We start from the raw sequence: 71,300 nt of genomic DNA, 5'->3' as shown, positions 1-71,300 counted from the left end.
GTTTAATCATATTTTTAATTGTTTTGCATAGTTCTGGCTCTATATATATTTCTTAAACCATGAGAAATTTGTGGCTCCTGTTAGGTTAGGGCGCACATCTGAATTCTTAATATATGGGCACGGGCACCAGAGAAGAGCAGTCATTGAGGCTATGCGTTTACTAGAAAAGGAAAAGTCTGGTATACAGAATCCCAAGGCCTGCAACTTTAATGATTCTTCTAATGGTACAATCTGTGCAGAATATTTCAAGGACAAGTCTAAGAAGTGGCAGAAGTTTGTTGCCCAGGTTAGACCGTTATATACAAAAACTAATTGTTTCTATATGTTTCTGACTGGTTAAAATCTCTCTGCCTTGGTTGCATGAAACAATATTATGTAGCATCTAATTTAATGCTCTCTCATGTATCATGGTATGCCTAGTTTACAATCTATTATAGATACTATTTCTATGTTGTCGTACTCTGTAGATATAACAGAAGCACATATTTCTCTTGTTGTACACAAGTACTTGTCGGTTGTATATTTCATTGATTTTTTCATTTCAGGCAAAAGCTTCAGGAAAGACACCTACAGATTGCCAGAACATGGGTGATGAAAAAGGAGTAAGCCAATACGTTTCTGGTTTGGATATCATTTTAGTATTCTTGCTTTCGTAACTTTGGTTCTTCATCTTGGAACTGAATCAGGCTTCAATAGTTCGGAACTACAATGAAATATTGAAATCTTGTAATGCGCTGGACTACCACGACTTGATTGCCTGTTCTGTGAAGTTGCTCACTGATTATCCTGATGGTCAATATTGTCCAAATATACATTGATCAAATTATGCCACTTTTCATAAGTTATTGTTAGTAATCATAATTTTATCAATTTAGTGTTCAGGGAGTGCCAGGAATCATGGAAAGCCATTGTGATTGATGAATTCCAGGACACGAGTGCCATGCAATACAGTCTTCTACGGCTGCTTGCATCTCATAATCGCATAACTATTGTTGGTGATGATGATCAGGTCTACCTTTTACCTTTTATGACTATCATTTGTGATCCCTATTCATAATAGACTTATTTGTTAGTCTAAATTTTAAAATCACATCCATCGTTTCATGCAGTCCATATTCAGTTTCAATGGAGCTGATATTTCTGGGTTTGATTCATTTCGTCGAGACTTTCCAAATTATAAAGAGGTATGCATTTTGGCTGTCCTATTACTATTGAATTTAGTTATAAATTTTGCTGCAAGACATTTTCTTTTTTTCTTTTACTATTTAACAATAGAGAACACTGATTTATTTCTCCCTTTTTAATTTTCTATAAATAAGGGTGTAGATGTTAAGTTGCTGACATTGTTAAAGCTTTTGATAATTTAGATTAAACTCAATAAAAACTATCGATCTACTCGCTACATTGTTGAGGCTGCAAGTTCTCTAATTCGAAATAATATGAAGCGATGCCAGTTCAAGGATGTTGTTACTGATAATTTGTCAGGTTCCAAGGTATTTCTTCTTATTGAGATTTAACTTACCACCTGTCTTTTCCCCTTTTCTTTTATTATTTATAGTCTCTAATTTCTTCAAATTTTCTTGGACCAATATCGACAGATAATCATCAAGGAATGTCAGAATGAGCTTGCGCAATGTTCATTTGTTGTTGATAAGATTTTTGAAACGGTATCCATTGGATCACTTTCTAAAAGTTCTTATGGAAACATTGCCATACTATACCGGAGGCAGGTGAAGTTTACTTTCTATATTATTCAAGTGAACAAAAATAATTAGCAATCAACTGCAGCCATCATGGTTTTATCTATATGCAACAGGTGTCAGGAAAAATCTTTCAAGTAGCATTCCGTGACAGAAAAATACCATTTAATCTTCATGGTGTTGCCTTCTATAGGAAAAAGGTTGCTTACTTCTCCTAGATTGCTAAATTCCTACTTATTGTCTGTACAAGTTATTCATTGATGTTTGCATATGTTGATTCTCTGAACTGAAATTCTATATTTTATTTTCTATGATTATCTCTGAAGCAATTATTTGACCATCAGGAAGTGTCAGTAAATACGTTGGACCTTTACCTGAAATATTTTTACCATCAGGAAGCTCAGTAGTCGAAAAGCAAGAAAGTATTACATTTTATTGGTTCTCAATGCCATTGTACATTTTTTTTTTTTTTTTTGCTTTTACAGATTGAGAACCTCAAACTTGCATGATTCTGAGATATATGCAAAAGTAAATTACTCTGCTTTTAAAACAGTTTCCCCTTCCCAAATCCCACCTCACTCCCCAAGCTGGTGCCATATATATATATATATTAATAGTTCCATTTTTTTAGGACATGAAGCAGTAGATTTCAATAATTCTCAATCTTAAATTGGTTTCTAAAAAAAGCAGAAGGTTGACATGTTAACATGCCACTTTTAGCTGCATTCGTTGATTGACACAGTGTGCTTTCTTTCCAGTTTTACCCGCCCCATTTTACATAAACAGTATAATCTGGTCAAAGTTTTTGTCCAATAAGCGCACACACTTGATTCCATCCAGTGATCCTCGCTTTAACATGCATGACAACAAAATCTACTATTAGCTTTAACTAGGCACATTTTTTGTAATAGGTAGTTAAAGCCATTATTGCTATGCTTAGAACAGCATTACCAGGCTGTGATGATGGCCCTTACCGTCAAGTTTTCAAGGCATTGCTTCCGTTTGAGAAGGAAAACAAGAAGAGGGTACATGATATTTTCTTTTTTCCGTTCTGTATTTCACAATTCTCAGGTCAATGGTGTCTCCTTTTATCGGAATATTTTGCTAAATCACACTCTCTCTATCCTCATCTTGCAGGTCATTGAGCATATTGACAAAATCTTAACCATTAGAAAGATCAGCTTCATTTCTGCTGCCAATGACATCTTTAAAGCAAAGATTTCTGGTACCTTCAACAGGTTTTCACTTTTTACTCTCAGCAGTATATGTAATTAGTTAATCTTAATGTCTTTGTCCAATTTTTTTATATAATCAATCTTAGCATCTGTCTAAATTTTTTTACTTGATTAATCTTAATCACTTGTCTAAAATTTTGAATTAATTAACCTTAATTTCTTGTCTATTTAAAATTTCAACTAGACGTTTTCAAAATAAACAGTAGCATTGTACAGTGTCGATTTGTTTTCTTTTTAATGTTTTTTACACCGTTAGAAAAAAAAAAATTCGCCAACATCGTCTGATTTTAGTCATATAACATTAACGGAAATGAAACGAAAACTGAAGCGGATACTGGGAAATGTTATTTCTAAGAAAAATTAGCTAGGAAACGGTAATGGAAATGGACATAGAAACGTGGAAACGCTAATGAAGAAGAGTTTCCATGCAACATGATATGTCATCATATTAACAGTAGCATTGACGTGACGATCAATATGTCATCAAATTAACATACGGTGCCAGAAAAAATCAATAATTTCATATGTCAACATCAACCAACCACAAGTCACCTTAGAAAAGTCAACTTGTCAGTTGTAATATTAGCAAAGACTAACATTGTTGGTCAAATTCCTAATTCTTTTGGTAATGTAACAATGTCAAATATTGGTATGTTTTAAAACGAAAAATACCACATTTTTCTACTTGCAATGCGCGAAACCACATAAATTTGTATTTTCTTTTTATATATATAACTTTTCCAAAAACATAATGTCTAAATTGTCTAAATATAAAATAAATTGCAATTATACAAATAACAAGTTATAGACTATAAGAGTAAATATATATGTAATAACATTCAACATAAAGATACTACAAGTACCAATTCATAAGTTATAGGTCTAGTTGTCCAAATAAAATTCAAAATTCACACAGATAAATTAATTTAAAATTCTTAAATATTTTTGACAAAAAATCAAATATGATAACGTATGTAATAAAAATTTTAGATTAATATTGTTAATTTTTGGGCTTTGGTTAACATCAATTTTTGTGAAATTAAAAATCTACACTTAAACCTATAATAAAATTCTAAAACCAAAACTTTGTCGATCAATTTTGGTTAGCCTATTTTTGGGCAAGTCTTGGTTTCATTTTTGTCTTTTTAGCAGCCCAGCATCAGAGTGCCTGCTAGTAGTAAGTACTTATGATTACATGAATGCTATATAAGTAAGTAGCTGAATAATCTTAGTTAGGTCAGTTCATTATTATATCATAGTGTGTATCTGTTACTTTGTAAGGTTTAAGTACATGCTGTGGCAAGTTGAGAATCAGAAATTTATCCCTTGATTGTTTTATATTTTCTCACTTCGAATACAATTATGGTTTCATAGGAGTGAACTTACGCAGGGACGCAAGGTGCTGCTGACAATAGAGATGATATCTAAACTTATTTGCAGGGTAAATATACAAATGCTATAATCTTCGACTCTCCTTTGTGTTTTCGGGGCATCTTTACTATACTATCACTAAACATGACCATTATTTATAAAAGCGAAATTGAATTGCACTCTTGTTTGTTTTCATTTTAGCTAACCATACCAGTTCCTAAACTTGCATACTTATGTTAACCTTTCGTCTCAAGGCGTTATGCCTTTTACCAAATTGGATATGATGTTTTTACTGGACTTAAATATAAGTATAGATTATAGAGAAAACACCAGCATATGGCTCTACAATTTCATTCAACTTGTATTACGTAACCAAAATATTGTAGATGATTGATCTAACTGCTCAATATTTACACTTTACAGGAGCAGTCAATTTCAACTGTCATAACTTCAGTTGCAAATATGGTACCTCAGGTTTGTGTTTCCTCCACCTCTTTTATCAAGTTAGATCCTGTATGATTTCATAGCTTTGCATGTGCTTTTTAATGGATGCTATACAACATCAGCAGCGCCAGCAGAGCTAATCTTATTTGGTAGCACATTATTATCATAAGCCATAAACTAGAATGTGCCTGTGACTTCTTTGGTCTACCCTAATCAATAAGTTGGCTTGTTGTTTTTGTTACTGAGATCTTCTAACTTTTTTTATCTTAGAAATACCTTCTTGAGCAACGAGCGGTGGTTGATGTTGATGGTGGGAAATTATTGAATGAAGAAAATGACATCAGATCTGTAAGTAATTTATTCTTATTCAATAATTAGTCCACAAAGGTGTCTTATTCGTGATTATGTATAACCACATGAGTCATTTTTGGGATCCTAGGCAAATAGTTTAGTATTGAAATATTAAATGTGCAAACTATGCAGAATTTTAATTTATGAAAGTTTCTAAGAAATGAATGAATTGGGAATTCTTCAATTCTGTGTTCATCTGGTTATTAGGAACTGACCTCTGTAACAATTTGAATTGTTCAGTGATTGTTATTGATGTGTAAAATAGTATATATACAGAACACAGTTCACGTTTCAGTGAAAGACTAATTCTAGAATCTAGGCTAGAAATAGGGAACTAACTAACTGTTGTGTACATACAGATAAACAGTAAATAATATATGTCTCTAATAACCTCTACTATGTTTTTAAATGTCTTAGGTGCTTCAGTACTTATTAGATGATGTATCTGATTTTTTATCAATGCAATATGCTACGAAAGAAGGGGTTGGAGATGTTGAAGATCCGAAAGGATGTGGTTGCATTCTGAAATCTTTTTTGGACTACATAGCAGAGCGGGAGAAAGAAAATTTTCGAGTTCGAAGACATGATAATGAAAATTCTGTTACCTTGACTACCATTCATCAGGTTTGTTCCTCAATTGGATCAGTAACAATCTTATTAATGTGTACAATGAGTTATGCTGATTTCCTCACCTTAAATTTACTTAATCTTGTTTCTTCTCACGCAGTCAAAGGGTCTGGAGTGGGACACTGTTTTTATAGTAAAGGTACTTGGTTGCATTGATTCACTGCTGATTGAGATACCTTCTGAATTTGAACTAAGTGGCTGTTTTTAAGCATTGAAATCTTATCATAGATAGCATAGGGATATTTGGCATGTGATACTACGTGCAACCTTACCTAGTAAAAATAATGAAATTTTAACATCTCTTTTAATTTTTATTTTTATCCCATACAATACGATTGTCCCCTCCAATGCTGCCATGCAGATTTTAATTGATTGGAATAAATGCAGGCAAATGAATCTGAGATTCCTTTGTTGCATGAGTCCAACGGCATTATGATAGAAAATGGGACCTCAATTGAGGTAAGTTGTCTCATTCATTGCATTGTCAATTGATTTTTGTGGCTTTTGTATAATCTCTTTGATTATGATCCATAGCTAAACACCTTCATCATTGAACCATAGGAGGAAAGGCGTTTGCTATATGTGGCAATGACTCGTGCACGAAAGCAACTATTTATTTTGTATGTTACAGTGGATTCAAATTGGCAGGTTTAATTTTAATAATCATTTGTTTTAGTTTCTTGTTTTAATCCCACTTTTAAGTAAAAATCAAGTCTTTTCAGATGCTTCAACCTTCACGGTTTCTCAAGGAGATTCCAAACCATCTTCGAGAGATTCAGGTTCGCTGCTTGTTTTACATTTGTATTGAACTTGCAACTTAGGGCTGATATATCTAGTTTTACAAACAAAATGTTTACATGCACTCATAGGATGCAACATAGATTATATTTAGGTTTTCCCCTTTCTTCATGCATCTATTTCCGAGTCTGTATTTAGGGTGTATATCTTTTACCATGATTCTGTCTTTGAAATCTCAATCCTATCCTTGACAGGCGGAAGTGTTTGTTCGAGATTTACAAACAAAACCTCAACATATTTCAAATGCAACTGTCAATGTTTCTTCTAATCTACCAGGAGAGAAGCGACCTTCTGAAGGAGATATGGAGCCAAATGACTTCCTCAATATTCAAATGAATAAAGCCTCGCATGAATCGACCGAGGCTGTTGATATATGCATTGGAAATATATTCTTGAAAAGGTTTTCCTTCTGACTATGATGGTCATTAAAAGAATTATGCTGGTCAGTAACATTTTGTGTGCTTTTTTTGCAACTGTTATATAGATTCACTGTGGAAGATAGATCAATTGTTTCCCACTTATTTCATAAATGGGCCAAGAAGCAAGCATTTCAAAATCCTAAGAGGTTGCTTGACAAGGTGACTTTCGTCCTTTTAGCAATTGTTTAATGATATGTTTATCATGTATGTTTTAAAGGATCAAATTCCGATTTTGGATTTTTGGGTGCTGCACTGGTAATGGTTGTTCTCCGGCACAATTTTATTCATAAAGGGGTATAATCACACATGAAGATTTATGGATCAATGCCAAAGTTTCCAACCTAATCACTTGGGTGCTTTCTTAATCGTTTCTTTCCAATTCTCAGAAACACTCAGAATTTGTCAAATTTTCGAAGTCTGAAAGAAGAATTAAAATTCATCTTTTCAGTGGAGTCTGCAGTTTTATTTAATTGGAGGAATGCCTATTTTTTATGCTATTTTTGCATATGATTTCATCCATGTCACTGCCTTGTGTTTTTAAGCATTGGTGCAGATTATTGGATTGTGTTAAGTTACAGTGTGTTTTCTATTTTGATGTTACCAACCTGTTATTGCCGTATGATGTTCAGATGTCCCTTCTCTCTTATTTTTCTCTGAAGCTGCTTGTCACTAATTTTGTAATCCTAACTTTGTTTTTTATTTTTGTTGCAAAAATATGATTCATATAGTTTTGTGATTGAGGTTTTTGATGACCATTGGTATGTTTGGATGCGTATCCTTAAGGACCTTAACTTTCTTTGGAAAATGTAGTTCAGCGAGTACTATAGTGAAGAAATGTTATTTTTGTTTTATCTTTGCTTCATGCAGACATATATACGTGACATTTCTGATCGAGGTTTTATGCATTATTTGCAGGTTGGCTTTGTTATTGATGAACGTTTAACAATCAAGAAAAACAAGCACAAGGTACGATATTCACATTATGTCTTCTGACATTTCTAAATGCCAATTTTTCAGATTTGTCGATATTCAATTCAAAGAATATATGGACAAAGTGAAAATGAGAGAATTTAGAGTACGGATGGGCTCTTACGTGCACTTACAATTAGAACCTGATAGATTCAACATTTAGGAAACCTTGTCCTCACTATCCAATTATCATGCATGAGATTTAAGGTTGTTTTATGTAAAATGAGGACGTTCTGGTTCTGCCGAGAGCATGCAGGCCAAATCAAAATCATTTTTGAAGGTCTTCATTTTGATCGGTTAGAACTTAGAAAGGAATAGAGCAAGATTTTGTGTTAAAAATTTGGTCAGCCTTTTTGCCAGTTACAACTGTGATATGGTATCTTGGCTTGGCCATTAGGCATGAGCTCTTTTGGGAATTCTTTCGACTTGTTAAACTAAATTAATGGTTGCCAAGATGGCAGAACGTTAATAGTTGCCCGCTATGTTGCATGGAAATGGAAACTGAAATGGTTTGGATTATTTCTAAAAAAACATAGTTAGCAAATGGAATGGACACTAAACGCGGAAACACTACTTAAGAGGAGTTTCCGTGCAACATAGATTGCCAGGTTATGAAATTGAGTTGGACTGTTATCTGTGCATTGTTAGAGCCATCAGATTCTCTCAATTGTTAGAACGTTTATAATCCATATCAAATTTCTTACATGTACATGCCTGCATAATCATACACTTTTATGCTTGCTATATATATTTATCTAGTGATACTAACCGCGCACTTACCAGGATGTTCTGCGTGCAATAAAGACCTGCTTGAGCAGCGATGAAGCATTTCAGTATGCAGAATATGTAAGCGTTAAGCTATTTTTCAAGATTTTTTTATGGTTGGTGCGTAGAACTGTTAAATTGAGCAACATTTTGGTGGACAGTATAGTTTTTATTAACTTCTAAGTTTTTTGTACAATAGGTAATTAGATGGGAGCAAATTCCTGCTGATGAACGTGCGCATATGATGCGGGAAAAACAGGTTAAATTTCATATTATATTTGTGAATACGTTATTATAGAGACGCTGTTTAGCATGTTCCAAAATGTGATAACTTGTTTTGGGGGGCAAGTTGATGCACTCCTCGAACTTCATTACCGAATCTATCATAGCTCTTTTTGTGGCTGTCGAATTAGGTAGGAAAGTAAGTTAGTGAATTTGATCTTTTGAATGACCAATTTATTTTTTATGGTTGGAGCATAAAATCAGCTTGGTGTATTTGGTCCCTGTTTTGTTGCTCGTTTAGGGTAAAATGCAACGGAAGTCATTGAAATTTAGGATATATTTCACAAATATCATTAATAAAATCATGAACTTCACATTTTAACTAATATGATGCTTATAGTTGAATATCTGAGATGTTATACTTGCCTGTAGGAATACTTCCAGAAACAAAGGATCGAGAATTCAATGGGTACATCTGCGCCAACACCAAAACAGGTAGTTATGGCTTAATAGGATGAAAAAGTGAACTATTTAGGTGTTTTTGTTTTAGTTTTTTTTTAAAAATTAACTAATTAACTTAAAATACCAATGGCAATGACAGATTGGTTACCTGCAAAGTCTGGGATGCACTGTGGTCCCGACATCACGTCTCCATGCCTCTCGTTTGATTGAGCAATACAAAGCTTTGTGACTTTGCGTCACTCAGATGGCTTTACCATTGGAAGTTAAGTCTTCCTGCGATTGTAAATGTCTGCTTTGAGACTGTATAATTGATTATTGAGTATGGCTTTAGATATTCTGAATGAGCAGTAGCCTGCCTGTGGGCTCAAGTCTTGGTCTTTCTTTAATTAAATTTTTATTGCAAAAATAAGATTTTTTTTTTTTTTTTTTTTTTTGAGAAAAGCAAGAATAAGAATTTCAGTAACGAGCTTGTTGGGTAATAACTTTTGAAATTTAGTCGTGGATTCTCTAAATACATTTTCTTTCTAGTTAGTTAAAATTAGAGAAAAATTTACTGCGATCCAACACTAATTGCTTCTAAACCATTTAGAAGATGATACACTAGCAGTAATTCTGACATGTCAGAGGACCATTAAATCCTGAACCATTGAAGATTTTTTTTTTTAAATTATTTCGACGGAAATTGAATTTAATCTTGCTCCAAGTAGAAAAACCAAGACAAAACCTTGATTTAAACCTCCATAACACAAATAATATGAACCTGAGTACTGAAAATTGTTGGTAGGTAATATTTTCAACATACTGCATTGTTGAGAAGTAGCGCATTTGACAAAACAATTAATAGCCAGTGTACGTGGAATGTTGCAATTCCATACATTTATTTTGTGATGGCCAAGAGGATAATGGACGGTGGGGACGAGGAAAATCAATCATGCAATCGAGTCTTTATCATTCTAATTAAGTTCAAGACATCCACTGTGGATAAACCTGTCTTCTAAAACCCTTGAGAGGTCATGTCGCACTCATAATTAATCCAAAAGATAGACACGTTTTTATACTTTTCCTTGGAAATGGATAAATAAGGAAAAACAAACAAACATCTAGCAACGGCTCAATCCAATAGCAATGTTATGCAATGAAGCCCTCAGGTAGGATTTCTTATCCTCTATATATCAGTATCTTGTACTATTTAACTTTGACTAACTTAATTTCTTTGTACATCACAAAATACTTGCAAATTAAAATGGTCTTCAAACAACATTAGAACCTGTAATTTGTATAACGGAATTTATTGGCATCTAAAGCACTAAAAATCTTCAGCCGATTGTGGACGAAGGTACCGTGTTTTTTTGCTTATCTTGGTTGAACCGCCATGGGTTTCGAATATACCTCTAGTCAAAGGGGTCGATTCGTGGATCATGTTCACTTGCCATAGCCATTCCAGTACAAAGGCATGTGGGACACATCACCTGCCAATTATGATTGAGAATTGAGATAGGAAACACATTTCACAATATTATCTACTTGGCTACTGCACACCTTATATTGCAATATATCTATGGACTAAGGTATTGACAAAATAAAAAGCAGCAGGTAAGCATAAGATTAGATAAGATAGAGAACAAAGATAAGCAATTTGATGCCAAACCTTTCCAGAACCCGAACAATTTGAACATCTTTCTGTTTTGGGTGCCGATAATGGCTGATCCACACCACTGACTGTTGAAACTGGTTCAATAAGAACAAGTGCTCCACTGCTTGAGCAACGAGCACAAGCAAGATACCCTGCATTTATTGGAAATAGATTAGAGACATGTACATAAAGCTATTCTTTCTTCCCCACGATTAAGCACATATAATGTACATATTATCTTCTATAAATTCCATTTAAGTAGAAACAACAAGTTAATCCAGATTGAATATTCTGCTGTGATCATTAACATATCTGCAGGAAGGTGCTTTGTGCTTCACTTGCTACATATACATGAAATTGGCAAGTGGAAACCTAGTAATGTACCAGAAAATGTATTTGCCAAGATTGGAAAGGTGTATTATATATATATTGGACTTATTTATTTTTCAATTTTCATTTAGAATTCTTCACAAAAGCCAACTGAGTTCAGCAGGAACTTTTCTGATCTCTTTTCAAATATCTTTTGTGCAAAAACTGCTACTCAAAAAGTAGGAGATAGAGTTTCTACATAATTTTAACTAGAATTAGACTTCAGTGATGAACTCTTTCAAGCAGACGTAACAAATTGCAATTTCTCAAACATATGGTCACACTGAAATTGAAGCAGTAACCAGTTATCTTTAGAATTAACTTTTTGCTGGATGGAAAATAGGATATCTACAGCAGCACACATACTTCGTCATATGCTTGATTATTATCCTAAACTAGCCATTGAGTCATCCCACAGGTAGAATAGACGTGAAATCAGCTCTAAAAAGAGTGGGATAAACAACACATGCTTGCAAGCATTAACACAATAAGAAGTGGAGAGTGGAAGGAGACTGAGTAGAGGGAATCCAGAACAAACCAGTTCCAAGACAATATTTGCATCTTTTATGTTCTTGTTGTTTTACATTGTTTATCTCAACTACCATCAAGGCTGAAATCACCCCAACAGCTCCTCCAGAGAAGGAGGCCACAATAGGATCAACCTGGCTGCAGTCCACAGCTTACTTTTATAAGTAAATAGATCGTAGAGGTTTTAAATTTTTTTAATGCCAAATGAATCATAACCAAAAACAAGCAGAAACTGTTGAAAGGAAAGAAAAAGTCACCAGGGACCAACAGATGCCACATACCTTAATTGCATGGGAAGATGTACATTACGGATAAAGTCTTCATATGATGTTCCCCCTATTCCTAGCTTAAGCTCCAACTGAAATGTAAACAAATGAATGTACCGAGAAATGAAAGAAGGATCATGTAACACCTCCCTTTGTTCTTCTCATTTAGACACCTTATATCAGTTCTATTCCCATGCTACCAAAATAGGGCAGAGCAGGACTTACAGCGGGAGCCAAAAGGCCACCAAAAATGATAATCCCAGCAATAAGAGAAAAACAGGTTGCGTAATACTGCCTAAGATTTGCTGCAGTCTGCATGCACCATAGAAATTAATTAAATGATATCATAATCAAGAAGAAATGCAGGCAATTTCATTGTGTAATTTGCAAAATATGCAATATAGGTAAAGAAAATATGGCCTCCAGGACACTGGTAATCTGGTACAATAATGGAATGCTCACCAAAGGAGGCAAGAAGGGGATGAACGATGGAAAATTAGGAAGCTCGTTCTCTTGTTCATCCTTTGAAATCCCAAGTTCAACACTCTTGATTCTCTGCTGTATTCTCAATCTACGTACCTATAGATTATCAAAGATGTATAATATAAATTTTTGAAATAAACATGTAGAAGTAATGCATCATAAAATTGAATTCAAATGAAAAATGATAGAGTAAAGAATCAGATGCGAAATCTGAAAACATTGCCAATGGTATCTTAATACTGTTGGAACTTCAATTTTATCCTTCTCTTGACTTTCTCTTAGTTTTTCAAATTTCAAGTTTTCAGCCGAAAAAAAAAATATGGGTTAAACGAGTAGGAAAGAGGTACCTCCTCCATATGCAAGAAAATTTTGTTCCGCCGACTTCTAATATTATCTTGAATTTCTTGCAGTTCCATTTTGTCGAAGTCCTGAACTGTTTCGGGACCTTCTATGATGCAAAAACTACATCCAAAATGGCCAAACAAACACTATTAATCGAATCTTCCCCAATCTTAAGAGCAAACAAGCAAAAGAAACAATCATAATTAAGCGTTAAATTTGTGATCATCAATTTGGACTCCATAGACCATCTGAATCAAAATAAGGACCGACATATCATATTTCAGAAGCAAATTTACCCGGCGTTGCTTTTGTCTGTAGAATTAGCGTCAGCAGAAGGCGCGAAAGAAGAAGAGTCCAGCTCTGACGCCATAGATCGCCATTTCGAGTTCAAGTGGCGGTTAGAATCTGCAAATCTACCTCTGAATCGTTGTGAATTAAAAGAACCGCACAAGCATAGCGGTTTTACAGGGTAAGGAACCGCCAAAACTCGGCCTAAACTGCACATCCTCTGATCTCCGATGATATCTCTCTCTGTATCTTCCTTGATACAGAAGAATCAGCTTATCTAGGGAAATACAGAGAGTGAAGATTCGATTTCTGTCTTGACTATGAAAACATGCAAATGTATATTGATGATGGAAGCAGGCGAAGAAGGAGAGTAGAGACAAGACGGAGAATTTGGAGTTGGCTCATTTTCACAAGGCAAAGTATCTTCTAGTCGAGCAATGGTGGGAAGCTAAGTGGTATGCCACGTGGTAGGAATACATTGGTCATAATTAATTTTTTCCTTATTTAACTTGTTCGGATGAAGGCCTGGATTAAGGCAATTTATTGCTTCCTAATTCATTTCTAAATGGGTATTGCTATATACCGCCCCCAAATTCCGGTTCACCGCATCATATTGACCCTATTGCCCTTTTCATTTTTTTTTCCAAAACCTTAAAAACTCTCTCTACTTTTCTCTCCCGAGCACAAATCCCGGATTTTACAAAAATGGATCCAAGCATTCCCGAAGATAATGAGTTCGAACACGAGGCAATATTACGATTATTAAAAACGTTATTTATGTATTTACGATTTTTTTTTTTTTTTTGGTTTTTGATTGGGCGGGTGGCGCATACCACCCGTTCCCTAGGCCGAACGGATGAACTACCCGTTCGGCCTAAGGAACGGGTGGTATGCGCCACCCGCTCCACCCATGGAACGGGTGGTACGCGCTGCCCGTTCCACCTACGGTTTCCACCTATGGTGAAACGGGCAGCCTGCCCGTTCAGGCAAAATTGGGCAGAAATTGCCCCGAACTATTTTTGCACGGGAGAAATAGCCCCGAAGTATTTTTTTTAATTTTAATGTCAATTTTTTGTATATTCAGGTACCGATAGAAGATTGGAACCCCGATAACATTGATTATAGCTCGCGTTTCATAACGGATATCGTTTTCCCCTCAAGTCAGGATGCTATTGATTGGGCAAAAAAGATAGCTATTCATAATGGGTTTGAGATTGTAATATCTTCGCACAAACATGGGGGAAAACAGAAGATGTTGCGATGTTCACGGGGTGAACGATATAGAGGTGTTGTGAAAATTGATGAAGATCCTGCAATTAGGAAAAGTAAAACTAAAGCGTGCCGCTGTAAATTTCAGATTAAAGCCTATCAACATGCAGACCTTTCTGGATGGGGGATACAGGCTAAGGCTGGGTTAACTGGAATGCATAACCATACAATGCGTATGTATCCAGAGGGAAGTCGGCAAATGAGCGGACTCAGTATCGCATCTAAACAAATTGTGCGTGATATGACTTCAGCTCAAGCAAAGCCCTGTGCTATTTTAGCAGCAGTTAAAGAAAAACACCCAGAGGACAACTCAGTAATTAAACACATATATAATTACAGGGACAAAATGAGGAGGGACGGGTTTGAAGGTAGAGACCTGGCTAGTCAATTCTACCATATTGCTGTGGAGAACAAATATGTCAATTACACACAGGCTGATTCAGATGTGATAACGCATGTGTTCATGGCACATCCAGAGTCAGTTGATATGTTCAGGACTTACCACTGGTACATCGGCATTGATTCAACGTACAAAACAAACAAGTACAAAATGCCGTTTGTTGAGATTATGGGGATGACGCCATGCAATAATAACTTCAAGATAGCGTATGCTATTGTTAAAGACGAGACCGAAGGGAGCTATCGTTGGATTTTGCAAAGGCTGAAGATTTTGATTGGGGATGATCTTAGCCCGACCGTTGTTGTTAGTGACAGGGAGCTTGGGTTATTAAAGCCGATCCAAGAAGTTTTTCCACAAGCAGCGCACTTGCTATGCACTTGGCATATAAATAAAGATGTGGAAGATCGGGTGTATAGAATATTGGGAGATAAAGGCCTTGCCTCTAAATTCAAGAATGGCAGATGGAGAACAATATTACAATCATTAACCATTGAGGAGTACGAGACCAATCTTAGGATGATGAAGGATAAGATGAGCAGGTACAAAAATATTATCTCGTATGTTGAGGAGACGTGGTTGGTGCATAAGGAGAAGTTTGTTGTTGCTTGTACAAAGGAGTTCCTACATTTTGGCAACACAACTACTTGTCGAGTGGAGAGCGAACATGCTAGTCTAAAGCAATGGCTCAATACGGCAACTGGCTCCCTTGACACGGTATGACAGAAGGTTCACAAGCAGATTGAATCACAAGCAACCAATATAAGGTATTTGCAATTTCTTCTACTGCAATTTAGGAATTTGCATTTATGGTTGTATCATTTCACTAACTAATAATAATTTTGTCTTCGTATCAGGTACATGCTTGAGCAGTCCCGGCTTCGTCAAGCAGTCACTTTCGCCGGACGCCCATTAAACCAACTTGTATTCAAAGTCTCTCACTACTGTCTGCAGTTGCTGAATGAAGAGTTAGAGCGCATGAGAGGGTTGAGCCATGAAGTGTACGTGCGTTGCGGTTGTGTATTGAGAACATCGCATCAGATACCATGTGCATGCGAGCTGAAACGAGCTTGTGATCTGGACCAAATGATCAATATTGAGAGTGTTCACGTGTTTTGGAGAACACTTTTAATCAATCATGGTCACACTGATGAAAATGACGGGCGTAATGATCTGAACGAGGATCAGCGATATTTTCAGTCCTTAGTGGACCAGGTCTCTAAAGGCGACCCATCCTTAATGCGTAATATTTCAATGTTTATCCATGATCAACTACACCCTGATCAAGCTCAGTACACCGAACCCGATGTCAAAATTCACTTGCGAGGGCGACCTAAGGTGAGCAAATCCACAAAACGTATGCCGAGTTCTTGGGAATACAATGAAACTCGTCGTGGACGGGCTCGTTCTACTAGTTCATCTAGGAGTCGTGGTAGAAGTGGCAGAATTAGCTCGTCATCCTCGGTACATAATGGTGCCTCATCAGGTAATGTTTATTTGATAAACCAAACTTTTTTTTATAAATGTTTTGCAATATAGAGTTCATTTACACTAATATACATGAATGCAGATGGAAAAACGTATTATGGTTCTGACTTCGTACATTCCGATAAAATAGTTGGCATAATTAAACCATATGTCGAATCATACTACGACGTTGTAGGTGATGGAAATTGTGGTTTCCGTACGGTAGCAACTTACATTTTTGGTAGCGAAGAAGCGTGGCAGACAGTTAGGCATCACATTCGAAATGAAGTAATTGCTAATCGTTGTCTGTATCAAAGAGTGTTTGTTGATACTGTTGATGCAGCTATTCGTAGGGTAAGTTGGGACGGTGCAGGTTGTACGCCGGATTATTGGATGCTCGTTTGGTATGACTTGTGGCCGGTTGCTACAATGTACAATGCTGCTGTCATGTTATTTGGCTTCTCGGGTGGGGACACATTAGCGTTGTGTGGTACTATCTTACCATTGTATGCCGCATCCACTGCTACAAGACCAGCACGTGAGATTTGTATAGCTCATTTAGGGAATCACTGCCATCACTACATACGTTTAAATTTATCGCCTAACTTTCCGGTGCCCCCTATAATACACTGGTGGTTTCTGCACCGAGGTCAAAGCGTTGTAGGATGGGAGCGCTTCTATCAGGATAGGGTGGCACAGTGGACCAGATTGGCCAAACTTAGGGGATATTAGTATTTGATATTGTATGGTTCTGTAATGTTACAGGTGAATTGTGATAAATTCTGTGTGGTTCTGTAATGTTACAGGTGAATTGTGATGAATTCTGTGTGGTTTTGTATGGTTCTGTAATGTTACAGGTGAATTGTGATGAATTTGGTATGGTTCTGTAATGTTGCATGTGAATTCTGATGAATTCTGTGTGGTTCTATAATGTTACAGGTGAATTGTGATGAATTCTGTGTGGTTCTGTATGGTTCTGTAATGTTGCATGTGAATTCTGATGAATTCTGTGTGGTTCTGTAATGTTACAGGTGAATTGTGATGAATTCTGTGTGGTTCTGTATGGTTCTGTAATGTTGCATGTGAATTCTGATGAATTCTGTGTGGTTCTATAATGTTACAGGTGAATTGTGATGAATTCTGTGTGGTTCTGTATGGTTCTGTAATGTTGCATGTGAATTCTGATGAATTCTGTGTGGTTCTGTAATGTTACAGGTGAATTCTGTGTGGTTTTGTATGGTTTTGTAATGTTACAGGTGAATTGTGATGAATTCTGTTTGGTTTTGTATAGTTCTGTAATGTTACAAGCGAATTGTGATGAATTCTGTGTGGTTCTGTATGGTTCTGTAATGTTGCATGTGAATTCTGAAGAATTTTGTATAGTTCTGTAATCCAAGGAATATATTCGAATAGGATATATTCCAACGGCTATATTCCAACGGCTATATTCAAACGGATATATTCCAACGGCTATATTTTCCATCTATAAAATTAAACAATTTTTCTACTTCAGTTATCCACATTCACTCTTTAAATTCATTTCAACGAAAACTCTCAACTATCAATGGCTTCATCTGATTTTACCAATGTGTTCCCTAATTTTCCTCCCGAGAAAAGCATAGTGTCAACTTTGAGTAAGTCTGATTGCACGGCGAAGATGCTTGATTACCAATACTATGCAACCCGTGTATATGGAGAGACATTTGTGAGTCCAGCAATGTTCCATCCTGAAACTCCATTTATGTTTTGCTTCAAGCTTCCGTCTGCTGGTGAGTTTCCAATATACTCACTACACATGCTATGGTTCTTATGTTATATGCATTACATGCCTTTTGAATTCGCTCTAGAGGAATGGTTGAACAGTTTGAATGAATGAAATATTCCTAGTCATATTCAAACATTTCTGAAGTGGTTTATGCCTATTGATGACTGGAAAGCTATGTTCGCCAGACTATTGCGTGATAATCAAAGGGGAATTATCCCTAGAAAAAATTTCAACTCCATCATCTTTTTAAGATGGACAGAGTCTGAAATTTCTCATGAGGTTCATCGAACTTATCCTTACTCGATCGTGCAAAATTGGGATCGCTATAAATTAGAGGTTCGAGTACTACAGAGTATCAGCGCTTCAAAGAACGATTACCTTCCAAGACGAGCTTGGCCAAGAAATAGAGGAAATGCTCCATGGAACATTTTTCCTGTGGAATATGAGACGAATATTGCAGAGGAGAAAGAGATATACCTTGCAATACAGTCAGGTGTACCAGCGACATCTTCACCAAACATTGACGAGTACGAAGAAGATAGTGACTAATGTATTTTTTTTCCGTTTATGTCGTTGTAATGTATTTTTTTTTCAGTTTATGTCGTTGTAATGTATTTTTTCAGTTTATGTCGTTGTAATGTATTTTTTTCAGTTTATGTCGTTGTCATGTATTTTTTCAGTTTATGTCGTGGTAATGTATTTTTAAATTTGCAATAATAACAAAGCGTACCACAAAAAAACGATAATATCAAAATACCAAATTCAGTCATAATAGTACTAAAATACTTCGAAATACAGTCATAACTCACTTGGCCAAATGCCAAGCACCCATAATCTGCTCTAACGACTGCCTATATACAATCGCAGCATCCTCGTCCAGATGACTCATGTGATCCAACACAGTTTCACCCCAGCCAGCTAATCGACTAACCCACTGTCAAAAGTAACGAACAAAAAACAGAGTTAATATCACTTCACACTTCAGTAAATATCATTTCACATTAGTAGATCAGTAAAGAAAAACCAAAAATAACTTACAATCTCACTGTTTGAGCGAGTATAAACAGTCGGTCCGGGTGCAACAATCTCCGGAAGTAGACGAGGGTGTGAGTGACGGGTGTACCAATGCATGTACTGATCCTCACAATCTGATGGAGTATGTGCTGGAGTGAATACAGACAATCTAAGGATGGCCGATTGGGGAAAAGAGTCCCAAATACCCTGCACCATCACAGCTGGCACCTCTACACGATACTTCAAACTGGTCCACGGACGCACAACCTTAGAAGGCTGCAATATCGGTCTAGGAATGGTCTGCACATGTCAAAGCTGTCGAAGGCATCTCCCCGGTATGTACGGCTCGATCATATCCCGATACCGTATCCATCCAGCGTATAGCGTCCTCGGGGTCTCCGTAATGGCATCAGGGCCATATGGCATCCACATCACCTACAGATGTATAAAATTACATTAACACATACAAGTAATACAATTTTGTTTTAATTGAACAGTATTTATAATTATATAGCAAGTATACCTCATCTGCCGTCAATACATCAAGCCGGGCATGAAATGCTCTCAGCCGCTCATCGCTCTTCTCCATCGATATAGATGGCCACATCGAAGCCCTAGGAAGATCCGGGTCAACTGTAACTGCCTCTCGATGTGGCCTGAAGCAAGGAAAATACTCGTAAATCCAGGACTGGAGCAATGTCATACAACCCGTCATCTGCCCGCAATCTCCTCTGGTAGCAATACCAAGATGACGGTATAGATATGCTAGTGCAGCCGATCCCCAAGAAAGTCTAACGGCTCCAGCTGCCGAGTCCTGCACCTCTAACAGACAAGAAGGTCGGATGCAGTCACCACTCTTGTCTACGAACAAGGTGGAACCGAGCATCAGCCACGTCCAAGCTATAGCCTGGGTCTCAGGAATCCGATCACCTCTATAGTGCTCCATGACGGAAGCGGCTCGTATACCACCAGAGGAATAGTGACGGGCATCTAACTCAACCCGAGTCATCCCAAACAAATCCATCACGCACTCCTTAAGCTCATCAATACTCGCATCAGCAGTCACCATGGCACCATCTACGGGGATGCGTAATATCTCCCACACATCATGCATCAAAATGGTCATCTCGCCAAACGGCATGTGAAATGATGACGTGTCTGGCTGCCACCGCTCTACAAATGCCGTGATCAGAGCAACATCTATATGACTGTGCATAATACCAGGTAAATGGAACATGCCAGATGACTCGATACGCGACTGAATCGTCCTGGAAGAACCACTGTACGATAATCTCAGCTTCGAGCAATACCCTGATCTGGTATGACATCTAAGGACGCCCCTATCCTGACCGGCCCAGATAGCACATGCAACATGTCCTAGAAAGCTCGGGATCACAGCACCATCAAATGGACCCCCGGGTACGGGGTCCTTCACAACCCAGTCATCCTCTATAGCACTCCTCAATCGCTTGCTGCTACCTGAAATTACAGTAAACGGTTTACATTAAATTTTTGGTATATTTTCCAATAATCATGATTAAAACAAATAAAAATAAGCATATTTTTAAATTTCTCTTACCAGAAGACGATCCTACGGTAGAAGAAAATCGTCCGTCTCGACCCCTCGTCACGACGCCATGATGTATGGGGATAGTATCAGAACTAGGACAAGACATAGAGTCATCTCCGTCCATCTCTATATCAGCCGCCTCATCCTGTCCCTCAGCACGCTCCGCCTGTGCTGCATGTGCCCTCCGGGCGTCCGTCATGAACCGCTGCTGCTCCGTCCGCTCCCGCCGAGTAGATGCAGTAACAGGACGTGAAGACGTGTGTCTGCGGTCAGATCCCGCCTCATCCTGTAATATTATTTATTTATTATATTCAATTTACCATAAATTTTTTATTTTTAATGTGTTCGGGTCTACCTACGCCCGGTCCGTACAATTTTTTTTAAAAAAAAAAACAAAATTTGGCCCGTTTTTTGCCTAGGCGGGTGGCTTACACCACCTGGCCGACGGGCCAAACGGGTGCGGCACACCAGTCGGCCATAGGGCCGACTGGTGCGCCGCAAACGTTTGGCCCGTCGGTCAAACGGGCGCGCAGCTCATATGCGTTCCACCGTAGGTGGAACACGTGCGCGGCGCGTTCCACCTTATGGTGGAGCGCGCGGCGCGTACTTGTTCCACCGTAGGCGGAACAAGTAAATTGCACCCGTCTGGTGCGATTTCTGGGATTTTTGCCTCCGATTTCGGAGGCAAAAATCATGATTTCGTTAATTATTTGAACGTAAAAACTTACCGTAATACCCATGTATCCTTTGCCCATGCCTACTTTTGGTGCCATGTCGTTTTAGGTCGGTTTTTTGAAAACGGAAAGAAAGTAGAGAGGATTTGGAAATTTCAAATTTCTTGTTTGAAATAATGAGAAGGGCAATATGGTCAATAGGGTGTGGTGAACCGGAATTAGGGGGCGGTATATAATCGCTCACTTTCTAAATAGTACCCACTTTATTTTATGGACGGGCTGATTGCATCAATAAAAAATAGTCATATATAAATAAGGACATAATAGGTAGAAATTAGGGAGAAATTAGGGCAAAGTAAATAAATAAATAAATAAGTAAATAATAAAAACTTATTTGGTTATTCTTTTATTGGTCTGAATCCATTTGATTTCTTTTTTAAAGAAAATCCATTTGAATTAGGACCAATAAATTATATTTTTTCATTGTTACCATAATAAATTATATTAATATTTATTTTAGAATCTAAAAGGATGCAATTTTACTTTTAATGTTAACATTCAAGTGCGATTTTATCAGTTATTGTGTTTGAACGAAAAATCAAACCATCTCTATGGTCTGTTTATCCCTCTCTGAAACTGTTGGTCGGTGTTCTTATGTAGGGCCTTGTTTAATCCTGATTTTACTCTAGTAGTTTTATTGTTTTGGTTTGTGTTTCATTGTTTTTTTATAAAGTGTGTTTCTCAATTTTTTCTTTTCATCTTGGATGACGAGTTTAAATATACAAGCTTTGTTAGAGAATGTTAAATTGTCAGATAGGGAAGATGTGTTAGTTGATTTGGAGTCAGCACCTGTATTGGATTTAGAGGTTTCAAATCAACACTCTTGTTGGTAAGATTTTATCTTCAAAACAATTAATTTGAAAGGAATGGCTTTTGCATTTCCAGTTGCTTGGAAAGTGAAGGATTTTGAGTTGAAAGATGTAGGAAATAACTTGTTTTTATGTGAGTTTTCTTCGATGTGTGATTTGAAGAAGGTGGTTCGTGATTCACCATGGCATTTTGAGAGACAATTAGCTATTATTACGAAGTTAGATGGAGATGAGCAATTAACTGATATTCCTATGAATGTCTGTGATTTCTGGATTGAATTCTTAATCTTCCTCTGAATAGAAGAGACCTTGTCTCAATTAAAGCAGTTGCATCATGTGTGGGACATGTTCTTGAAGTGGATAATGTGGATGTTGGTGCTTGGATTAGATTTGTTCGAGCACGAGTTAGATTGAATGTTGAGAATCCTTTGATCAGAGGTGTAAATATTAGGAATGGAAAATGTATTGTTGTTTGGGTCTCCTTCAAATATGAGAAATTACCTAATTTTTGCTATTGGTGTGGGTGTTTGGATCATGGCTATGACGAGTGTAGGGATGTTCCGAAAGATGTCAAAACATGTCATGTTCGAATTAATAACGAATGAAAGCTCGAAATCTCAAAAAATGTTGAACACTTGAGATTTCTTAGATAAAGGGAATTTCCACACAAAATTAGATTAATCATCCAAAAGCACAAGATAATAACGATGACCCATAGTACTCAAAACACAAGATGTCCAAAGATAACAATGTATTATTTCAAAAAGACTAATAGTATTTGAAGCAACAAAAGGCAACTTAACATGTTTTGTAAGAGAACACGAATGACAAAGAGACAACTTTCTACTTTGAGTATATTCAATAAATTTATTTTGCATACGGAAATAAAAAATAGATGTGCCCGGGTGACCCAATACCGCATGCCATAATGATGGAGCTAAAACAACAAAAGTGGACGGTTGAGAAGATGGTTGTGTGGATGTGTTGGTGGTGATGGGATACAACTCGTCCCGACTCTCACATCTCATTAGATGCAGCCCCGTCTGGATATCCTTCACCAAAAAATCCAAAACGATCAAATTCTATCGAAACAAAATTATTAGTTGTAAATTTCTAGATAGACACTAAGTTTTAACAATGTGAGGTGCATGAAGAATTTTTTTAAAGCTAAGGGTGAGTTTGGTTTGGATAAAGTAATATGCCCATAGTCATGAATCAGAATTAACTAACTATTACCAACCATAACACCATTATTTTTGCTCAAACTAGAATAAGATGTGAGAGTACTTTATGTGAGAGTTGTTGAAACACCTTTCCATATAATTTTGATTTGACAAATGATCCATGATTAAGATAATTAAATTTAAGTGCTTTGATTTAATTGTACTAATGTGTTTGTTCAATGTTAAGTATAAAAATATTTATAAGAACAGGAATTAAGTAAGACAGAACTCAGTCAGCATGATAACATAGCACGGGCTGAGTAAAGAATAACTCAGTATGAAAGAAGAAAAGATTTCTTAAGTATCAAAACTTACAAATGAAGCTGATCACAGAAGCTGAGTAAAAAGCAACTCAGCATGAAAGAAGAGAAGTCTTCTTCGGAACTATATCTTGCAAAATGAAGCTGACTTTGGAAGCTGAGTGAAAAAGCAACTCAGTATCGAAAATAGCAACAACGGCTATCAAAGTCAAGCTGTGTGTTTTTCAGGACAGCACCAATGACCCGTTTGCTAAAAGACAAGATCCGACAGAGATCTGCGCTAAATCAAAAAGCTTTGGAAATATGCATGGATACAGTTTCGAGACGCATGGGTCAACTGTCCGCTAGCTAAAAGACGAAATCTGTGCTAGAAGACAAACCTGCGAGAAGAAGACAAGCCTGCTGCCTACCGAATTCAGACGACAGGATTGGCCTATAAATCTGAAGCTGACCAGAACAATGACGCAAGAAAAAAGCCGTTTGAATTCAACGGATAGATCCGAATTCAAATGATTGTATCTTCAGATTTCATTTATAAAAGGACAAGTACACTTCTTGGATCCTTTGCCAGAAATACAAGAGAAAAAGTATACACATACAAAGCGCATCAAAACAAGAAAAAGATCTTACACCAAATTTCTATCTCTGTGTAAAAGCTAGTTTGATTTTGTAATCATCTAAAGTGTTCTTTGTCTGAAAAAGAACAAGTTTGTATCAATTGTAAAATTGAGAGAGCAGTGCTGAGTACTCGGTTTTAAGTACTCAGCGGTAGAGAAATCTAGGTGTTCGGTTATAGCACTTAGTAGGAGTTGAGTAGACGAATAGAGGAAGGTATTCTTGCATATTCAACTGCCTTATAAACGGTTTGTGCTCTACCTTTAAAGAGCTCAGTATTGGATTGAAAAAGCCTGGAGGAATTCTAGGGACTGGACGTAGGCGGAGAGGCCGAACCAGGATAAGTCGCTCTGAGTAATTTCTAACTCTCTCTCAATATATATTTGTATGTGTTGCTTGATATATTTACTCAGTATATAAATTGTTTAAGCTGACACTGAGTAAATCAGAGTGCTGAGTGGAAAGCTGACCATAAAAGTGTCATTTCCCAACTGGCAAGTAAAACAGTTAACATAGTTCAGAACGAAAAAGTTACATTAGTTCCTAACCCCCCATTTGGAACTAATTACACGGGACCAACAAGTGGTATCAGAGCCTAATAGCTCACTACTCAAAGATATAACTATCTTGAGCTGATCCTGATAAATGGCTGAGAACAGCACTCGTTTCCTTCCCGGGAACCAAACAACACAAATACTCCCTGAGGGATTATCAATTAGTCGGCCTCCCTTGTTTTTCGGATCAAATTATACATTTTGGAAAAATAGGATGAAGAACTTTATTCAAGCTACAAACATGAGTGCGTGGCTTGCAATAGTCCAAGGCCCATATATGCCTTACAAAACTGTTGACAACGAAAAGATTGTCAAGAGTGAAACTGAGTGGTCAGAAGATGACCTTAAGAAATTACAAAACAATGCTTTGGCTATCAATATGCTTCACTGTGCGCTAGATGCTGCAGAATACAATAAGATTTCAGGTTGCGAGTCAGCACAGGAGATTTGGAAAAAACTGGAGGTGACTTATGAAGGCACAAGCAAGGTCAAGGAGTCCAAAGTGAACCAACACATGAGACTATACGAGCTGTTCGAGATGAATGAAAATGAAGACATCTCAGAGATGAACTCAAGGTTCACCAATATTATAAATGAGCTCAAGAGGCTCGAAAAGATCTTCACCGAAGAGGAACAGGCGAAGAAAATACTGAGAAGTCTTCCCAAAAGCTGGCAAGCTAAGAAGACAGTTGTGGAAGAAGCTCAGGACTTGACCACGTACAAATACGACGAGCTGATCGGATCTCTGCTGACTCATGAGGTCTCTATGAAAAACTTCGAAGCAAAAGAAAAGTCAGAGGACAAGAAACAAAAATCACTTGTCATGAAAGCTGACTCAACCGAAGCTGACTCATCAGACGATGATGAAATGGCCATGTTCACAAGGAAGATGAAGAAGTTGTTTAGAAAGAATGAAAAGAACAGCAAGAGGCCATTCAGAAGAGGCGATAGGTACAAAGCTGAGTCTAGTGACAAATACAAAAAGGACAGCTCCAAGCATGTCACGTGCTTTGAGTGCCATCAAACTGGGCACATTAAGTCAAGCTGCCCTAATCTAAAGAAAGAAAAGAAGGGAAGCAAAAAGGCTATGGTCACTACATGGAGTGACAATGATGACTCAACATCATCAAAAGCTGATGCAAATGAGACAGCAAATATATGCTTCATGACCGATGACGCTGCTGACCAAAATCAATCTGAGCAAGCTGACCTCTCTGACGGCTCTGACCAAGAGGAACATTCTAATGAGGTAACATCTCTACACTTGCTTAGAAATGAAATGGTTAACGCCCTGAGTGATTTATATACACTGACTAAAAAGTGTAACAAGAAAATAAAAGCACTCAGCAGGCGGTGTGACGAGATTGAAGAGGTCAAACTAAGTGACCTCCGATATCTTCTCCAAGACAACTCAACTTTGCATGACAACATGGAAATCATGCACAAGTTTGTCTCGGAAGTCCAATCAGATTCAAAGAAACTGAGAAAGGATGTCACAACCCTACAGAACCAAATAAAAGGTTCAACTAAAATTAAATCCCATGTTGAGTACTCAGGTACAGGTCAGCATAGACAGTTCACTCAGTGTGACTGTTGTGGGAAAAGAGGACACACAATAGATGTGTGTTGGTATAATAAGCGGACTGTCCAATGTGACTTCTGCGGAAAGAAAGGTCATACCACTAAGGTATGTTGGCATGCTCAGCACAATGGTGCTGACTAAAGACAAAGTCACCCAAAAAGGGTAACTCATTGTGACTTCTGTCGTAAACAAGGCCACACCATAAATGTATGCCGTCACAAGTTAAAACGTGATATATCACCTGTTTATGCTAACCAACGAGGACCCAAAAAGAATTGGGTACCTAAAGATGAATAGTTTAAAATGCAGGTGAGCCTGAGATGCGTGGAAAAATCAAAACTGTGGTACATTGACAGCGCATGCTCGAGGCACATGACTGGTGATGAAACTCAGTTCATCACACTTGAGCTTAAACGAGGTGGAAACCTAAGTTTTGGAGACAATAAAAAGGGTAAGATAGTAGGCTCAGGTACTATCGGAGGTAACAATTTGATTTTAACTGCCCCTCGTGTTGACAATGTATATATGTTGAGTTTAGAAAAACAGTTTTCCAAAAATATATGCTTAGTATCTAAAGAGGACAACTCCTGGCTATGACATAGGAGACTTGGTCATGTAAGCATGGACCTCCTCGCCAAATTAGCTAGAAAGCAACTAGTTGAGGGACTGCCCAAATTGAAGTTTGAAAAAGATCAATTATGCAATGCTTGTCAGCAAGGTAAACAAACAAAAAAATCTTTTCAAAGTAAAAACATTGTCTCAACCAAGCGACCATTGGAATTACTATATTTGGATCTTTTCGGACATGTCCAGCCACTCAGCTTGGGAGGTAAGAAATTTTCCTTAGTCATTGTAGACGATTTCTCTCGGTATACTTGGATCATCTTACTGAGTAGCAAGGATGAAACATTTGAGATGTTCACAGCATTGATTAAAAAGCTTAAAAATGACAAAGACCTAAAAGTAGCTCATATTAGAAGTGATAATGGCGGAGAATTCAAAAACCAATAGTTTGATGAATTCTGTGAAGTCAGTGGCATTGACCATAACTTTTCTGCTCCTAGGACGCCTCAACAAAATGGGGTTGTTGAAAGGAAGAACAGAATAGTAGTCGAAATTGCTAGGACAATGCTAAGCGAAAATAGGCTTCCAAAGTATTTCTGGGGTGAAGCTGTCCACACAACATGTTATATACTGAATAGGGCTTTAGTTAGACCTATACTCAAGAAAACTCTTTATGAACTTTGGAAAGGACGAAAGCCCAACATTGGCTACTTTCGTGCCTTTGGGTGTAAATGTTTTATACTCAACACAAAAGATAATCTTGCTAAATTTGATGCTAAAGCTGACGAAGCGATCTTTTTAGGGTACTCAACTAACAGTAAAGCATATAGGGTGTATAATAAACGAACTCAAGTTATAGAAGAGTTTGTCCATATCGAGTTCGATGAAACTGACCCTGCAGGAAAAACAACTCAATCTACCGAAGATGAACCAAGCTCAGCTTCCGCTGACCAAATTGGAGCCGTTGAGTCATCAGTACAAGGGCTGACCAAAGGTAAACACGAAACAGACATTACCTTCGCTAACCAATCTACTCCTGCAGATATTGTAGAAACACCTATTCCAGACAACTCAACATTACCCAAAGAAATAAAAATTCCAAGAGGACATTCGGAGAAGTCCATTCTTGATGTTGTTGATAACAAGCTGATGACAAGAGATCAACTTAGAAAATATCTCAGCAATGTTGCATTCGTCTCAGTTCATGAACCAAAGAATTTTGCTGAAGCTGAGCACGATGAACATTGGATCAATGCTATGCAAGAGGAGCTTGATCAGCTCAAAAGAAATGAGGTATGAGATTTAGTACCAAAACCTAGGAATCAAAAGACCATAGGAACTAAGTGGGTCTTTAGAAATAAGCTAGATGAGCAAGGTAATGTGGTCAGAAACAAAGCCCGACTTGTAGCCCAAGGCTATAGTCGGCAAGAGGGCATTGATTATAGTGAGACCTTTGCACCCGTTGCTAGGTTAGAGGCTATACGTATATTGTGTGCATATGCTAGTTTTATGAACTTAAAACTATATCAAATGGATGTCAAAAGTGCTTTTCTTAATGGATTTATAAACGAAGAGGTATATGTTAGTCAGCCTCCTGGATTTGAAGATCCAAAGTTTCCAAACCACGTTTATAAACTCAAGAAGGCCTTGTACGGCCTGAAACAAGCACCTCGTGCTTGGTATGAGAGGTTGACCAATTTCCTGCTGACCAGGAACTATGTCAGAGGCAAAGCTGACACAACCTTATTCATTAAGAAGAAGGGTAAAAATACCATGCTTGCACAAATTTACGTAGATGATATAATATTTGGTGCTACTGACGAATCTATGTGCAAAGAATTTAGTAAACAGATGCAAAATGAGTTCGAAATGTATATGATGGGCGAACTCAACTTCTTCATTGGACATCAAATCAAGCAAGGGAAGAACGACATCTTCATTAGTCAGTCTAAGTACGCCAAAGAAATGTTAAAGAAATTCGATATGGAAGATTGTAAGCCCATATCAACCCCAATGGGTACTGATACTGTTCTATGCACGGATGAGAAAGGTAAGTCAGTAGACAGTAAGTTATATCGAGATATGATTGGCTCTCTACTTTATCTTACTGCTAGTAGACCTGACATTCAATACTCAGTATGCTATTGCGCTAGATACCAAGCTGACCCCAGAGAATCACACCTTATAGCTGTGAAAAGAATTTTTAGATATTTGCAGAGCTCAGTTAATACAGGTTTGTGGTATCCAAACTCAAATGACTTCACACTCATTGGATAAACTGACGCTGACTATGGACGGGACAAGCTAGAGCGTAAGAGTACTTCTGGAGGATGTCATTTCCTTGGAAGCTGTCTAGTGTCTTGGTTCAACAAGAAGCAGTCATCAGTTGCCCTGTCTACAACTGAAGCTGAGTACATTGCTACTGGAAGATGTGTGGCCCAAGTCTTATGGATTAAGCAACAACTTGAGGATTACGGAGTCAAAACAGAAACAATTGAAGTCAAGTGCGATAACAAAAGCGCTATTGACCTATCCAAAAATCCAATCCAACACAGCAGGATGAAGCATGTCAGCATAAGGCATCACTTCATCAGAGACCATGTACTCAAGGGTGAGATCAAGCTGACCTATGTACCAACAGATGAACAGCTTGCGGATATCTTCACTAAGCCTCTGGCTCGTGAGCAATTCAGCATACTAAGGGAAGCTATCGGTATGTGTAATCCTGTTTAATAAATTCTTGATCAAATGTTGAATGATTATACTATATGCCGAATAGTTATTGCATGCTAAGTAACTCACTCAAACTGAGCTAAACTGTATAACATAGAATCACCCTATGCTGACTAGACATACATGCTGTGTGATTACTATAGGCTGAGTTACTTTTGTATGAAAATTTCTTCTACGTAAAACTGAGCACTCAGTATCTTAAACGTTTAGAATTCCAAACACTGAGTAAAATCCATTTCACATTAAATGCTAGCACACGCGCCATAAATAGCCACCTAGGATGACGTAAACGCAATAATTAGAAAACAAATGCGCCGAACATGTCATAAATGCCAGATTATTGTCGTTTGATAATATCGAGGTAAAATGGCTACTCCAACGTATCAGATCAACTCGACATCCCTATAAATAGTGGACGAATTCCCACTCACATTTCTTTAGTTTTGAAATCTCTGGCATCTGATTCCCATCTCTCTCTCTCTAAATCCCTAAATTTTCAAATACCCTAAAAAATCTCTGAGAAAATCATGTCGGACTCTCAGAACGTCTCCGGTGCCGGTTATGATGACAACCGCTCCGATGAAAATCCACCTTCTCCTACTCAGCAGGAATACGTCGAGACTCCCACCAAGTCTCAAGAACATGGTCAGCATGACCAGTCTAAGGTCATTACTCCGAGTAAGAAACCCCGGGCTAACCAAGCAACATCCTCAAAGAAACAGAAGAAAAAGGAGAAGAAACCCATCGAAAGGACATACTATCCCGTCTTCAGCAGTGTAAGGGGCTGGAAGGTTGACCATTCTCGCTGGTTTTCAAAGAGGTTTGTAGAAGCCGAAAAACCTTTTTGCGAATGGATTTCAAAAAATGGCTGGGCCGGGCTGTTTTCCCTCCGAGAACCCACTTATCCCGAGTTGGTAAAGGAGTTCTATGCAAACTTAAGAGTCGCTGATGATGACCGTGATTACATGGTTTCCAAGGTCCGAGGGAAGGAAATCTTCGTCAATCCTCCCTATCTCGCTAAACTCCTCAAACTGACCAATGGAGGAGCCAAACTCAGAACCACGAATGACCACACCAAAATTGACTTTCCCGTGGAGTTTTGTAAACCGAAAGATCACAAAGGTGAAATCGCTAACACTTCTATGGGTCAGAATCAGAAGATGGCCCATTATATTCTGACAAACTTCATTTTCCCAAAGGTCAATTCCATATCCTCAGCGTCAAATTTTGAGCAGTGCTTCATTTGGCACATGCTTACCTACCAGCCACTCAAAATGCATGTGGTCCTCATCGGTGCTTTTCAACGAAGTACGGGCACACTCAGGTTAGGTTCACTAATCATCAAGATACTCAAAGACTACAGGGTGAACTTAGTTGAGGAAATAAATGTTTGGGGAACAGAAATTACTGCGGCCGTATTGTTTGGATTGGCCTATGACCAACCCATTAAATCCAAGAAAGGAAAGGGGGCTGTAACAGATGAAGCAAATAATGTGGCTGAAGGTACAAAGGGCATGCTGAGCAGAAAGGGAAAGAAAGTAAACCAAGCCCGCACTGACCGCGCTAAGGAAGATAAAAAGAGAAAAGCTGACCAGTCAGCAAAGGATGTCAACACAGTTCCGAAGAAGCTGAGAATAATTTCCAGTGCTAAGAAAGTTGATGCTGAGCACGGTCAACAGGTACCTAAGTCAGTAGAGAAAAGGCCAGTTGAGCCCGAGGAAGTCGAAAGTAAGGAAATTCCGGAGACACCTCTGAGGAAGAAGAAAAGAACATCTGGTCTAAGTCCAATTGATGCTGTCCCTCTTGACTTCGTCGTCTTCGACGACTCCCACTTTGTGAGAAGTCAAGAGATTGATCTTGAGAAAACACCCTCTGAACAAGAAGATGAATTGGGAGATTTTGGAGGACAGTTTGATGTTGAGCGAACAACCAATGTTAATGATGAGCAAGATAAGAATGCTGCTGAGCAAACTAAGTCAGTCGATGCTGAGCCAACTGAACTACAAGCTGACCAAGCAGTAAAAGTTCAAACTGTGAGAAGCCTTAATGCTGCCCTAGGGCCCAATTCTTCATCTGAGTCTCTTGACTCAATCGCTGCTGACCCCTCACCTCAAACCAAAACGGCCAGTTTTGAAAAGCGTTTCAAACGTAAAGCTCACAAGTCCAACTCCCTAGACCTATTGGCTGATTCTCCACTTAGAGAACCAATTACTGACCTAACTGGACTTCAGTATGAATTCTTCTCCTCTGTCATCGAGCCAACTCTAGATCAATTCACACAAAAGCAAGCCTCTGTTACTCATACTGAGGAACAAGCCAAGACTCCTGAAAATCCAATCTCTGCCGAGCAAAAGCTCGAAGTTCAAGCTGCTCAAGAAGGTGAGCAAGCAAAGGAAAATCTTGTCCATGTAAGTTCTGAATTAACTCCTGCACCAACTCAACTTCAGACTGATACTGAGCAGGTCAACATCTCTGCCGATCCACCTCTTCCTAACCCAGTTTCGCAGAATGTTGAACAGTCAGTTCCTGGTGCTGACTTAAACAAAAGTCCAGCCGTTGACCATGCTGGCCCATCTGGTTCTGGTAAACAACCTACTCCTCCACCATCTGGTACTATTCCAATTCCAGCCGCTGAGCATCATCCTGATGAAACTTATGTGTACCAGAATGCAACTGAGTCTGGGCGCAGAATCATTGACTCAGCTCAATCCCTACTCCAAGATATTAACCAATCTCATGTCGATGCTGCTGGGTCCGTTAATGTTGAGTCAACACAACTTACTTCCATCACTCAGCTCCTGAACGAGATCAAGGGTCTCAAAGATCTTGTGAGTGTCATGACCTCCTTTCAATCTCAACAACCCAAGCAAGACTCAATAAAGAAGCTGGCTGAACTCCAGTTAATGATGGTAAACCACATGGATTCCCTCTAAGGACAAATCAACAATCTTGCAGCTGTGAACTTGGAATATGCAACTTTTGCTGAGTTAAATCAACACTTCACTAAGCTGAACTCTGAGCTGACCCATACTAGTGAGTTAATTTCCTCATGTTCCCAGTGTTCCATCGAGCAAATTAGCGAAGCCGTCCGTCTACTCAACTTGAGTAAAAGAAGAGATGGATATTGACGTGGTGAAGACTAATGAAATTCTGCAATACTCGCAAGCCACATTCAAACACGTCCGCTATACCAATGCTCAACGCCAGTTCTACGATTCGACCTTGCTCAAAATGTATCATCAAGCTTATACCAGGCTGACTGACACACTGACCTGGATTGGAAAATCACAAGAATATATTCTCAGTATGCTTAGTGCATCCATTCGAGTCCCCGTATCCATTATCGACGATGGCGTTCCTGTTTTCAACGGTCTTAGGGAGAGCACGAAACAACTTAAGGCGTACTCAGTGAGATTGACTCGTGCTGTTCTGAATGACACCTTCGCTCCTCCTCAGCTCGATGCTGGCAAAACGGGGGAGAAAGACCAAGCTGATGGAACTCAGCAAAACTTGGGGGAAGCATCCGGTAGTCAGCAACAACGAAATGCCAAAGGAAAAGGCATTGCTAATCAAGCCCAAGTCAACAGGAGGAAATAGACAGAACTTGGCTTGTAATGTTTATTTGGCGTAGTCTATCTTTTTGTATGCTGACAATCTATCCATTTTAAGAATCTATCCATTTTAAGTATTTTTTCATTTAAACTGACTGATCTATATGTGATGCTTACTTGTTATGCTATATGTTGAACTATCTTAAAAGAACAAACACACTAAAATTAAAAAGGAACATGCATAAGCAAAATGCTCAACACACACTTACTCTGATACATGAATCCATATAAGTAATCTCTCTGATACCTAATCTGACCATGTATCAAACTGAGTAAATACATGTTCCAAGTATTAAACTCGTCTGAAAGCTGACCTAGGCTCATCTGAATTAGATCTTGAGAGAACTAGAATTGAACTAAGTCAGTATAGGCATGTCTTACCTTTTACTCGATTAAATCTTAGAAGGTTTAGAGTTAGGATAATGGATGCAACCCTTACGGGGGAGTAATTTCAGAAGAATGAAAGATAATTCAATCATGGGGAATTTCAAAACTGAGTTCCATAACTAAATATTTTGCCAACATCAAAATGGGGGAGTTTGTTGAAACACCTTTCCACATAATTTTGATTTGACAAAATGATCCATGATTAAGACAATTAAATTTAAGTGCTTTGATTTAATTGTACTAATGTATTTGTTCAATGTTAAGTATAAAAATATTTATAAGAACAAGAATTAAGTAAGACAGAACTCAGTCAGCATGATAACATATCACAGGCTGAGTAAAAAATAACTCAGTATGAAAGAAGAAAAGATTTCTTAAGTATCGAAGCTTACAAATGAAGCTGATCACAGAAGTTGAGTAAAAAGCAACTCAGCATGAAAGAAGAGAAGTCTTCTTCGAAATTATATCTTGCAAAATGAAGCTGGCCTTGGAAGCTGAGTGAAAAAGCAACTCAGTATCGGAAATAGCAACAACGGCTATCAAAGTCAAGCTGTGTGTTTTTTAGGACAACACCAATGATCTGTTTGCTAAAAGACAAGATCCGACAGAGATCTGCGCTAAATCAGAAAGCTTTGGAAATATGCATGGATACAGTTTCGAGACGCATGGGTCAACTGTCCGCTAGCTAAAAGACGAAATCTGTGTTAGAAGACAAACCTGTGAGAAGAAGACAAGCCTGCTGCCTACCGAATTCAGACGACATGATTGGCCTGCAAATCTGAAGCTGACCAGAATAATGATGCAAGCAAAGAGCCGTTTGAATTCAACGGATAGATCCGAATTCAAATGATTGTGTCTTCAGATTTCATCTATAAAAGGACAAGTACACTTCTTGGATCCTTTGCCAGAAATACAAGAGAAAAAGTATACACATACAAAGCACATCAAAACAAGAAAAAGATCTTACACCAAATTTCTATCTCTGTGTAAAAGCTAGTTTGATTTTGTAATCATCTAAAGTGTTCTTTGTCTGAAAAAGAACAAGTTTGTATCAATTGTAAAATTGAGAGAGCGGTGCTGAGTACTCGGTTTTAAGTACTCAGCGGTAGAGAAATCTAGGTGTTCGGTTATAGCACTTAGTAGGAGTTGAGTAGACGAATAGAGGAAGATACTCTTGCATATTCAACTGCCTTGTAAACGGTTTGTGCTCTACCTTTAAAGAGCTCAGTATTGGATTGAAAAAGCCCGGAGGAATTCTGGGGACTAGACGTAGGCGGAGAGGCCGAACCAGGATAAGTCGCGCTGAGTAATTTCTAACTCTCTCTCAATATATATCTGTATGTGTTGCTTGATATATTTACTCAGTATATAAATTGTTTAAGCTGACACTGAGTAAATTAGAGTGCTGAGTTAGAAGCTGACCACAAAAGTGTCATTTCCCAACTCGCAAGTAAAACAGTTCTAGTCAGTATCTAACTAAAGCCGTCTTACGCCTCACTCGGCCGTGCTGACTAAAACTGAGTTGTAAAACTTAAAGAATCATATTAAGTCAGCATAATTCAGAACGAAAAAGTTACATTAGTTCCTAACCCCCCCCCCCCCCCTTTGGAACTAATTACACGGGAACAACAAGAGTCATATGAGATGTAGCCCTAGTGTCCATGTACCAACCTGGATGAGAAGGATTGAGTCCCAGTGTATACATGGTTGCTTCAATGTCTGTCGGTGAGGATGGAAAACTACGACAAGGGCCTAGGCTGGGCGTGGGCTGAGAATACCAACTAGCGACTTTGGCTGATTTGAATTGCGATTGGGCCAGGCCCATTGATTAGTGGGATATAGGCATGGGGGGGGGGGCTGCTCATGACATGTAGGAGCAAGGACCCATCTGCTGGTTGTCGAACTACTGAGGTTGCCATGGGAAGGGAGGATATTGTTATGACCTCCACCCTTATTTCGATTTTCGTTGGGTCTGCCTTGCCCATTTTTGCTATTAGGGTTTGGACGAGGTTGCATTTGAGTAGGAATATAAGAGGAAGCATCATCAGTTCTTAGGAAATCTCAGCAATTGATTTAGACTAAGAAAGCATTGCCTCATGTTTAGCCAAACCCGTCTCCTCAATGATTTAAGCGTGCTTGGTAGAAAGGAGGGAGCTTACTGCTTTGGAGAAGGAGAGTCCCAACACCGTTGTAAGCCTCGGTGAGAACCGAAACCATCTTCAAAACTAGCCGATCATTAGATATCGATGAACCAACATCTTCCAATTGATTCGACAATTCTTTAAGCCGTTGACAATACGATGAGGCATTAGAATTTTTTTCCATAATTGTATGAGAAAATTCTTGCTCAAGAGTAACAAAACGAGAATTTTTATTATCCTTGAATATATCACGCAACCTATTACAGGCTTACTTGGCCGTTGCATCGGGTTCAATTATTGTTTTCAGAAGATCTTTGGAGACAGTGGCATAAATCCATCCTAGAACCGTTACATCAAGAGTTGACCAGAGTTCTTTTTCCTCATCGGAGGCTGGTGCCTTCATTATTCCTACCGCCAATGAGATGATATGGTGGAGGACCTTGTGGGATCTTGCGTGAATTTTAAATAATTCCGCTCATGTTGAATATTAAACATTCTCTAGTTTAAGGGTTATGGAGATGTTGTTTTTGATGTTTGACACAACGAGAGTTGGGTGAAACTTGTTCTCTACCATGATGAAAATAAGAGATTAGCAGGAAGAAAAAGAGAAGAGAGGAGAAGAGAAAGGCCGACGGAAGAGAGAAGAGAAGAGAGTCCTAGGAGCGTAAAAGCTCTAATACTATGAAAGAACCATGAAAAAAAGGTAATCTGTTGATTATCTTATTAGTCATAGTAGGTTTAAATACAAAATACAATGGAGCTATCTAAGGTTAGAATTAAGGTAACCAATCAACTACCCAATTTGAATACAAATGGAGTCATATAAGGCTAAAATTAAGGTAACATATGAACTACCTAATCTAAATACAAATATTCACAATATACTGATTAATATATATTCTAACACTCTTCCCCACATTACATCCTCACCCACATTTCCTTTCGAGTTTTTCACTTTTTTATTGCTGCTTTCCAACCGACTATCTTCTTCAATTGACCTCCAATAAAAATCAAATATCACACATATATAAGAAGGTAAAAAGATTTTAGTTCTCATATTTTATTTTCTATTTCTATTCGAGATTTAGTTTATCATGATTTTTGGAGCCTTTTAATTTAATGAAAGTTCTTTCATAATTTTTTAATGAAACCAATTTGTTACCACAAATCAATAAATGAGTAACATTATACAAATCCTTTACCCATGTTTATATTTAAGTCATGCTTTTTTTTTTTATCATCAAGTAAAAATTTAAAACTTTTCATTATACAAATCCTTAACATTAAATTACTATCATCAAGTAAAAATTTAAAACTTCTCATTGGAAATCATTAGTTATAAAAATTAAAATTAAATCAAACTTACCAAAATTAATTCTAAATATATTCTTATTTTTTATACATCACAAATAAAATATATCTTTATACCCTAATTTATGAATTTTAAACCCCAATTCATAAATTCTAATCCCAAAAAATATAGCTTAAACCTCTAATTTATAAATCATAGTCTTCAAAATATATTGAAAATAATGATTAATTCTTTGTTCTTTATTGTTTTCTTCCTTTTTGCGTTATGCTTTTAATAAAGGGGTTCGGGGTCTTGCGCGGGGGTGCCAGCCTGGCTGGGATGTCCGTCGCTTTCCTCGGTAACCAATCTTTAATAAAAAAAAAATTGTAAATAATTTTATAAAACGGTATTTCCATATAAATTTTCCAAAATTTAATTTATGAAAATACGATTTTATCAATGGACTGGACTTTTATAGTTGGGAACATGAGTGGATCGGGCTTGTAGGAGTTAGAACTGAGCTACATTGAATAAAAGCCCAACAATTTCTCTTGTTGATGCGTCGCCACAGCAAAACCCTACTCACTGTTCTATAAATGAAATGGCTACTCACTGTTTTCTTTCCTCGCCGCAAGTCTCTATCCTCTCTGTCTTTTGTATAGCTTTTTCTTTCTGTTTTGCGATGTTAATTGTTTATTTGCGTAAGAGAAGATCGCAGTGATGACTCAGGAAATTCAAGCTCAACAGACCGGAATGCAGGCTTCTCTTTTCATAGAGAACTTTGCGTGTCGATATTCCCGCTGACCTGAGTGATCTTCTCTTCCGCTTTCTGTTAATTTTTATCTTCTGATTTGATGTTTTTTGAAATATTGTTGGAGTACTATGGATTTTGGGGGAAATTGAGGTTGCGATGAGGATTTACAGCTCCCTCTTCTGAGTTAAGTTGAGGAAATCCGCTGGCAGAATCGAACCTATAATTTTTAGCCACCACTGAGTAATCTCCTTCCCCATTTCCGCTTTCCTATCTATTTTATACTCTCGCTCATTAGAATTGATTCGATTCGAATAACTAGTTTAACTGTTAGGTGAAACCTTGTTTTTCTGTTTTCAGATGTGGTGAAATTGGGGGTTTCTATTATATTTGTTTTCCTGTTCTTATTATTTTCAAGCATTTTGGATGAGGATGAAGCAAACAAAACATAATCCAACACTTGATCTGAGACTTAATTGTCAAGTGATGTTAACTGTTTTTTCTTCTGAATCTGCTAAGAGATATACTGCTTCAACTTCAACTTAGATTTTTTTAGTATTTGTAGAATAGATTGAAGTTTTGTCACTTGATTTTTTGCTTGTCTATTTGTCATTGATGCCCATGCGTCTCCGTTTGAATACTTGTGCATCATTGTCTAAAACACTGGGCAGATTTTTACATATCTAAAATTTTTGTCTTATTGAAACCTGTAGGCTCTGAATTCAGATGTGATCCTATTCCAGTGCCATATAGTTTGACTTGTAGTGACAAATTTGAGTTTTGTGCAACCTAATGGACTGAAACATCAAATGATGAAGCTTGGAAAATCTTAGGACACCTTCCTACACAGCTTCTATGCTGTGGATGAGAATAAAATTTCCATTCTGATGATGATAATCATGCTTCAATTTAGAATGTTGTTTGTGTTTTCTTGTTTGGATTGCAATGATGACATACAAATTCAAGCTCAACAGCCCGGTTGCAAGCTTTTTCTCATTGATAAGTTTTTATGTCGAGATCATATTGTGATGAGCGATCTGCTCCATGTCATCTAGTGTTGTGACTTTTTGTTTATAGTTAGTTTATCCTGTGTTCAAAAAATTAATCATTTTGAGAATTTTGCAACTGAGAACTGCTTGAATTGATCAGATGATGAAACCAATTTTGATTTTCAAATATGCTGATCATCCATGAGGCTTTGAAATCGAGCTTTTTAAAACTGATGCTCTTCCTTTTAATTTTTAATTACTTTGCTTAATTATCTGGCGGGGAATTTCACCAAGAAATCCTTTACTTTAATTTGGAGCAAACGACAATTGAATGTTTGCATAATCCAATGTAAAACGTCAGAAATAAATGCCCCCAATGTGTTGAGGTGTTTTCCTCCGCGGAAAGGGCAGGTCTCATATTCCATCGCCTTGTGTAGCGGCGTCGCCGCCATTACAATATGGGAATAGCCATGAGACATACATTTGTTCTATTTTTTTTTTTTTTAATTTTATCTATCTGATGCCGGTGATGAGATCAGTACACCAAGTTAACCATCTTTCGGGACTGAATGGCCTTCAAAGCCTTGCTGTCATTCCTGCAAATCTGAGGCATTTGTGGTTAATATTTACTGTGAACAATCTCACTCTTCCTTTCAATAAAAAAAGAATTGTACAAAAACAGTGTTTTAGAATTTTTTTTGTGGACTTCAATTTCGTAGTGTAATATTTTCAAAGTTTATTAAGTTCATCTCCATTACAACAACAACAAAGCCTTAAGTTTATTAAGTTCATCTCCATTGAACCAAAAAAAAAAAGTTGATCTCCATCAATTTATTCTATTTTATATAGTTTAATTTTATTTCTCTATTACAAACAATTTTTTAGTTAAATGATGTTTTGTTAATTTTTAAAATTAGATTTTATATTTGTGCTTATATGTAAAGTCAATATTTTAATCTATTTTTGCAATTCTTGATAATAATAATGAGACTATGTTTGATAGAAATGGAAAAGATACACAGTCTTATGTTATGGTATATTTGATAATGATGAAACTATTACAATTTCTCTACAGATGTTAAGTCAAGATGGGCAAGTTGTGGGAGGCTACTGTGTTTTTGGTATTAATTGTAATTAAACGCTAATTTTTATTCCTAATGGTTTGTATAATCTTGGTTATACGGTCTCAATTGGGGTAGGCTAATGGATATATTAGAATAGTCTACGATTTGATTGTGGTCAGTTTGAATTTGGTAGATTAGGTTTTGATGCATTTATTCTCGTTTTAGTATCTATATTAAAGCGAGAGTAAGTGCATTAAAATCTAGCTTATTAAAATCTAAACTAATTCTAATAAGGTTAGAGACTGTCTTGATACATCCAATAGCCTATCCATTTCTTTTGATTTGGAGACTAATGTCTCTCATGTCCACTGATCATTATCGATGACACCAACTATTAGCAGTGAAATTTATTGTTTAATTATGTAGTATCAAAGATATAGTAACCTCTTATAATCGGCCTATCTTGACCACTACAAAAAAGTTGGCTTTTTTAGTAATGGGAAAATTTGTTATTAAAAGTCTAAATACTTTTAGTAAAAGCTTTTAATAAGTGGAAAAATCCATTGTTAAATGTTGTTTTGCTAATTATTTTTAATAACGGAAATGAGTCCATTTATTATTAAATTTACTGTAATGGAAAATTTACTTTTATTAATAAATATTTACAATAATTAAATATCCGCTTATTAATACTAATTATAATAATACAAAAAAACACTTATTAAAAATCAATTGAACTAATAAAAAAACCCCTTATTTCAAACTAATTATAATGATTAAAAACCCTTACAAAAATATATTACTAATAATAAAAAAATCTCTTATTAAAACATATTTAATGATAAAAAATCACTAAAAACATATTTATCACCAAAAATATATAATGATAAACAATTACTCTGGTTAAATCACTATATTTTACAATTAAAACATCTCAATAAAAATTAGGGTTAATTTTAAATATAAACTTTGTAGTTTCAAGTTTTGGCAAATAAATACTTGTGGTTTGATTTTGAGCAAATAAATACCTGTGGTATGCTCTGTTTTTTCAAAAATGCGGAAATAGTGAAGATACGGGTATTTGCTTAAATTAAGCGTTTGTTTATGGTTTGTTATTACAAAAACATCCAAACCACGAGTATTTATTTGTAACATATTCAAACTACAGGTACCTATCTGTTAAAACACGCAAACTACAATAATTTATTTGAAAAACGGAGTTTACCATATGTATTTATTTGCTCGAAATCAAATCACAAGTATTTATTTGTTACAATTTAAAACCACATGGGTTATATTTGAAATTAATCCTAAAAATTAACCATAAAAATCTACCATATAATAAAGATTGAAAGATCAATTATTCAATAATTACAATATATATCCAAAAAGTTGTTTGTAAAGTTAGTTTTATAATGAGATAGAAAATTTTCTATTTGCGTAAGAACATCTATAGTGGAGGTTGTTACCTCACTTGTCAAATATACAAAAATAACTAATACAAATAACATATAACTATACTACTCTCTTACTTTCAATTTTTGTGGGATCAATTTGTCATAAAATAATATATATTTACTCAATTAATATATAATTAATAATGTTTACTCAACACAATAATTTTTATCCAACACAATATTTATTCAACAAAATAATTGCCTCAATACTAAATATATTATAAAAATCATAAAACAACTTAATTTAAATAAATGACATTACATAAAACATAATTAATGACATTACAAATCAAATAAAAGAATACGGTCATGGGAGTGGTCGAAGAGGATCCTTGTGTAAATGAAGAAATTATGGAGCGAGATTTGGAAGAAGTTTTTTCTGATTCTGACGAAGAGGATGGGGATCAGGATGATCCTTTGTGTCATGTGATCCAGCTTTCCTCAGCCGATAAGCGTGCTCTTAGGGATAAGTGGAAGATTTCTTTAATAGTAACGGTTCTTGGAAAAAGAATTAGTTTTAATTATTTCGCTTAGAGGATCCAGGCTCAGTTGACAAAAAAGGGAAAGTTAATATTACTGACTTAGAAAATGACTACTATATTATTAAATTTATTCGGGTTGAGGATTATGTATTGATATTGGGGCTATTAGAGGTAAGTTTGCAAGAGTATGTATTGATATTGATATTGCTAAACCCCTATTGTCAAAATTATGTGTTCATAAGAAGGTTTACTTTATTGAGTATGAAGGGTTGCATAATATTTGTTTTGAATGTGGTATATATGGTCATACATATGAGGGATACCCTAAAAGGGAGAAGATGTTGGAGGAGGTAGTTGAGTTTGTTAGTGGAAGAACGGAAGGGATACAAGGGGATGGGGGGGGGGGGGGGGGGATTTTGGCCCCTGGATGGTTGCTAAGAGGTCGGGTAGACGAAGGACACGACCATATGTTGTTCAGAATCGTCCCCTTGACATTAATATTGAGACTACTCTGACCCTTTCTAATTCTAATCCTGTTATTAAAGAGAAGCCTAACCCTAAAAAGAGTGAAGGTTCTGGGGTTGCTTCGGTTATCAATGCAGGGTCCAGATTTGTGGCTCTGACTATTGAGGAGGTTCAAGACTCTAACCAGGCTGACGAGCATATTGAGCAAAGCATGCCAGGCTTAGAATCTGTTGAGCCAACTATCAATGTGGTTGAGACTGTGAATCCTCTTTTTGTTTCCAAAGGTGAAGCCCAGAATGAATCCCAAGCTTTTGCTTCTCAAGGAAAGGAGAAGTTAAAAGAGGTTAGTATTCCTAATTTCTGTGTTGAGCCTGGTATTGGGAAAGCTATGGGTGTCAACAAAATTAGTATGAAAAAGCCTAAGGGCAAGCAAAAAAATATCCATAGTTCTATGGTATTGTCAGATAAGAGGGGGCCAGCTGGTACCTCTGCGAGGCTCTCAGGAACCCCTAATAAGTATCTAGTCTAGGGTGTTGGGTGGGGTCAGTGGTCTCCTTTCTATAGATGTTTGTGTGGAATGTCAGAAGAGCGGCTAGCAAGGCTACCCGTATCCATGTTAAAGATTTAATTAAACAGTTTAATCCTTCTTGTTTTGCTTTAATGGAAACTAAGATTAGTGGAGTTAAAGCAGATGAGGTGGTTATAAAGTTTAGAAACTGGAATTGTGTCAGATCGGAGGCTACTGGACGGGCTAGTGGGATTTGGCTATTCTGGATTCCAGATCGTGTCCATTTTGATATTGTTAGTATGGATAAACAGTTTATTCATAGTAAGGTGATCCTTCCTAGTAATAAACCTTTCTTTATAACCTTTGTGTATGCTGATCCTGTCCTGGCTAATCGTAAACGGCTTTGGGAGGTTCTTTATTCTATGAGCATTAGTATGACTGAGTCTTGGTTTGTGGCTGGAGATTTTAATGATATTGCCCTTATGAGTGATCAGAGAGGGGGTGCGAATCACTATGTTAATCGTTGCCTCAATTATAAGCAGAGTATGGATTTGTGTGGACTTTCTGATCTTGGTGTTGCTGGTCATAAGTTTACTTGGAAGCGTAATAGTACTTTCATGCGTTTAGACAAAGTTTATGCTAATGTTTCGGCTCAAACTAGGTTCCCTAAAGTGTTTGTGTTAAATCTTCCCTTCCGACACTCGGATCATTGTCCTGTCTTATTCAGGCTGGTGAGAGGCCTTCGGCCTAGAGGGGATAGACCGTTTAGGTATCAGGTGGCTTGGGAAGCTCATCCTGAGTTTAAAAACTTTGTTTAAGAAAATTGGAAGCCTCATTCTAATGTCTTACAAGCTGCTGAGGGCTTTAGAAAGAATATTCTGGGATGGAATAAGAACGTCTTTGGCCATATTATTAGGAGAAAGAATAAGTTATTGAATAGAATTGAGGGCATTCATCGTATTTTGGAGGTTAGATTTGATCATAGTTTGGATGGTCTTCTTAGAACTCTTCAGAAGGAGTTGGAAGCTGTGCTTAGACAAGAATAGTTACTTTGGTTTCAAAAATCTAGGAAAACCTGGATTAAAGATGGAGATCGAAACACCAGGTATTTTCATTTATCTACTGTTATTAGAAGACAAAATAATAGGATTGATGCTATTAAAGACTCAAATGGAGAGTGGGTTTATGAGGATGAGGATATCCGTCACTTGGTCCTTAATTTCTATAAAGAGTTATTTAGAGAGGACCTTGTGGATCTGGATAAAGCTCAGTCTGTCTCTACTTATCCCATCTTGGGAGAGGATAAGATTCTGGAAGCTTTCCAGCATATTACCCAGAAAGAAATTGATCAAGCTATCTTTAGCATTGGGGCTACTAAAGCTCCTGGAATTGATGGTCTGCCTGCTGGTTTTTACCATAAGCACTGGGAGGTTGTTAAGGAAGGCATTTATAGTTTTATCAAAGGAGTTTTTAATGGTTCCAGAGATATTAAACTGGTAAATAGAACTCTTCTGGTGCTGATTCCTAAAGTTGAGAAGTCGTCTTCCTTCTTACAAATGAGGCCTATTAGTCTTTGTAATGTGCTTTATAAAACTATTACTAAAATTATGGCCAATAGACTATGTTGTATTCTTCCTGATATCATCAGTCAGAATCAAGGAAGCTTTGTTCCTGGTAGACAAATGATGGATAATGTGCTCATAGCCTAGGAGATGGTCCACTCCATGAAAATCAAGAGCGGTAAGAGGGGTATTGTGGCTCTGAAGTTAGATCTGAAAAAAGCTTATGATCGCATAAACTGGAGTTTCCTTCTTGATAGTCTGAAGAGAGCAGGGATTCCTGATAGCTGGAGGAGTTTAATTGAGGTTTGCATCTCTTCTCCTGTTTTTCAAGTTTTGATTAATGGGGATATGTCGGAGGAGTTCACTCCTTCCCGGGGTATCCGTCAAGGGGACCCTATGAGTCCTTTTCTTTTTGTTATTGTTATGGAAAGACTGACCCACCTTATCCAAGAAGTTGTTAGTAATGGGAAGTTTTATCCGGTGTCCATCAATAGATTCTGTCCCCAGGTTACTCATTTGTTCTTTGCAGATGACGTTTTGATCTTTGTGGAAGGAAATGAGGAGCAGATTAGTGTGATTATAGATATCCTTAACTGTTTCTGTTCTGCCTCTGGTCAGAAACTTAATATCTAAAAGTCCAGGATGTTGTGTTCTAAAAATATGAACCAGAGAGCCTGCAAAAGGTTGTGTGATTTATCTAGTATCCCTCAAACTAATTCTCTGGGTAAATACCTGGGAATTCCCCTCCATAGTGATAGAGTTTCTAAAGCTTCCTTTAAGGAAACATTAGATAAAACCAATAAGAAGTGTGCCATTTGAAAAGCTAAGACTCTTTCTCTTGCGAGTCGCCTTACTTTGATTCAATCTGTCAATTGTGCGGTTTCTAATCATTTAATGCATGCTTGTCGTCTTCCTGAGCCTGTTCTCAAAGATCTTGATAAAATCAATCGCCGCTTCCTGTGGGGGGAAGCTGAGGAGGGTGTAGGAAAATAGGCTAACGTTTGGCAGCGGAAATATAAAAATTTTAACCTTTTTCCATTAACCCAAGATCCGTTAATCGTTATTTCATATAAAGAGGGATAGAAGGAAATACCTTTCGAAGTTCTATCTACCGTTGCAATCGAAGTGCCCACAACTCTTGCTCCGAGTTCCCGAGCACAAGACAAAAACACAATTCAAAATTAAGTTAGAACTCAACCGTGTAAAAACAATCAAGAATAGATTGTCTCTAATTAATCAACACAAGATTAAGGAATAAGAGAAAGAGATGAGAGGAGGGTAGAAAGTAAGAAAGTCTCGCTTCTTGACGAGGGTTACGTGCGGCTAGGGCAACGATCAACTTGATTCCCGTTCTCCGGCGAACTGTCCACTCCATTTTTTACTCTTAACAATGAATCTCGAAGCCGCGTTTTCCACTCCGTCACCATTGAGGAGGAAAATCTCCATCGCCTCGTGTTACCTGAAGAACCCTCGCCAGAATAGCCTGGTCCACCGCGGTGGAGTTTCGTGGGAAAGCTATTTACAGACAGACCGTTCCGGGCGCCGATAATGAAAAATACATTTGCTGAACTATGGAGGCCCTCACGAGGTATGATCATTGTCGATATAACGCCTAACCTTTTCAGGTTCGACTTTTTTCACCCTTTCGAGCGTGACCGTGTGATCAAAGGCGGTCCCTGGACGTTCGACCAACACCTGCTTCTAACTGAGTGTATTACGGACGATCAACATCCGCTCGCTGTAACCCTAACACACGGGAGCTTCTAGGTGCAGGTGTTTGATCTCCCCCCAGGTTTTATGTCTGAACGAGTAGCAGTTAGTGTGGGTAACTTTCTGGGTGTGTTCATAGAGGCGGACCCGAATAATTTTTGTGGGGAATTGAGGACGTATATGCGGGTGAGGGTTAGTGTTGATGTCACTAGACCCCTGAAAAGGAAGATGCAGATAGGCAAAGTGGGAGGGGAGTTCTCCTGGATTACCTTTCGGTACGAACGACTGCCGATTTTTTGCTTCTTTTATGGCTGTATAGGGCACCCTAAAAGGTTCTGCGAGAAACTCCTGGATGTTCCGGATCCTGGTATTGCTATTCGGCCTTATGAAAGTTGGTTAAGAGCGAACCTGCGCAGGTCACAACCTCCAGCACAATCACGATTCCTGCTGTCTACCCCTCCGTGCTTGGCTGTTAAAGAACCGGATATGTCAGGGAATGCAAACCTTACTGGCCAAGGGGTGAAGAATAGTACAAGTGAACTTGGTCTGAGCTCAGGACTGAATGTTTCAAGCAAGCAGACAGCTAACGGGAAGGAAAATATCCAACCGGTGAATGTGTCGAACCCCGAGGATTCCCCATTGCTTATTAATGAGGTGAAACGTCGCAGGAAGGTGGAGGCTGGTAATCGGGATATGGCTGTGGCTAATAATCAATCAGATAATGTAATAGATTCTGTGATCTCTTTTAACAAGGCGGGTTCTGATGTTCAGACCCGCGAGCAGCAATGAGTTCAATCAGTTGGAATTGCCGAGGCATGGGCAACCCTCGGACAATTCGTATGCTACTAGACTTGGTGTCTAGGTTTCGCCCAGAATTCGTGTTCCTCAGTGAAGTTAAATGTAATCAGCAGAAGATTGAGGTTCTGAAGAGAAAGCTTTCCTTTGAGGGCATGTTTTTTGTTCCTCCTGTCAACAATGGGGGTGGTTTGGCTTTCTTATGGAAGCAGAAAGGCTCGGTTAGTTTACTGCGCTTCTCTCCGAATTTTATTGATGTATGTGTGTCTTTACAAGGTTTGCCGGAGTATCGATTAACCGGTTTCTATGGCTTTCCCGAGCGAGTTCGCCGGCGGGAGTCTTGGCAGCTCTTACAGTCGCTCAGGGGCTTCAGTACTCTCCCATGGATCATAATGGGTGATTTTAACGATATGATGTCAACTTCTGATAAAGTGGGCTGTAACCCCCACCCCCGGCTCTTCTGGCGGGTTTTAGTAATACCATTGAGCTGTGTGACCTATATGAAGTTAAAACGAAGGGCCACAGGTTTACGTGGGAGAGAGGTAGAGGTTCAATAAGGTGTATAGAGGAGAAGCTTGATTGGGTATTCGCGTCTCCTGAGTGGTTAGCCCTGTTTCCGGAAGCTGAAGCTATCCGTGAAGACGCTAGTGCCTCGGACCACGCGGCTATTGCATTGACACTGCAGAACAATAACAGTTACCACCACAAAAGCTTCCGTTTTGAGAACTCATGGTTTATGGAGGAGGGATTGGAGGATAAGGTTCATGAGGCTTGGGAACAGACCGACGGTACTGATATTGTAGGGAAGCAAGGGTATTGCGGGTCTATTTTATTTAGTTGGGGGGAGCAGCTCCGACGTCGGTTTTGGAAAGAATTAAGGGATTGTCATGGGGAGATTCGTAGGGGGAAAAATTCGAACAGCAGCACGATGCAGAACTCAGTTCTTCTAGTCAGGGAACGTCTCGAGCTGCTGCTACAGCAGCGTGAGGCTTTTTGGAGGCAGCGATCTCGCCAAGTATGGCTCAAGTCCGGGGACCTCAACTCTAAATACTTCCACGCTGCGGCGTCTGGTCGATGGAAGAAGAACACAATCCAGAAGTTGAAAAATGAGGCAGGGGACTGGATCGATTGGAATAACGGCCTGGCGGAGCACATTCACTCATATTACCAGTCTATTTTCTCCTCCTCAGGGGCAGCCGCGGATTATGTGCTTCAATATGTGAGTCCTAAACTGTCGGCCGATACAGCTAGCGATCTTGAACGGCCATTTGTGGCGGATGAAGTTAAGCAAGCCCTGTTCAGTATGCATCCGGACAAGAGTCCTGGGCCGGACGGTTTCAACCCGGGGTTCTATCAGAAGTTTTGGAATATAGTGGGCCAGTCAGTTACAACATCGTGTCTGAATTGGTTGAATTCGGGTCAGCTCCCAGACAACATACATGAAACGACCTTAGTACTTACCCCGAAGAAGTCGAAGCCTGAATTAATTATGGATCTCCGCCCTATTGCGCTTTGTAGTGTTATTTACAAAGTGGTTTCGAAGGTGATTGCTAACCGCTTGAAACAGGTGATTCCACAGCTTATCTCCCCGAATCAGAGTGCTTTTATCCCTGGTCGTCTAATCTCTGATAACGTGCTGCTCGCATTTGAGGTGAACCATTTTCTGAACAGGAAAACACAAGGGAAGACGGGTTATGTCTCTTTAAAATTAGACATGTCCAAGGCATATGACAGAGTTGAGTGGAACTTTCTGGAGGGTATGATGCGCAAGTTAGGGTTTGGGGAGAAGCTTATCTCGTTGGTACTACAGTGTGTATCTAAGGCCTCATACTACGTTATTAATGGAAAACATAGGATTGGTCCGATTCACCCACAAAGGGGCCTTCGTCAGGGAGATCCTATATCACCGTATATGTTCCTCTTTTGTGCCGAAGGATTATCCGCTTTGCTCTCAGCCTTAGAAGCAAGAGGAAAGATTCATGGATGCCGAATTGCTAGAACAGCCCCGGCGATATCTCATCTCTTTTTACGGATGATAGCTACTTATTCTTTAAAGCGTCCGAGGAAGAGAGTTGCACAGTTAAGGAATGCCTTAGGTTTTATGAAGTGGCATTGGGGCAAAAAGTTAACTTTGAAAAATCATCAATGGGTTTTAGTAGGAACTGTTCACCGATGCTGAGGAACAAACTATGTACACTGCTTGGGGTCAGGCCGTCTGAGGTGTCTGGTAAATACCTGGGATTACCTTCTCTAATAGGCAGGAGTAAGGTCCAGATTTTTCAGTATCTTAAAGACGCAGTGAGGAAGAGGGTTATGAGTTGGAAAGCCAGGTTTCTTTCACGAGCTGGGAAGGAAATCTTGATCAAATCCGTTCTTCAATCTTTGCCATCTTACGCCATGAGCTTGTTTATGTTACCACATCTGCTATGCGTAGAGTTGGAAAGAATGATGAACTCTTTCTGGTGGGGCTTAGAGGGTCAGCACTCTAAGGGTATCAGATGGCAATCTTGGGAGCGTCTGTGTCTTCCAAAGAAATTTGGGGGAATGGGTTTCAGAAGGTTACACGAGTTCAACTTGTCACTTTTAGCAAAACAGGGGTGGCGGATCTTGAATAACCCAAGCTCACTTGTGGCGCGGGTGTATAAAGCCAGGTATTTCCCAAACTCTGACTTTATGAGTGCGTAGGTGGGTAATAACCCGAGCTTCATTTGGAGAAGTATTTTGGAGGCACGGAGTGTGATTGCAGGAGGTCTGCGATGGATGATAGGTAATGGTGCTGATACGCCGGTTTGGAACTCCCCCTGGCTACTAGCAACAAACCCGTATATTGAGAGCCCTTGTCAGCCGAAACTTCGAGTAGCGACTGTTGATCAGTTGAGATGCACAGACTCTAATAATTGGGATGACAGAATTCTACAGGACCTATTTAATGAAAGAGATCGGATGCTGATCAGACAAATTCCAATTCTGTCAAACCACGGTGCGGACAGTTGGTTCTGGAACCATGAGAGGAGCGGGAGATTCTCGGTTAAAACAACATATATACAAACACTTGGGGAAATACAGAATGCAAATCATGGTCTATCGCCGAACTGGGCGTTCATATGGCGAATTAGAGCTCCTCCTAAGGTCAAAGATTTGGTGTGGCGGGCTGCTGTTGATTGTCTGCCGACGATGCAGAAACTGCAGGCTCGTTTCGTTCCTATCGAAGTTGTATGTCCAAGGTGCAAACTCGCCCAGGAGACACCATATCACGCTTTAATTGGCTGCGTCAAGGCCAAGGAAGTTTGGCACTTCTCGTTGTTAGGAGATGTAAGCTCACAGTGTTAAGATATCTCGGCTTTTTGGAATCTGGTAGCAGCTCAATCAGATCCTAAAAAGAGTGAACAGGCGGCGGTTGTGTGCTGGGCCATCTGGAATGCGCATAATGAATTGGTTTGGCGCCAGCATGTTGAATCGGCGGGTGTGGTCTTCAGCAGGGCCACTGCGTTCCTGTCTAGATGGATTCAGGCTCGCTCGAACGGTGCTGTTAAAACCCAACAGCTACCGCGTCCATCCGCAGAAAAGCTGGCAGCTACAGTGGTCAGGATTAATGTGGATGAGGCTGTTTTCGTAGAGGTGCAGGCTGCTGGTTTTGGTATCTATGCTCGTGATAGGAATGGTAATTTTATTGCAGGTCAGAATGGTCCAATAAATTGCCCGATGGATGCACTTTTAGCGGAGGCCATGGCCTGTCGAGAAGCTATACGATGGATACTAGTCAAAGGTTGGGGTACAATAGTTGTTGAAATGGTTTGTCAAGTGGTAGCCAATGCTCTCTCTGGACCCTCCATCGACTCCCATTCGTATTTTAATCTAATTATCGAGGAATGTAAAACCCTCTTACAGAATATTGAGTCCTACTCAATTCAGTTTGTGCCCCGTTCAGCGAACTCTGTCGCACATGCTCTTGCACGGGCGGTGGGTTCCTTGCCTGAGCATAGGAGCTGGGAGTCTGTTCCCCCTCCTTTGATTGCTAATTTATTCTTTACTAATTAATAAAATTCTTTATCTTCAAAAAAAAAGAGAAAGAGATGAAATTCGATCGAATCGGAAGGAAGCGGTGAATGATCTTGTCCTCAACAAGGGGGGTCGAAATTCTCTCTCTTCGGTAGACTAGGGCTTGGCCAAAATTCTCATATAAATGGGGTATATATACTCTCTTGTATCTAAACCCTAGTTAGATAGAATTAGGTTACTGAATAAGAATTTTATTCGGAATAAAATTCTTATTAGTTATTATCTATAATTATATCTAAATATAAAGATAATAATAATAACCTTACAGGATAATAATAGAAGCAATTTAATCTCATTAAACCTCCTAACTTATTTATCCTTTAATTAATTTAATTCATAATCATAATCTAATTAGAATTGTTAAAATCAAATTAATTATTTATGTATTTTACATTGTGGTGAAGCTCTTAGCCTAGTGGTTGAGAGCTTACCTATGCCTTGGGAGGTCATGGGTTCGAATCACATTTGGGTCTGGTGGGGATTTTTCTTTCTTCTTTAATGTAAGCGCATTGCGCAAATTTTTTAAAATTTTTTTTATGTATTTTACATACATAAAATCACCCCCCTTATGTACTGGGCCTTAGTGGACTCAGTTGGGTTTCTATCAATTAATTAACATCTGTTTCTCTTTTGGGCTCAAAGTCTTATGTGTGACCCATTAGGTTCTTATTTCTGCTAGCCGTATGCAACTATTAAATTAATTTTCTCAGAATTATATTTAATCTTTGCATAACGGAATGATTACGCGAAATGTGATTAGAAAATCCGAAACATTCCCCCAGAGCTATAAGAAGACAGGTTGATTCTATCGTTGACCTTTCCGTATTAGTTACAGTATAATTTGATCCTTTATCAACTACATCCTTGAACTGAATCTTATGACTATGGATAATGTCAAGTCACATATAGCGAGACGTTCGTTTTACTTGTACATGCCGAGTTAATTCCAATTAGATAGGTTAAGTGAAATCTGTATTTCAAGTCTTAAGCTATCACCTTGCAAGGATTTAGAGTCAAGTCTTCCACAAGCGATCCTTGGACGTATCTCCCATTTATCGGGAGTGACAAATGCTAAATCCAATGTATAACTATCCTGCAATTACTTCCTGTGATACCCAACGTCTGCCGTTCACACCCCAGAGTCATCTCTGTTATGGACCGTGTTACAACATGATCAAAGCATCACATTCCATAATCCAGAATCACTAATTAACATTCCTTTGAGTCTTAGGATTACTTATACCTATTAATAACAATGAGATGAACAGGTGACAAGGATGAATCTACCCATCCTGTTATCTCAAGTCGGGCCCCCAATCCTAATGAACTCCCTTTCATCGGATCCATGCAACTGTCCAGATATCTGCATATCTGAAGCTCGTGAGATCAGCTCTCTGTCTCGACAGAAGACATTGTTACATGCAAGTCTCAGGAGTGATATGCTTAATGCGAACACTACGTCAGGTCTAGTGCAAAGCATAGCATACATAATCGAACCGATTGCGCTGACGTACGGGATTACAGCCATGCGTTTCTTATCATCTTCGGTTTTAGGACATTGATGATTGCTTAACTTTACTCCATGTACCATGGGTAAGTTACCTCGCTTCGATTCAAGCATGCTAAACCGCTTTAGCACCTTTTCAATGTATGTAGCCTGTGAAAGACCAAGCAGTCTTCTTGATCTATCTCTGTAGATCTTTATACCAAGTATATAAGCTGCTTCACCAAGGTCTTTCATGGAGAAGTTACCGGATAACCATACTTTCACCGACTGTAGTAGAGCTATGTCATTTCCCATTAGTAATATATCGTCCACATATAATATGAGAAATGCAACTGAGCTCCTACTTGCCTTCTTGTAAATGCAAGCTTCTTCGCAATTTTGCTCGAAACCAAATTGTTTTATGGTTTCGTCAAAACGCTTGTTCCAGCTTCTCGATGCTTGCTTGAGTCCATAAATGGATCTCTGTAGTTTGCAAACCTTGTTTGCATCCTTTGATATGAAACCTTCAAGCTGCATCATATATACATCGTCAAGCAGGTTTCCGTTTAGAAAAGCTGTTTTCACATCCATTTGCCAAATCTCGTAATCGTAGTGAGCGGCAATAGCAAGCATTATTCTGATTGATTTGGACATGGCTACAGGAGAGAAAGTTTCGTCATAATCAATTCCTTGCTTCTGACGATATCCTTTCGCTACTAACCTAGCTTTGTAGGTACTAACCTTTCCATCCATGTCAGTCTTCTTCTTGAAGATCCACCTGGACCCAATGGGTTTTATCCCTTCGGGTGGATCAACCAAAGTCCACACTTGGTTAGTGTACACGGAATCCATTTCAGAATCCATAGCCTCGAGCCATGCTTTAGAATCTGGACTGGTAAGAGCCTCTTCGTAGTTTTTGGGTTTGTCGTCTAACACGGGAACCTAATCATCATCTCCCACTAGAAAACCATATCTAACTAGGAGTTCACGAACTCTTTATGATCTACGAGTAGGTGGCACTTGAGTCTCATCCAATGGGACTGCTTCGGGTTCCTCAACCGCTTCTATTGTTTCAGTCGGTGTTTCTTCTTCTTGAACTTCATCAAGTTCAATCATGCTGCCCTTTTCTATTTCTTCGAGAAACTCTTTCTCCAAGAAGGTTGCGTGCTTGGATACTATTACTTTCTGATCATCTGGATGATAGAAGTAATACCCTATAGTTTCCTTAGGGTATCCAATGAAGAAACATTTATCAGATTTGGAATCTAGTTTGTCTGACGCTACGCGTTTGACAAATGCTGAACAACCCCATACTCTCATGAATGAAAATGTGGTTTCCTACCAACGAACTAGCGAATTTAGTTGGTACTCGATTTAGGGTGAAGAGGGCAGTTTCTAAGGCATAGCCCCAGAATGTCTTTGGAAGTAATGCAATGCTCATCATAGATCGCACCATATCTAGTAAGGTACGGTTCCTCCTTTCGGATACACCATTGTGTTGTGGTGTATAGGGAGGTGTCCATTGTGAGCATATTGTTGGTCCATTGTTTAGTTGCAAGTATAGTTCCAAGGGGGGGGGGGGGTTAGGAACTATTTAAACTTTTTTTGCAATTTAGGCAGACTTCTTTTTCTAAAGAAAAAGATTTGAACAGCGGCGCTGAGTAAACAATAAGATACTGGCTTAGTCAACAGGTGACTAGGTCAGTTTCTTAGCTTGAGTCAGGAAATAGCACTTAGAGTCTATTCCTGAGCTCAGACGTTCAACGCGCACAACTCAACTTGACCTCTTTACTTGGTCAGTTTTGATTATTTAAAACAAGCAATATAAATAAGGAGTTAAGGTAAGAAATACTTCACTCAGCAGATTTATCCAGGTTCGGCTTCTTCTAAGCCTACGTCCTGTCCCCGAAACACGTTCCGAGATTTCAAATACTCTACTGAGCTCTTTAAAGGTAGAGCCTCAAACCTTTTACAATATCAGCAATTGAGTATGACAAGAGTACCTTCCTCTATACTTCTACTCAATCCTAATCTCTCGCTGAGTACTTAAAACCGAGTACTCAGCCTCTCCTTTCTATCTCTAGAAATGATAAGTGTTTTGTCCTAATACAAAGATGTGCTAAGACACTTTAGACGATTTACAATCACTCTAGACTTTTACACAGATATTAGAAATGTAGTGTAAGAATTTGCTTTGCTTCTTGCTTGCAGAACTTGTAGAGATTTGGTCAGCGCAATGGCTTGATCAAGTTCTGTATATAGTGAAGCTTGTGATGGCACTATTTATAGAGACGTCTGGGTCATCGGTCATTTTGAATTTCGAAATAACCGTTGGAGGGAAACGGCTATGTGTCGTTGTCATCCTGACTTGTACAGAGCTCTCGGCCAATCACAATCGTGTATCTTCTGTCCTCGGTCAGCTCAGCAGATGGTCTCTCCTTTTATGGTAAAGTCAACTGGACAGCATACTGTGTCGTCTGAACTTTGCCAAAAGAGGAAACACTTTGTCTGGAAGTTTTCCTTTACCAGCTGCTGTCTTGTACGCTTTGTCGAGACTACTCAGCAGCTTCATTGTGAAGTTGTTCCTGAAGGTCTTCTAGATCCTTCCGTTTGCTGAGTTGCGTTTTGTTCAAAACGGCAACGTCTTGACATACGTGGGCCGAGTGTACTGAGTTGTTTGACTTGGGCCTTGGCTTCCGTATTGGGCTTGGGCCTTCCAATCCTTATGACTTATAACATTTATACTCAACATTGAACAAACACATTAGTAGAATAAATCAAAGCATTTAAACTTAGTGTGTTTAGAATATGTATTTTAATTTATACTTAAACAATTTTGTCAAATCAAAATTATATGGAAAGGTGTTTCAACAAACTCCCCCATTTTGATGTTGGCAAAACTATTCAGCAAGGAACTCAGTATGAGCTCCCCTATGATAGTTGACCTAGTATAATTTAGCAAACTCCCCCGTAAGGGTTGAGCTACTGACTTAGTTTTACTTAAGACATTTAAGGATTTAAATGAGTAAGTCTAAGGTCAGTTTTCAGATATAGGTCAGCTATATCACATATTCTATTTACTCAGTGTTAGGCGGAAGTTTTAGACATATAGAGCGCGCTGAGTAATTTGTTGTTCAATGAGTTCTTATCAGAATATTTCATAAGTGTATAGGTTCATGTCAAACATGTTATCAGCATATCATTTAGTCAATAAATATTATAAGTGTTAAACAAAGCTGATATAAATGAAGATACATAATAACTCAGTACTTATTAGCATATATCATATTGCAGTATTTGAATAAGAAAAGTAAGTATGATATATAATGAAAGAAGTCAGCAGTTACACAGCAAAAGAAATAAACATAGCACATAGATTACAAATGTTAAGACCTAGCCTATCTATTTCTTTTTCTTGCCCTGTGACTGACTTCGCGCGTACTGACATTGCTCATGCTGAGCTCTAGCAGCTTGCGCTTTCTCCCCCGTTTTGTCAACTTCAGGGAGCTTAAACGCATCGGTTAAGACAGCGCGAGTCAGTTCCTGCGAAAGTTCCTTGAGCTTGTCAGCACTCTCATTGACGCCATCAAAAATGGCAACTCCATCAGCTGATACTTCGACTGGTATATGAAGATCAGCAGCACTGAGCATATTTACACTGAAAGCTTGAGCTTTGGCTTGCCAGATGAGAGCTTCAGAGAGGCCAGCAAAGACTTAGTGGAAAGTCTTCAAGAGAGCTGAGTCATAATGATGACGCTGGATATTATTATGACGGATGTGGTTGAAAGATTGCTGTGCGAGAGACAACAACTCATTCTGCTTCAAAGCGTCAGTATCCATCTCTTGCTTGTTGAGGTTAAGTAGCCTGATGGCCTCACCGATTTGCTCGACTGAGCACTGACTATAGGACACCATTTGCTCATTTGTCTTAAGTTGCTCAGTATGAAGCTGAGCAAAAAGCATCTTGAGTTCTGAGGAAGTGGCATAGTCAGTGTTCACAGCAGACAACTTCTGAACTTGTTGATGAAGTGAGTTCAGGTGTTGAATTGTTGACAGCTGTATCTCTGCCAACTTGGCAAGTGAATCCTGCTTAGCTTGCTGGGCTTGGAATTACAAGACTACATTCAGCAGATCCTTGAGTCTCTTGACTTCGTTGAGAAGTAGAGTGACCTGGGAGAGCTGAGTTGTCTCAGGAATTGAAGATCCAGCAGCATGCAAAGCGGAGTGTTGAAGATCGTGGATGAGTGCTTGCACTGAGTCAATGAGCTTTTTGCCGGACTCAGTGGCATCTCGATGTACATCAGTATGACCAGAAGAAAGTGGAGTGAAGGGAGTACCCTGGTCAGTGACTGGATGAGTTGGCTCAATCTGCACTTGAGTTGGAGGAATTGTTGATTGATCAGCAGAGAGAGTTGTTGTAAAAGTAATAACCCGAACACTGTCTGTGCTGACGGCGAAAAGATGGAGAGTTAGCACCACACTTGAGGAGACAGCATGAGCAGTGGTCGGTTCAACCTGACTAGTTGACGTGGTTGAAGTGTTATGGTCGGCATGTTCCTGTTGAGAAGAAACAGAGGCTTGTTTTTCCAACGGCGTGGAGGAAGTTGAAGTGGATTGCCACTTGAAGAATGTCAGTTTGACAGTAGACGGATCCTTTGTTGTCTTGGAGAGGACAAGTTCAGGAATAGATGGTGATTGCACAGGAGGTTCACTGACCATTTTCTCACTAGCCTTAACCAGCTTTCGCCTTCTACGCGGTGGAGTGGTATGATGAGCAAGTTCTTCTGAGTGAGTAGGAGAAGGTTCCTTGTGCTCAGTATGGGTCTGGTCAACTTGCTCAACTTGCTCAACTCCAGCAGCTAACTCGGTGTCAGTTTGCACAGCTCCACACTCTATCCCAATGTTAGCATTTTCAACCTCGATTTCGCTGTCATACTCTTCAGACTCCTCAGCGTCATCCTGACCGCTGGCTTCAGCTTCTTCTTCAGCAGTGCTGTCTCCATCAAGTTCTTCCTCAACTTGGGAGATGAAATGGTCATCTAACTGGACCTCAGTTTCCTCAGCATCAGTACCCTGGCATTGAGTGAAATGAGAATCACTCGGTATGATGAAAGCAGTTGGTATGGCCTGTAGAGGAGTCATAGATGAAGTCTTCTGCTTCTTCTGAGAGAGCTCAGCAGCTTCCTCAGTTCCAGGCTCATCTTGCCTGGTTCTCTTTTCAGCTGACTTTCCAGCTGACCTCCGCCTCTTTGCAGGAGACTCAACATTCGATGAAGGAGTCTCAGCAGACTTTCTCTTGCGAGAAGCTGGGGCCTTAGATCGTCGCCCTTTCTGAGGCACAGCAGTGGATTCCTCAGCTTGGTCAGTTTGACCAGCAACAACAAATTTTCCCTTCTTTAAGGGTTGTCCAAATTTAAGTGCCCTCAGCGAGGCAGCTGTGATCTCAGTTCCTCTGAAGGATTCCTCACCTTTGAGATCAATCTTGTGGTCAAGAAGAATTCGAGTTATGAGTGACCCAAGTCTCATCGTACCCGTGCTGCGTAGAAACCCAGCAACTAAGAAAACCGGCATGTTGATGGGGGTGTACGTCAGCATGTGCCATATGAAGCACTGTTCAAAGTTGGTTGTGTTGAAACACCTTTCCACAGGATTTTGATTTGACAAAATTAATTAAGTGAAATTAAATATTCTACAACACACCAAGTTTAAATGCTTTGATTTATTGTTACTAATGTGTTTGTTCAATGTTGAGTTTATAATTTATTATAAGACATAAAGATCATAAGGCTCAAGTCCTATATGGAAGTCAATGCCCAAGTCAAACAAGCCCAAGATAACTCAGCCCGCGTATTTCAAAACGCTGCCGTTGAAGTGATGAAACGCATGCTGAGCAAAGAAGGATCCAGAAGATCCACGTAGACAACTTCGGCTAGAAGCTGCTGAGCTGTCTCGACAAAACGTACAAGACAGCTGTTAGACGAGGTGCCGCGGCCTAATCTCCCGGGCGGACCGGGGGGTGGACAACCTCATGGCGACGTAAGCGGTGATTGGCGCCGAAAGCAACCAATCGTGGAATCAAGCTGCTCGGCAGGACCGGAGCTCGGAGATATGGAAGAGTCACCACCCACGAATGGGAAAATGAACACCGATCCCTTGCGGGAGACCGGTGTGGGTTCGGGAAACTTAGGTACGAGCCGAGAAGGCTAGCTCCTTTCCGGAGAAAGGCTACTAGGCACCCCGACATCGCCCGGTTATGAACCACCGGCCTCCTACTCAGCATGTTAGGCGATAACGGACTAATCGTATACTTCTTTAAGTTTAAAATTCATTTGAAACCCTTTTCTTTCTCTTTTTGGAAACCATTTTGAGCATATGATATTGAAAAGCCACATCAGTAAAGAATCACCCATTTATGTTTATACATACACAGAGAGGGGGAAGAAAGAAGTGATTTATTTACAACCGTATTTAAATGTTATGTTGTGTGTCTATTCTACATTAACTTATTTTCCCAAAACGATGTTTATTACCTGGTTCGCACCTTAATCGCCGTTGGAACGATTTAGGTACGTTTTAAAACCCCGTTTGATGAAGCTTAGCCGAGTCGCCATTGGAACGACTCGAGTAATTGAAAACGTTAAAGTAAAAGCCTTTTAATAAGAAAACGTGGTTAAACATACAAGTCAAATTTATTTTGTACAAATTCATTAAGAAAGCGATTCAAAATCTCCATTATTAACAAAGAAAACGATTTTGATTACAATGTTCGCTTAATCCGTCGTTGGAACGGACTAAGGTTTTAAAACGTGGTGTTTAGAAAACGATTTGAAATATCAACCAAAATGACTCTATTTATCTACATTAGAGATTTAAGAAAGCTCATTAGCTTAAATAATTTAATTGAAAACTCTCTTTTTGTGACTTATTTTCCCCACTTATTTAATGGACTCTCTAACTATTATAATTACATCAATAAACACATTTAGGCCCAAAATTTAATTTTTCCAAGTGAAGCCCATTTGAAACATGGACTTATAAATGACCAAAAGAAATAAAGGAAATAATATAGATATATATTTACAACTTTTAGCCCAAGAGACATAAAATAAGAGTAAAAGAAAATATATTATCTAATACATATATAAGAAAGAATAATGAAAATAATATATTTATACTTTAAACATAAGAAAATAGTGAATGAAATTCATAAATAGGAAAATAGTCTTTATCACTCAAAATAATTTTATTTAACAATAATTAAGATAACCCAAATATACCCCAAAACTATATATATATACATAACTAATATAATCCTAATGTCAAAAAGACTATATGTTCATCCCCCAATATCTACTAATTATCTCCCAAAATGCCCAAGTAAATAACATTTAAAATAGAATTTAATGTAATTTAAATGAATAATAATAAAAAGAAAGTAATATGTATATATACAAAAATTAGAATAAAAAATGGGATACCAATCTCCTAAAATAATTATATATGTTGAAGTTTTAAAACAATTTGAAAAGAATATATTAAATTATTATATATTTATATACTAAGGATTAAAAGTCTAAAAGTTAAGAAAAAGGGACCGAAATGGCATTTTTTACATTTTGGCAGATTTACCGACGGAAAATCCGTCAGTAAACAGCATTTAGTGACAGAATTGGCAAATTACAGCAGCACTCCAATATTTTCCAGATTTATTCAAAAGCTTTAAATTAAATCTAATTCAATCGTTTTGGACTTCCGAACTACCAAAGATGGATCATAGTCGAAAACGGAAGTTCCTAAAACGATGTTTTTATTTTAAAACGTTATTTGAAAACCTCTTTTAAATTAAAAACTTATAATTACAACATTTTCGATACCCGAACTACCTTTTTATCGGATCACGGTTCGTATTGGGATATCCAAAACGAGGTTTTTATTTTAAAACAAAACCCGAGTTTTATTTAACACGAAACGAAAATTAAATAAATACGTTAATTAAATAAAACGTGACAAAATAAATAAATAACTAAAGGAATAAAAACTATAGCATAAAAAAAATAAATAGAAGGAGAGAATAAGTTAAATAAAATAAAGAGTCTAGTCCTCGGATAATACCTTTGATTCGGTATCTGACAGTCGAAGCCGATTGATTCCACGAACCGCGAGCTCCCGATATTAATAAAAATTTAGTAAAAATTGAACTTAGGAAATTTGGAATTTTTGAGAAAAATATTTTTCTCAAAAAAAATCCACTCTCTCTCTCTCTAAAAATGTTTAGAGTGAGAAAGTTTTCCCCCAAAAAAAGCTTCTCCCTTCACCTTGGGATCCGTGCCCTTATATAGGGAAACGGATCCCGGAACAATGGGCGACGCCCAAAAAAATTGGGCGTCGCCCAACCTTGTTGGGCGGCCGCCCAACATGAGTTGGGCGGCCGCCCAACTTTCGTTGGGCGATCGCCCAACGGCGTTGGGCGAGCGCCCAACGCGAGGCGTTCGACCATTGTCGTCCGCGTGCGGGATACCGTTGTGTGCCCGCGCCGTGCCGTTAATTTTCCTCAGCTTATTATTCTTTATATATTTTTCAAAACTTCCGGAATCAATCGCTTCGACCGTCTTGTTTCAGGTTTTCGTCACAGGTCCTCCGACTCGGTGTCTACAACAGCCGCTGACCACAAGACAGCTTCCAGACAAAGTATTTCCTCTTTTAGTAAAGATCAGAAGACGCAACAAGCTGTCTGGTTGACGTTACCTAAAATGGAGGAACATACTGTCACACTGACCGAAGAACAAAAGATGCTGGAATCTGATTGGCCAAGAGAACTGCTGACAGACTGAGTGAAAACGACCTGTAGCCGTTTCCCTCCAATGGTTATTTTGAAATTCGAAATAACCAGAAGCTCTCACAGCTCTCTATAGATAGAGCATTCAGAATCCACATTCAAAAGAGAACTTTGAGCAAAAGCCGTTACGCTGACCAAACGTGTATAAAAGTTCTCCATCAAAAGCAAAGCAAATTCTTACACTACAAGCTTATTCATTTGTGTAAAAGTCTAGAGTGATTGATCCTCAATCATCTAAGGTGTTGTAGCAATTGTTGTTTAGGACAAATCTTAATCATTTCTAGGAATAGAAAGGAGAAGCTAAGTACTCGGTTTTAGTACTTAGTGAATTAGAATAGAAGTGAGTAGAGGTATAGAGGAAGGTACTCTTGTTATACTCAGCTTCTGACTTGTAAAGGGTTTTCGAGTCTCTACCTTTAAAGAGCTCAGTAGTGAATTGGAAATCTCGGAACGTGTTCCGGGGACAGGACGTAGGCTTAGAAGAAGCCGAACCTGGATAACTCCGCTGAGTGAAGTATTTCTAACCCTTAACTCCTTAATATATTGCTTGCTTAAAACAAACTAAAACTGACCAAGTAAAAGAGGTCAAGCTGAGTTGTGCGCTACCAACGAGTTAGTTCAGGAATAGACTCTAAGTGCTATTTCCTGACCTAAGCAACGAAGCTGACCTAGTCACTAGTTGACTAAGCCAGTGTCTTGCTGAGTGCTAAGTGCCGCTGTTATATAATCTTTTCTCAAAGGAAAGAAATCTGCATTAATCATTTAAAAAAAAGTATAATAGTTCCTAACCCCCCCTTGGAACTATATTTGCAACCTTACAAGGGACCAACAGGTTGCTGATGTAGTGCAGTTGATCTTTGGGTAAATGAAATAGCTCAGAAGGTAGTGAGCCATCTTCTGGTGCTGTCCCATTGAAGATGCTGAGATCTCTCCTGAGTGACCCTCAGGTTTACAGAAGGTATGGACGTAGTTGGTTTTGTCCTGATCTTCTGACTTCCTCAGCCTTACTCCCTCAGTTTTGAGCTGGAGGAGATTTCCTATGTACAGAGGGTTGATGAAGATGGTTTTCCCTTTTACTTCAGTGCTTAGGTAGTCGGCGGAGTCACTGGCAACCTTGAGGTTGTGGTAAAACTCCCTCACTAGGTCAGGATATGTCTCATCCCTAACCGAGAACAGCCCAGTCCACTCGTTTTTAGAAATCCATTCGGCAAATGGCTGTTCGTTCTGTACAAAGTGCTCCGAAACCCATCTGGAGGGTTCTACCTTCCATTCAGATATATTGTCGAAGACCTTAGAGTAGGTCCTGATCTTAACAGCTTTCTCTTTGCCAGAAGTTTGGCCAGTTTTACCTTTGCTCGGTGTAGAAGGGTTTTGTGAAGGTTCATCGGAGCTGGACTTTTGGTGGCCGGCACTGGAGACTTTGAAAGATAACTTAGTCATTCTTCGGAGATGGAGGAATTAGAGGAATTTGAAAGAAAAGAAGTTCTAAGTGATTTCTTTGCCTTAAGAATTGATTAAGCGTAAAGAGTAAAAGATGGGGAAATACCCATAATTTATAGACGAAATGAACGGTGTGGATCTTAATCGAATCCATGTGTCAGTTTTGCCTTGGGATCATGTACCAACAATGATCCTGGCATTTATGACACATTACGGCGAATATGTCATCCTAGGCTATACGCGTGCTTTGCATTTATGCTAACGGATTAATCACTCAGTATTTAGAATGTCAAGCGTTTGATATTCTGAGTGGTCAGTGCATTATTTAAGGATGATTTTAAGTTCAAGTTCTAAACTAATTTACTCAGTGTGCAAGTTTACTCAGTATTGTATATTCAGTCAGTTTCAATGAGATACTCAGCAAACAAAATAATCATTCAGCATGTAATTCACTCAGCATTCATATTCATTTAGCACAGGAATTTACTGAAGAGGATTAAACATACCAATTGCTTCTCTCAGTATGCTGAACTGCTCACGAGCCAGTGGCTTCATGAAGATATCAGCAAGCTGTTCGTCCGTTGGGACAAAGGTCAGCTTGATCTCACCCTTGAGTACATGGTATCTAATGAAGTGATGTCTGATGCTGACATGCTTCATTCTGCTGTGTTGAATTGGGTTCTTGGAAAGATCAATTGCACTTTTGTTGTCACATTTGACTTCAGTTGTCTTCGTTTTAACACCATAATCTTCAAGTTGTTGCTTGATCCATAGGACTTGAGCAACACAATGACCAGCAGCAATGTACTCAGCTTCAGTGGTGGACAAGGCTACTGACGCCTGCTTTTTGCTGAACCAGGATACAAGACAGCTTCCTAAGAAGTGGCATCCTCCAGAGGTGCTTTTTCGTTCCAGCTTATCTCGTTCACTGAGCTTTGCAAATATCTAAGGATCCTTTTTACAGCGATGTAATGAGATTCCTTAGGGTTAGATTGATATCTAGCACAGTAGCATACTGAAAACTGAATGTCCGGTCTACTGGCTGTTAAGTAAAGTAGAGAGCCTATCATACCTCGATATAACTTGCTGTCTACTGACTTACCATTCTCATCAGCGCAGAGGACAGTGTCAGTGCCCATAGGAGTGGATATTGGCTTGCAATTTTCCAAGTCATATTTCTTTAAGATCTCCTTGGCATATTTGGCTTGACTGATGAAGATGCCATTCTTTCCTTGTTTAATTTGAAGACCGAGGAAGAAGTTGAGTTCTCCCATCATGGACATTTCAAACTCAGTCTGCATTTGTTTTCTAAACTCCTTGCATATTGATTCGTTAGTTGCACCAAATATTATATCATCAACATAAATTTGGGCCAGCAGGGTATCTTTACCCTTTTTCTTAATGAATAAGGTTGTATCAGCTTTACCCCTGACGTAATTTCTAGTCAGCAGGAAACTGGTCAGCCTCTCATACCAAGCACGTGGTGCTTGTTTGAGGCCGTACAGAGCCTTTTTGAGTTTGTAAACATGGTTTGGGAACTTATGGTCCTCAAAACCTGGAGGTTGATTTACATAAACCTCCTCGTTTATAACTCCATTAAGAAATGCACTTTTGACATCCATTTGGAATAATTTAAAATTCATGTAAGATGCATATGCACATAATATTCTAATTGCCTCTAGCCTTGCCACTGGGGCAAAGGTCTCACCGTAGTCTATACCTTCTTGCTGACTGTAGCCCTGAGCTACAAGCCTTGCTTTGTTCCTGACTACGTTTCCTTGTTCGTCCATCTTGTTCCTGAAGACCCATCTTATTCCGATGGTCTTTTGACTCTTTGGATGAGGCACTAACTCCCATACATCATTTCTTCGAAATTGATCGAGCTCCTCTTGCATTGCGTTCATCCAGAATTCATCGTACTCAGCTTCAGCGAAATTCTTCGGTTCTTGTACTGAGACGAAAGCAACATTGCTGAGGTACTTCCTGAGTTGATTCCTCATCATCAGGGTATTCCCAGCAGAATCAAGGATTGCACTTTCGGAGTGCCCTCTTGGAATCCTTATTTCTTTAGGTAGATTTATGTCTTGTGCTGTTCCTGTTTCAACAATCTCTGCAGAAGTAGATGGGTCAGTAAAAGTAATCTTAGGTTCACTCTTACTCTTGGTCAGCCTTTTCGTGAATGACTCAGTAGCTGGTTCTGGGTCAGCGATGGTTACTGAGTTTGGATCATCTTCGGTCAGTGGCTGGTATCTACCTGCAGGGTCAATCTCATCGAACTCTACATGTATTGACTCTTCTAACACTTGAGTTCGCTTATTAAAGACTCTGTATGCTTTGCTGTTTGTTGAGTAGCCCAAAAAGATAGTCTCATCAGCTTTTGAATCAAACTTTGCTAAGCTATCTTTGGTATTTAAAATAAAACATCTACAGCCAAAGGCACGAAAGTATCCAATATTGGGCTTTCGTCCTTTCCAAAGTTCATAGGGGGTTTTCTTGAGTATAGGTCTAACTAGAGCCCTATTAAGAATGTAGCATGTTGTGTTAACAGCCTCTCCCCAAAAATACTTTGGAAGCCTATGCTCATCCAGCATTGTCCTGGCTATTTCAACCAGAGTTCTGTTCTTCCTTTCTACAACCCCATTTTGCTGAGGTGTTCTAGGAGCAGAAAAATTGTGGTCAATGCCGCTGGCTTCACAGAATTCAACAAACTTTTGGTTTTTGAACTCTCCACCGTTATCACTACGGATATGAGCTAATTTTAGGTCTTTTTCATTTTCAATTTTTCTAACCAAATTTGAAAATGTCTCAAAAGTCTCATCCTTGCTGGTCAGCAAGATGACCCACGTATACCGAGAGAAGTCATCTACAATGACCAAGGAAAATCTTCTTCCACCCAGACTCAGCGGCTGGACTGGACCAAAGAGATCCAAGTGTAGTAACTCTAACGGACGTTTAGTTGAGACAATGTTTTTACTGTGAAAAGATTGTTTGGTTTGTTTTCCAGCTTGGCAAGCGTGTCATAATTGATCTTTTTGAAATTTAAGTTCAAGCAGTCCCTCAACCAATTGCTTTCTTGCTAGTTTGGCCAGGAGGTCCATGCTTACATGACCAAGTCTCCTGTGCCATAGCCAGGAATTTTCTTCCTTTGTTACTAAGCACACAGTTTTTGAAAACTTTTTCTCTAAGTCTAGCATAAAGACATTATCTATCCGAGGGGCAGTTAAAATTAACTCATTTGTTTTACCCTCGTATATTTTACATCCAGTAGCATCAAATATAACTTTTCTCCCATTGTCACATAGCTGAGCTACGCTGAGTAAGTTATATTTGAGTCCGCTGACTAGGGAGACAGATTCAATAGTAGGATTACCTCCGATGGTTCATGAGCCTACTATCTTACCCTTCTTGTTGTCTCCAAAACTTACGCTCCCTCCTCGTTTACGTTCAAACGTGATGAACTGAGTTTCATCACCCGCCATATGCCTTGAGCATGCGCTGTCAATATACCACATCTTTGACTTCTCGGCACATCTCAGGCTTACCTGCATTGTAACTAGTTACTTTTAGGTACCCAATTCTTTTTGGGTCCTGACTTGTTAGGTGCAACAGGTATAGCGTCATATTTTATTTTATGGCGACATACATGGACAGTATGACCATTCTTTCCACAGAAGTCACAACTGACCTTCTGTTTAGGATTTTTTACTGACTTGTCAGCACCCCAGTGCTGAGCGTGCCAGCACACCTTAGTGGTGTGTCCTAACTTCCCACAAAAGTCACACTGGACTTTTCGCTGGGGATTCCATCTCTGCCGAGTACCTTGGTACTGAGTTCTCAGAGGAATGTTATTTTTCTTAGGAACCTTTAGTTGGTTCTGGATGGTTGTGACGTCCTTCCTCAATTTCTTTGAAACTGATTGGACTTCAGAGACATACTCATGCATGATCTTCATGTTATCATGCAGAGTCGAATTGTCCTGAAGAAGGTATCTGAGGTCACTCAGTTTGACCTCTTCCACTTCGTCACAGCGCCTGCTGAGTGCTCTAACCTTTTTATTACACTTCTTAACAAGTGTATAGAGGTCACTTAGGGCATTAACCATATCGTTTCTGAGATGGGGAAGAGAAATTACCTCATTTGATTGCTCTTCATCATCTGATGCGATGGATGGGTCAGCATGCTCAGAGACACATGGCTCAGCAAGTTCGTCAGCCATAAAGCATATCTTCGCTGACTCGGTGGCCTCAGTTTCTGTTGATGAAGATTCATCACTGTCATTCCATGTAGCCACCATTGCCTTCTTCCCACTCTTCTTGTCTTTCCTCAGCGTGGGGTAGTTTGACTTAATATGGCCAGTTTGATGGCACTCAAAACATGTAATGGTCTTTAAGCTGTCCTTTCTGTATTTGCTGTCGCTTGAGTCAGCCTTATACTTATCAAACTTTTTGTAAGGCTTTTTAGAATATTTGTCGTTCTTCCTGAACAGCCTTTTCATCTTCCTTGTGAACATAGCCATCTCCTCATCATCAGTTGAACTCCCGTCAGTGGAGTCAGCTTTCATGACAAGTGACTTCTGCTTCTTGTCATCAGATTTTTCCTTCACCTCAAAGTTTTTCATGGATATCTCATGGGTCAGCAATGAACCGATGAGTTCGTCATATTTGTAAGTGGTTAAATCCTGAGCTTCCTCAACTGTTGTCTTCTTTGCTTGCTAGTCCTTCGGAAGACTCCTGAGTATCTTTTTGACTTGTTCTTCCTCAGTGAAGATTTTCCCAAGTCTCTTGAGCTCATTTATGATGTTGGTGAACCTTGCGTTCATGTCTGAAATGCCCTCATCATTGTTCATCTCGAACAGCTCGTACAGTCTCATCTGTTGATTCACCTTAGATTCTTTTACTTTATTTGTTCCCTCGTAGGTGACTTCCAGCTTTTTCCAGATCTCTTGTGCCGACTCGCAACCTGAGATTTTGTTATATTCTGCAGCATCGAGCGCATAGTGAAGCATATTGATAGCCGAAGCATGGTTTTGAAGCTTCTTAAGATCATCCTCTGTCCATTTGGCCTCAGCTTTTATAACTGTTTGACCAGCCACAACCTCGACAGGTACAAACGGGCCTTGGACTATGGATAGCCAGGCACTCATGTTTGTAGCCTGAATGAAGTTTTTCATCCTATTCTTCCAGAAGGTATAGTTTGACCCGAAGAATAGGGGAGGCCTAGTAATGGACAGCCCCTCAGGCAGTATTTGAGTTGTTTGGTTTCCAGGGAGAAACCGAGTGCTGTTTTCGCCCATGGTAGGGATCAGCTCAAGGTTGTTAGACCTTTTAAGGTGAGCTTTTAGGCTCTGATACCACTTGTTGGTCCCTTGTTTAGTTGCAAGTATAGTTCCAAGGGGGGGGGGGTTAGGAACTATTTAAACTTTTTTTGCAATTTAGGCAGACTTTTTTTTCTAAAGAAAAAGATTTGAACAGCGGCGCTGAGTAAACAATAAGATACTGGCTTAGTCAATAGGTGACTAGGTCAGTTTCTTAGCTTGAGTCAGGAAATAGCACTTAGAGTCTATTCCTGAGCTCAGACGTTCAACGCGCACAACTCAACTTGACCTCTTTACTTGGTCAGTTTTGATTATTTAAAGCAAGCAATATAAATAAGGAGTTAATGTAAGAAATACTTCACTCAGCAGATTTATCCAGGTTCGGCTTCTTCTAAGCCTACGTCCTGTCCCCGGAACACGTTCCGAGATTTCAAATACTCTACTGAGCTCTTTAAAGGTAGAGCCTCAAACCTTTTACAATATCAGCAATTGAGTATGACAAGAGTACCTTCCTCTATACTTCTACTCAATCCTAATCTCTCGCTGAGTACTTAAAACCGAGTACTCAGCCTCTCCTTTCTATCTCTAGAAATGATAAGTGTTTTGTCCTAATACAAAGATGTGCTAAGACACTTTAGACAATTTACAATCACTCTAGACTTTTACACAGATATTAGAAATGTAGTGTAAGAATTTGCTTTGCTTCTTACTTGCAGAACTTGTAGAGATTTGGTCAGCGTAATGGCTTGATCAAGTTCTGTATATAGTGAAGCTTGTGATGGCACTATTTATAGAGACGTCTGGGTCATCGGTCATTTCGAATTTCGAAATAACCGTTGGAGGGAAACGGCTATGTGTCGTTGTCATCCTGACTTGTACAGAGCTCTCGGCCAATCACAATCGTGTATCTTCTGTCCTCGGTCAGCTCAGCAGATGGTCTCTCCTTTTATGGTAAAGTCAACTGGACAGCATACTGTGTCGTCTGAACTTTGCCAAAAGAGGAAACACTTTGTCTGGAAGTTTTCCTTTGCCAGCTGCTGTCTTGTACGCTTTGTCGAGACTACTCAGCAGCTTCATTGTGAAGTTGTTCCTGAAGGTCTTCTAGATCCTTCCGTTTGCTGAGTTGCGTTTTGTTCAAAACGGCAACGTCTTGACATACGCGAGCCGAGTGTACTGAGTTGTTTGACTTGGGCCTTGGCTTCCGTATTGGTCTTGGGCCTTCCAATCCTTATGACTTATAACATTTATACTCAACATTGAACAAACACATTAGTAGAATAAATCAAAGCATTTAAACTTAGTGTGTTTAGAATATGTATTTTAATTTATACTTAAACAATTTTGTCAAATCAAAATTATGTGGAAGGGTGTTTCAACACATATCCCTCATTCAGTTAGATAATTCAGAAAATCATCTGAAAGATATTCACCACCTCGATCGGATCGAAGTATCTTTATTTTCTTTCCCAATTGATTTTCTACTTCATTCTTGAAGCATTTGAATTTCTCAAAAGCTTCGGACTTGTGCTTCATCAAGTAAACATAACCATATCTGGTATAGTCGTCTATGAAGCTTATGAAGTATCTGAATCCTCCTCTTGCTTGGACTGACATAGGACCGCATACATCTGAATGTATTAATCCTAGAGTGTCTGATACACGCTCACCTTTATTGCTAAAGGGTGTCTTTATCATTTTACCTTTTAAACATGCTTCGCATGTTTCCAATGATTCAGAATCAATTGAATCTATAAGCCCATCTTGATGTAGCTTTAAGCATGCGTCTTTTGTTTATATGGCCTAAACGACAATGCCACAACTAAGTTGAATTATCTAGCTTATGTCCTTTGGTATCAATCGCGAATATAGAAATTTTGTCATCTAGCACATAAATCCCATTTTGTGATATTCCTGAAAAATAGAAAATCCCATCTCTATAAAACTCGCAATGTTTGTCTTTTATTGAAATATGAAAACCGTCGTCAACAAGACGGTAATAGAAATAATGTTTCTGGACATTTCTGGAACATACAAACAGTTCCCTAATTCTATTACAAGCCCAGAGGGCAAACTCAAAGCATAATCTCCAACAGCGAGGGCGGCAACTCTTGCTCCATTTCCTACTCGCAAGTTTATGCTCCCCTTCTTCAATTCCTTAGTTCGATTTAGTTCCTACATATTCGTACAAATATGAGATCCACATCCGGTATCAAGTACCCAAGATTCAGACTGTGAAATTGTATTTATTTCAATATAAAACATACCAGATGTTGAAGCACCGTCTTTTCCCTTCTTGAGAGAGGCTAGGTACTCCTTGCAGTTCCTTCTCCAATGCCCGTCTTTACCACAGAAGTGGCACTCTCCTTTGGGCTTCTTCACTTCCTTTCCCTTAGCTCTAGTGGGCATGACCCTCTTGCCTTTCTTGGAATGTTTAGGATTGGGAAAATTCCCCTTTCTCTTCTTTGATCCCTCTATGACAAGAGCCGGTATTGCCTTGTCTTTCTTCATATTGGGCTCAACTGTCTTGAGCATGTTTGCAAGCTCTTCAAGAGAGGTTTGCAAGTCATTCATTTGGTAGTTCATGATGAACTGTGAATAACTCTCTGGGAGAGATTGAAGAATTAAGTCTACACTTAGTTCGTTATCCATCGCGAATCCAATATTAGAAAGCTTGGTAATATAGCCAATCATCTTGACACAATGTGTCATCACAGATGTGCCCTCTTGCATCCTGCAACGATATAACAATTTTGATATCTCGTAGCGTTCGCACCTAGTCTGTTTCCCAAACAACTCCTTTAGGTGCATGATGATGGAATAGGCATCCATTTCCTCATATTGCCTTTGCAATTCCGGTGTCATCGATGCAAGTATGATGCATCCTGCATGATCGTCATCAGCCTTGTGCTTCTGGTAAGCATCAATCTCTTCGATGGGAGCATCATCCGCCGGGTTAGGGGGTATCGGTGTATCAAGTACATACCCTATCTTATCGAACTTCAAAACGATTTTGAGGTTGCGATACCAGTCGGTGAAGTTTGAACCGTTCAACTTGTTATCGGTAAGTATATTTTGCAGATTGGTTTTAGTCATGATTTTAGGAGTGTTTTAATTTAACCTAAGA

General features: G+C 38.8%; 2 protein-coding genes, 1 long non-coding RNA gene and 6 other non-coding genes across 10 annotated transcripts in view; 8 read left to right on the top strand and 1 right to left on the bottom strand.

Moving 5' to 3' along the window:
• LOC136227167 (ATP-dependent DNA helicase SRS2-like protein At4g25120) overlaps positions 1–9,791 on the top strand; it is a 13,493-nt gene extending 3,702 nt beyond the window's left edge. Inside the window, exons 5-29 of one of the 2 annotated variants that reach the window (XM_066015860.1) lie at positions 85–286; positions 546–602; positions 687–792; positions 876–1,009; positions 1,110–1,184; positions 1,368–1,493; positions 1,599–1,730; positions 1,817–1,900; positions 2,612–2,725; positions 2,838–2,938; positions 4,310–4,376; positions 4,730–4,780; positions 5,021–5,098; positions 5,519–5,725; positions 5,829–5,867; positions 6,116–6,187; positions 6,290–6,376; positions 6,451–6,507; positions 6,721–6,926; positions 7,011–7,104; positions 7,861–7,911; positions 8,698–8,760; positions 8,879–8,938; positions 9,334–9,396; positions 9,503–9,791. In XM_066015860.1, the coding sequence (XP_065871932.1) occupies positions 85–286; positions 546–602; positions 687–792; positions 876–1,009; positions 1,110–1,184; positions 1,368–1,493; positions 1,599–1,730; positions 1,817–1,900; positions 2,612–2,725; positions 2,838–2,938; positions 4,310–4,376; positions 4,730–4,780; positions 5,021–5,098; positions 5,519–5,725; positions 5,829–5,867; positions 6,116–6,187; positions 6,290–6,376; positions 6,451–6,507; positions 6,721–6,926; positions 7,011–7,104; positions 7,861–7,911; positions 8,698–8,760; positions 8,879–8,938; positions 9,334–9,396; positions 9,503–9,592 (2,416 nt within the window). In that variant the 3' untranslated portion in view covers positions 9,593–9,791. Of the gene's footprint in view, positions 1–84; positions 287–545; positions 603–686; positions 793–875; positions 1,010–1,109; positions 1,185–1,367; positions 1,494–1,598; positions 1,731–1,816; positions 1,901–2,611; positions 2,726–2,837; positions 2,939–4,309; positions 4,377–4,729; positions 4,781–5,020; positions 5,099–5,518; positions 5,726–5,828; positions 5,868–6,115; positions 6,188–6,289; positions 6,377–6,450; positions 6,508–6,720; positions 6,927–7,010; positions 7,105–7,860; positions 7,912–8,697; positions 8,761–8,878; positions 8,939–9,333; positions 9,397–9,502 lie in introns of those variants that run through there. The other variant, XR_010687979.1, reaches the window with a different exon arrangement.
• A 671-nt stretch (positions 9,792–10,462) lies between these two features.
• Positions 10,463–13,681, bottom strand: LOC136227176 (protein ORANGE, chloroplastic-like). The gene is made up of 8 exons (XM_066015866.1): positions 13,281–13,681; positions 12,990–13,104; positions 12,622–12,738; positions 12,385–12,471; positions 12,175–12,251; positions 11,904–12,031; positions 11,012–11,148; positions 10,463–10,832 (listed from the first exon to the last, which is right to left on the bottom strand). The coding sequence occupies exons 1-8, from the start codon at positions 13,487–13,489 to the stop codon at positions 10,755–10,757; spliced, it is 948 nt and encodes a 315-aa protein (XP_065871938.1). The 5' UTR covers positions 13,490–13,681; the 3' UTR covers positions 10,463–10,754.
• A 24,180-nt stretch (positions 13,682–37,861) lies between these two features.
• Positions 37,862–39,768, top strand: LOC136227160 (uncharacterized). The gene is made up of 2 exons (XR_010687978.1): positions 37,862–38,252; positions 38,723–39,768. It is a non-coding gene; the product is annotated as an uncharacterized lncRNA (long non-coding RNA).
• On the top strand, positions 37,969–38,073 carry LOC136216275 (small nucleolar RNA Z107/R87). Its single transcript, XR_010683270.1, has one exon. It is a non-coding gene; the product is annotated as a small nucleolar RNA Z107/R87 (small nucleolar RNA).
• On the top strand, positions 38,159–38,256 carry LOC136215831 (small nucleolar RNA R30/Z108). The gene has a single exon (XR_010682833.1). It is a non-coding gene; the product is annotated as a small nucleolar RNA R30/Z108 (small nucleolar RNA).
• LOC136216286 (small nucleolar RNA snoR31) lies at positions 38,433–38,524 on the top strand. The gene has a single exon (XR_010683282.1). It is a non-coding gene; the product is annotated as a small nucleolar RNA snoR31 (small nucleolar RNA).
• On the top strand, positions 38,811–38,904 carry LOC136216269 (small nucleolar RNA snoR31/Z110/Z27). Its single transcript, XR_010683263.1, has one exon. It is a non-coding gene; the product is annotated as a small nucleolar RNA snoR31/Z110/Z27 (small nucleolar RNA).
• Positions 39,153–39,238, top strand: LOC136215837 (small nucleolar RNA SNORD36). Its single transcript, XR_010682841.1, has one exon. It is a non-coding gene; the product is annotated as a small nucleolar RNA SNORD36 (small nucleolar RNA).
• LOC136215839 (small nucleolar RNA SNORD96 family) lies at positions 39,519–39,611 on the top strand. The gene has a single exon (XR_010682843.1). It is a non-coding gene; the product is annotated as a small nucleolar RNA SNORD96 family (small nucleolar RNA).
• Positions 39,769–71,300: the final 31,532 nt, after the last annotated feature.

Source organism: Euphorbia lathyris, chromosome 1 (assembly GCF_963576675.1).
Source record: "Euphorbia lathyris chromosome 1, ddEupLath1.1, whole genome shotgun sequence".
Lineage (NCBI taxonomy): Eukaryota > Viridiplantae > Streptophyta > Magnoliopsida > Malpighiales > Euphorbiaceae > Euphorbia > Euphorbia lathyris.
This window is presented reverse-complemented; position numbering and strand designations above follow the sequence as displayed.

Coding starts and splice junctions, on each gene's coding strand:
- LOC136227176 (XM_066015866.1), bottom strand. CDS start 13,489: ATGTGCAGTTTAGGCCGAGTTTTGGCGGTTCCTTACCCTGTAAAACCG. Junction 13,105..13,280: donor ACAGACAAAAGCAACGCCGG/GTAAATTTGCTT, acceptor TTTTGGATGTAG/TTTTTGCATCATAGAAGGTC. Junction 12,032..12,174: donor CATCTTCCCATGCAATTAAG/GTATGTGGCATC, acceptor TGTGGACTGCAG/CCAGGTTGATCCTATTGTGG.